This window comes from Triticum urartu, chromosome 6A (genome assembly GCF_056163025.1).
Source record: "Triticum urartu cultivar PI428250 chromosome 6A, HENAU_Tu73, whole genome shotgun sequence".
Classification (NCBI taxonomy): domain Eukaryota; kingdom Viridiplantae; phylum Streptophyta; class Magnoliopsida; order Poales; family Poaceae; genus Triticum; species Triticum urartu.
The window spans coordinates 109,009,294-109,081,382 of NC_141878.1; the positions used below are offsets into that span (position 1 = coordinate 109,009,294).

The following is a 72,089-nucleotide window of genomic DNA, read 5'->3' on the forward strand; positions in this document are numbered from 1 at the left end:
CTACCACAACAGGACCTGCCCAGGCGTGCTCTTGCTTCACCGGTCTTCCCTGTTGGCCCTCCCCTTGGCCCCATATTTGTCTTCGATTCGCCTCTGCTCGACGAAGGACGGCAGCAGCCTCGACCAAGGACTGTAGAGGTGGATCCATGTGCGTGCTTCCTCCACTAACCACCCCCTACTCTTGACCGCTCACCCTTCTCCTTGATTCATTTATTCGTTTATTTGCCAAGCTGATGGTCGAATCTCACCTAATCAGGCTTGTTGCGTGCTTGTGAACTGACAGGATCTACCAGCCCCGGTAAGGACGTATGAGGATGGTGGCGCCGTGATGTGGGACGAGGATCAAGGGCCGGACACCTACGAGGATGGATGGGATCGACTTGCTGTCGAGGAAAGACAAGATCAAATAGCAGTTATCTTTTCGGAGGGACGGATCGACCCCACTGTCAAGATATAGATGCGGGCATCTTCCGTGCGTGGTTTCGCGTATGCTTGAGCTGTAAGCTCTCTACTAGCTCTATAAAATTGCTGATTCATTTGGTGATTTATCTTTGTTACTGATCATCGTAGTGCTTATCTAATGATATTATGATAATGGAGCTTATTTCAGTTAGAAACGCTGTTAGCTCTGCCTCTCATGTAGTCTTTCTTGTACGCATGGATGGGGCTGAACATTCAAATTGTTTCATATAATCTTCCCTATGATGACTTCAGGCTGCATGGCTCCATTGTGTACTCTGTTTTGCAAAGATTCCATAGGCAGGTTTGGCTATGCAGGTTTCTCCTGTCCATATGTAGCTCGGGTCAATTTAGAGCATTGGTAGCCGTTACCGGAGCTACAAGAAACCACCATGTCTTCTATGTCATTCTGACAACTGGCCTGCTGCAACAACTCGCTGCTGGTCATGATTGATTCTTGTGTTAAAGGTGTGATCTTGATATGGCCACTTATCAATCTTGTGCTGGTTCATGGTGATGATTCCAATATGATATGTGATTTATTCGGTTTATGGCTAAGGAAGTGATGATTTTATTACCTCTTAGATGCACAACATTTCACACTTGACATCAGGATGAGGCATATGCCCAATCCACTTCTGTCCTGACCTGGAACTGTACCCACCAGCTATACATTGTGCAATATTAATCCTCATATTTCATGAGATTTTGTTCAAATTGCAATTTCGGGTCTGCTGGCTATACCATCAACTGGTGATTTATTTTTTAAGTATTCCATCTGTAATGAAATATAAGAGCGTTTAGATCACTACTTTAGTAATCTAAACGCCATCATTTTTCTTTATGGGGAGTACGTTCTTATTCCTTTTCAATTTTTTTCTCTTGATGCTCTAGGCTTTAGTTGAACTCTTAACATATGTTTTTCTATTTGATTCCGATCTCTCTACCATTACATGGGACATTGGGCATATATCACACATTGTTTTGGTAGCAGTTATAGTTGATTATTATCAATAGTCAGCTCTAAAACATCTGGAATGGCTCAAGCACTATTTAAAGTGTTGCTTATGAGTCCCCCCACGAAGATACCTATCAACAACTCTGCTCTGTACTGTTACTTCTGTAGCACTGAATGCCATGCTAAATCTTACTATTTTGCAGGATAATGTCCCTCGGTATATAAACCTGTTAGCTTTCCTTAATTGTTTAGAGAAAGATAATAGTGATTGCGTTGGCACTGCTCATGCCATCCTATCTTACATGATTTTGTTGGATGGTTCAGTTATTGTGATTTCTCAAGTTAGGCATGGTATGTTTCCTCAACATTTGGGTGTGTGTTTGTTTTTGGCTGTGCCTAAATATTGGTGTTTATATCGCAACGAAGTTGATGCATTACAAAATTTCGGATTTTCTCTAATTTAATGGCATTGTCTCCTCCTTGTAGAAGATGGTTCTAGGTGGGCTACTGAAACAATGGCAATATTCCAAGAAGGCTAAGAACAATTGGAGAGCACAAGGAACATATTCCTAATCAGCCAACAACCTTCTTTGATACATTATTTGTTCACCGGAAGTCCATGAAGAAGGATGGATATAGCAGATGCAGAGATCTACATGTTGTTTCCGGGCATATTGGAGATGTCACAATAAATGTTCAACCTTGTTATCTGCAGACAAATAAATGATTGTCTTGTTTGGTTTTGGATTATTAGAAGTTCCAGTCATGTCATGAATCATGAGTAAGTTTGTAAAATTCTTTCTTATGAGGCCTGGTAGATTGCCATTCAGTATGCTGCTGCCACTTAGTAATGTAACCTCATAAGAGGTGGAGAGTATTTATTCTTAGGATGAGAGCAATAATTATATTTTCCTTTAATGCTAAAACATTATCTTGGATTTTTGTACAAAATAATATGACTGATGTTACTCTTTGTTCTCTATTATAATATATAGACATGGGAGTTATCTTAGAAAACCCAATTACGATAATCGAATAAGGAGATTTGTAAACATGTTTTTTATATGAATTTCAAGGTCTTAACATGCATGAATGATCTTACCGGATGGTGCTGACTTATTTTTGTAAATTTGAACGTAATTCATCATACTACATCAGTAAGAAGCATATATGATTTCATTCCTACTGTTTGCTATTTGTGTACCACACAATTGCCGTGCTTCTGGTTGATGACGACTGTCAATTCAAAATTCTTCTTATACATCATGTAAGCCCATTTCATTGTGTGAGATTTATCTTCGTAATGAATTAGAATATTTTTCTTGCTATTTTTTTAAACAAATGAAGAAGGGAATATATTTAAAAAAATCTGGAGACAATATTATTGTACATATAACTTCAAAATATAGAGAAAGTGGCTTATTTAGTGTATATATTTGCATTAACTGAGACGTGTGTGCATGTGCAAGCTTACTAGTTTGGTCTAAAGGGACATATGACGGGCCAAGGCAAGATGGCTGAAAGTCGGCCGACTTTTTTTCTGGCCGAAAATCAAAATTTTATCGTGGCTCCGCGGATGGATTGACAACGTGCGCAGGCATAGTTATCAGTCATGTGGCAATGTCGGCATGGCCAATGCATAGGCCATGATCATGCCCTGCACGCGGTGTAGTATCGGATGTCAGGAAAATAGGTTCGGATGGGAAAACGGGGTCCTTTACAAGGTGCTTGAAGAAAAAAAGTGTGGTCCAATGTAAAAAGCTATGCAGAGTGGAGATGCATATGTACTAAAGTCTCTACTTTTTTTTCTTTGATATAAGGCCCACTAGTGGTAGCTTTGCATTAGAGCATCTCCAACATACGCGCAACGTGCGGCGCGCTAAAAAACAGTATACAACGCCAGGTGAGCCAGCTTTTGCACGCGACGGTGCGCTGGCTCCAGCGGCCGCCGCAAAATAAAACGAGCCCAAGCCGCTCCAGCAGACGCACTATATTTCTTTTTTTTACTACGATTCGATACACATTTGGCTCTGATAGTACAAATGATAGATAGTTCACACATAGGCTCCTCCTACAATACATAGATAGTAGTTCATAGCCTCCTCCTACGATAAATAGATAAAACGAAAAATTACTACTACTTGTCATCCTTCGACTCGGACTCTGCCTCGGTGATGTCCCCCTCCGACGTCTGAATGTAGGCGTCAAGGAACCGCTCGTCGTTGGAGTCCCAAGACGACGCATCTCCTAGCGCGATGTTGAATTTAGCGGCCGCCTTCCGCGTTCGCCTGTCCTTGCGATAGGCGGCTCGCTCCGTCCTCCTCTCCTCCCTCTTCGCCCTCCTTCCGGCGAAGAACTGTTGCTCGTTGATGACGTCTTGCAACCCATGTATATAAGGGGACGACCTAGCGTTGCTCCATGAACTGTTGCTCGTTGTTGAATTTAGCAAGAGCTCCTATTTTATGTGAGAGCCATGTCTTGCTTATTGCGGTACCGAGTACCATCTTGCCTGTAGCGATCGCTAGAATGGGCCGGCACAATAATGTTAAGTTAGTTTAGAGGGAAGGTTCTATATATACACAGCACCAACTGGTTTTGGGAACCTTTCACCTTACTTTGGAAAGGTTCCTATAGGATTTTACTTTTTTTCCTTTGGAATTTTTTTTACCACTCTAGATTTCCCTCATTTTCCTTATGCCACTCTTAGTTTTTCACAATGTATCACAATTTGCCATGTGCTGCAAAACTGTGAAAGTGCAAAAAGTTGAGTAGCAAAGCTGCAAAACCGAGGACAATATGGTCTTTTCCCTGTTGTGTTTGGTCAAAATGTACATTGACCTGATAGAATGACATTTGTGATATATTATTAAAAACTAAGAGTGACAACAGTGACATGTCAAATTTTAGAGTGGCATAAAGAAATGGACAAAAGCTAGGGTAGCAAAAAAAAATCCCTTTTCATGTGCATTCTTTATTGGTTTTATTGATTTCCTTTGGGGATTTTTAGGTTAATTTTCCTTTTAATTTTTATTTTAAAATGCATATCATTAAATACACATTAAGCATTTTTTGTATACATGGTGGACATTTTTCAGATCATGTTAACATTTATACGAATCTATGTTGAAACATTTGTCAAATGTACATTGAACATTTTTCTGTATATATGTTAAATATTTTTCTGATACAAAATGAACATTTTCCAGATACATGTTGAAAACTTGCCAAGTGCCTATTTTAGATTTTTATCCACTCTATTTTCCTCAATGGATACCTTCTCCCCCTTGGTTTTTATCCACTCCCTCTCAACTTTCACCTTCTCGAATTGTATCTCCATGAACCCAATATACCTTTCTTCCTTCTTTTTCCTCCTTCTTTTTCCTCCTTCATTTCATGGCCCTTGGCACTTAAAGCCTCTTTCTTGGAGATTATCTACATGAATGAGGCCAACAATGAGACCACCACCACAACATACTTTGCCCTATATGCTTCCACTTCCTCCCTCATTCTTGGAATATGTTCCACCGGTGCAATCCCATCTTCACTTGGCTCAGCACATCTTCATGCACTTACGCGGAATGGGGTCTTGAGTCAGCATCATTGGTCTTTATCTTCTTGCTTCCAACATTGGGGTACTTGAGTGCTCCAATGAGATCCATCCACGTCTTTGCCTTGTTCAACTTAATCTAACAATGAGTCATAATAAATGCCTTGCCCTCATTGTTCTTGTACAATGTCACCGCCAAGTTCAACTAGCAAGTGAAACTCATGTCAACATCTTGCTTGCTGATGTGCGCCTAGGTGTGTGGTTCGTTCGCGAGTCCTAGTGTCCATTTGCCGGTGTGGTTATCTACCAGAAGCCCCTACCCCTTCCCAAGATGTAAGGGGGAAAGGGAAAACTGGTAGGGTGTACAATAGGGTAGGTTTAGGGGTGTTTGGCTTTATTCGTTTTCGACAAGTATGAAGAAATAGGGGGGGCTTGGAAGATGCCCTCATAGCCGAGTCAGTATAAAGTACTAGAAACACAACATCAATTCATATTGATGGGAAAAATTGGGGCGGGTGGGGGGGGGGGGTAGTGAGGGCGAGTAGGGATGTTATGCCTCCTTTGGTTTGGAGGGATTTTGTAGGAATTACATAGGATATGATTTATATAGGAGAAATTCTTTTAGTGCCCTTTGATCAGTAAGAATAGAATCATATTCATATGGAGGATTCTTCCTATCCTTCACATTTCACAGGAAAATAAACATTAGCCTAGACTCAATGAAAAAAAAAATCCTATGATGTCAATCAAAGGACATCTCTTTTTCTATTCTTACTCATAAGATTTGAGATGCATGTCATCTTATTTTCTATGACTTTTCTATTCCTATGATTTTCCTACCATACTAACCAAAGGAGGCCTTAGGGGTCCTCTTTGGAATTAGCTTTTATCAGTTCTTCCTATTTCAAACATGTAGGGGGATGGTAAAGACCGTCCTTGAGATGTCAATCGCATTCGAGTATGACAAAGTACGGGAAAGAACGCATTATCAATTTATCAACCTTTTAAGATGGTTTGGTTGATACTAAAAAACAGCTCGGATTTATCACTTTGTACTGATAATAACTAAAAAAGCACTTCAAAACAACCAACTGACAGCTGGCTCGCGTCGGCCGCGTTCGCTATCGTCAGATTCGATTTTGATCGGATGACGCACAACGCACCCACACACGCATGGTAGACACAGGGACTTGCAACACGAACCACGTCGCGATGGCAACACGGCTAAGCTACAACCTGCAGCAGCAATCCGACTCACACACGACAGACACATGAACATGCAGTACGGCTCAAGTTGGCATGGCAACACGGTTCGCGTTAATAATCATGAGAAATTCCTGCCAAACCGCGTCTCACACAAGTGACAAGACGGGGCCGAAGGCTCCGTCGCCGTGCGCGCGCTCGCGCTCACGCGTGCCGCGGGCCACGGCGAGGCATGGGGGGCCGCAGGAGCCGGCGTCACGAGGATCCACCGGAGCGCGGCAGGAGGAGCTCCCTCCCTGCCACTGCCACTTTCACCAACCCGGCCAAAAGCACCCGACACCAATTCCGCTGCCTCCGAAAGACAGATGGAGGAGACCCACCGTATCACCGAACTCTGGCGCCTGAAAAGGCTGCAGCAATACTCCTGCACCTCTTTTGTCTTCGCCGGCGTTGCTCCCCAAACCTTTTCTCCGTGCAAGCAATCCTCTCTCTGTCCACCACAACAAACCCCTCCCGTAACAGTACCAGGGAATTTCACGCATATACTTGTAGTACCACTATATTGTTTGTAGCTACAGTTAATAAAAGGATGCCACCGTGATTGTGTTCTCCTGTCTGGAAAGTTTGCCGTCCTGCACCTTCACATCCTCTCTAAGTCGAGCCATGCAAAACACATCGCCGTGTGTATTTCGTTATGACATTGCTGCTTTTTCTGAATTAAGAGAAGCCCGGTAATTCGCTCATATGTGAGAATTACTTGCGGAATACCTGACGAACGGTAGTCAGATAACCTTGACTATATCACCCACAAAAACAAAACAAAAAAAATACCTCTGCACATGTGCCCGAAAAAGAAAAAGGCACAATAAAATGTTAATAATTGACCAAAAAGAAATGATTGTCTTTGAGATTAGCGGTACAGCATAAATTTTCCATTATACAACAACCATTGATCAATCTATCTCTTTCAAAAATGATTAAAAGTTGTGAACTGCTTGTTGGCTGCGAAACTCCCGTGACGAGATTGCGAGCATCAATGCCGCTGACCGTAACTACATTACTTGATGAATGAATTTTCATTTCCCGCAACAAAATAATTAAAAGACGCCGATTTACGCTCTGACTCAAACTTTTGTTGTTTTTGACTTCCAATGTATTCAATGTTGTTCTCATGTGTCGTTGCGATTGATCTGAGAGAAGTTTCCTCTCCTCTCCAATCCTTTAGAGAAGATTTTTCTAGTAGCACCACACCGCCACCCCTCCTCCGCCAGTAGTATGTTGTCACCCTTCCCCTCCTCTGTCGGCTCATCGGGTCTAGGGGTGGATGCCCTGGCCTATCGATGGAGCTCTAGTTTTTCCCGCTTTGTGGCTTTTAGTAGGGTTACGCGGTGGCGACGATGCTGATGTGGCGAACATTTTCTCCTACGGTCTCCCTATCTCAACGGTGTCCGCTTCAGCAACATCAATGGCTCATTGGTGTAGATTCTTTTCTATTCTCTACACGGAAAATTCAGACTACTTGGGCTTAATTCTCCTTTTTCATTCAACGGCACAAACCCAAAACCTTGCACAGCTCTGACAAGGCCTAGGTTAACCAAATTGAAGTTTGGCATATAAATTACATTAACACTGGGCCAATTGTTAGTGTTTTCAAATAAAATTGCTCTACTCACCAGTACAAAAATAAAAGGAGTGTCCATGTTTTAGGTTCCTTGAAATATTTGTACACGTCGATCTATTTTGAAGCCTTTGGATTAATATGTAGCTATGAATACCTCAATTTTAATTCCTACATAACCTATGGACAAAACTTGCACTGAATTTTCATGATTTGGAAAGTTTAAGTTTCGTCTAACCAAGGTGCAATTTTAAGTGTATTAGATTTACGAAAATTTCATGCAACTGGAAGTTAGCAAGAACCATTATCCTTTCTACTACTCCCTCTGTTCATTTTTGTAAGTCTTTTAAGACAGCTGAAATTGAACTGTTTTGCTTTGTCAAAAAAAATTGAACTATTTTAGGTGCTATTTTAAATGTCTAAAACGTGTTACAAAAGTGAACAGAGGGAAGGGAGTAGTAGACCTCATAATAGCAAAAGACAAATCCAGTCAGAAAATTTTTCTTACACATATAGGGATGTGCAATCACTCGGTATGTGGAAGTGTGACAGAAGGATGAATTTGATCACCCGGCGATATATAAGCAGCCACTCAAACCCGACAAAATTGGCCCTAATTTGTTTGCTTTTAATCGCTTTTAATTTACGCAGACAAACCAAAATTACTTCACCTGTTAATTCACCACGTCCGTGAAGTCTATGTCCTTGATGAACTGGTCCACCAGCTGCCGCTGCGCCGGCGGCAAGTTGGTCCGAAGATCGTCGAGCAGCGGGCCTGGGATCAGGCTGTACGGGAAATCGAGCGGCGGCAGCTCCGGGAAGTCGTCGAGGAGGTCAAAGTCCTTGGAGTACCATGTCTGCGCACTGCACTCGCCGCCCAGTTGCCCGTGCGTGCCTTGGAGCTCGGTCGCCGCGTCCACCCTAGCCGCCGCCGACTTCTTTGTCTTCTTCATCTTCACGCTCCCGGCCGCCGGCTTCTTCACCTTCTTCATCTTCACGCTCCCCGCCGCTTGGCCGGACGACTCGGAGACGCCGCCGCCTGCCTTGAAGTTGGTGACAGCCCTCGCGCCGTGCAGCTCGACGGCCGCGGCGTCGTACGCTCTGGCGGCGTCCTCGGCGGCGTCAAAGGTGCCGAGCCACCGCAAGGTCTTGGAGTGCCTGATCTGCGCCCCGTACCTGCCGCTTGCCATCTGCAGCACGCCGCGGAGATGCCTGACCGCCTTCTTCTTCATCATCATCTTCTTCCTCTTCACCGGTGAGGACGGCTCTGCCGTGGCGCCCTTGCCCTCGCACTCGCATGGGAGGTGCTGCGCCTGCGCGACGCCGTCATCATCAGCGGCAGTCACATGCGGTTGCTCGAAGTTGGTAACAGCCGCCGCGCCGAGCAGCTTGACGGCCGCGGCGTCGTACGCTCTGGCGGCCTCCTCGGCGGTGTCGAAGGTGCCGAGCCACACCTGAACCTTGTCCTTGGGGTCATTCATCAGCGCCCCGTACCTGCCGCTGGGTCTCCGGGACACGCCGCGGAAGAACTCGGTGCGGGCCTCCGGCCGAGCCGCCTTCCTCCTCCTACCCACAGCTTCCGCCGGCGCCGCGCGCAGAGCTGGATCTTGGGCTCCCACGGGCTCCTCGCGCTGCTGATCCCTCGCCACCATCGCCTGCGCGGCGGCCGCGGGAAGACCACTGTCCGCCGCCGCCACCATCATCACGCTCGCACTGGACCTGGCGGCGCTGCCACGAGGAGAGCTTCTCGCTCGCCGCCCACCGGCATCATGATCGTGCATAAGCTAGCCTTGCGGCGTGGAAGAGATCGTGCTGCGGTAACTGGCCGGTGTAGCTGTCAGGTTACTTTCCTTTTTCTGACTTGTGGTTCTGGAGCCATATGGGCGTCGTGCGCTTTTCTTTTCACCGTGAGGAGCTGCTCCCGTCCCACACTTCTCTTCTCTACATGCAAGTGTTCTCAAGCTTTATTACTTTCAAACCTATTTCAAATCAAAATTTCAAAAAAAGCTTTACTTTCAATCCGAGCTTTCAAATTGAAATTCATATTCACGGTTGTGTTCCTCATGCAGACCGATAAGATGACAATATATTAAAAAAAGAAAAAAAGTTCATTTTACTACCCTGAACAAAGTTGCTGGTTCACATTACCCCTTGATTTATTTTTTGGTTCCCTTACCCCCTAAACAATCCCATACCGGACACAAAAAAACCCTGGGTGGTTTTCCTAGACCGGATGCTGACATGGACACGGTCAAAGGTGGTATTTTGACCTATGGGTGGGTCCCACTATGGTAGGGGTGTCTTCAACCCCTCGCCAGGAGGACGCTGCGTTGTGGGCGTTCGTGCGTCGACGGCCACCTCATGCTTCACACTGTCCCACGCGTCCCGGGCCTTTCTTCGCGCCATAGAGACGTGCACAACCACCTCTACCTCTTCCCTCTTTCACAGCTTCCTCTGCCCTTCTCTAGCTCTCTCTCCCAAGTGTCTCCGAGAGAAACCATCGCCGCCGCCCTCTGTCCTCGTGTCCACCAGCTACCTCTTGCCACACCAACATGTCCAGGAGCTCCGCCTAGACGCCTTGAACATCTCCGTAGAAGAACTCAAGCTCGAACACACTGCATCACGCTAATCGCCATCTTCTTCCTCGTTGGCATCCGAAGATCGCCGTTGTCGATTCGGGCACTTCAGAGCCTCCCCGAGCCAGAAAAGATACCCTACGACTTCACTATGAGCTCCTACGCATTTACCTTCTTCCCCCTTCGTCGATTTGGTCCTCGAACTAAGGTAGCCGCCATGACCGAAGCCGCCGTCCGCCATTGCCGATGAGCTCGTCTCTGCCAAGCTCTCCCAGCCGCCATGTGTTGCCACCCCGCTACTAATCTTGCTCGTATGCATGCTCCATCACAGTTGCCCGCATACACCGAGCGCCGCCGCCGCCCAGCTCGCTTCCATCGCCAGCACCAGCCACCCCAGCACCCGCTGCTACAACCAGCCAACGCGCCTCGTCGCGTTGGTCACACAGAGCCCACGCGCGCATCCATCCTCCGCCGGAATTGGCCGGCCGGCGATGACCGATGTGCCCCGGTTAGCTACCGGCTAAACCTATCGTTAGCACTTAGTTAATCCACCCCTTGAGTCACTGCCAAGCAGGTCCCACTACCTAATTAATCACAGGGCTAATTTTTTGTTTGGATTAAGTTAATCATCATGGCCCCACCCACAGGTCAAAACCACCGTTGACCAGCGCCACGTCAGCTGCAAGTCAAGACATACCACCCAAGGGTTTTTTTTGTCCGGTATGGGATTGTTTAGGGGGGTAAGGGAACCGACAAATAGATCAGGGGGGTAATGTGAACCACCAACTTTGTTCAGGGTAGTAAAATGGACTTTTTTTCTTAAAAAAAAAGATGACGGTCTGTTACAAAAAAAGAATATGATGATCTATTACAAAAGCAGATGATGATGATCTATTACAAAAAGAAGAATATAATGGTCTATTATGGATTGTTTGGGATAGAAGCAAGTCCCTAATAACATTATTGCTTGCACATAATTAATATGAGAAATTGATTGCATTTTTACAAATTCTGGAGCATGGACTGGGTATTTTGGAAATGCAAGTATGAGTCATGAAAGAAATTTCATAGTACAAACCATACGTTATGAATTGTTTGGATTTGAAGCAATTTCTAATAGCATTGTTGTGTGCTCATTATAAAAAAAAGAGCAATTAAAATTTTGTGCACACATTTTGAGCGCTATTTCAAAAATGTAACTCCACGTCACGAGCTTGCTTCTCATGATTTTTTTTCTTTCAAACATGCAAGTACGTGGCATCCAACAAAGGCGTTTAGATAGTCATTTTATTGAAAGCATTAGTGTCATACTAAAACTACATGCAAAAGAGAACCTACTTCACAAGTTCATATAACCCGACAAGCGAAGTGATTTTACATTCTTGCGACTTAATAAGCCCCGTCCAAGCAGAAGACCTACGTGTCGTTTGAGTCACAAGGCAAAGTCACGCTGATGCGGGGAAGCCGATGATGGTGGAGTCGAGTGAGGGACCGCGCTAGAGTTAAAGAATATGGTTAACGGTGTCACCAGAGCCACCAATAGGATGGTATCTTCAATTCTTGGTGCTCGCTCGACACTGCTAACACGAGGGATTAGCTTGAATCAAAGATACCGCGGTGACCGTAATAGGACTATAGGAGGATGGAGAAGAACAAGGGTAACAAAAAAAATGTTGAACTTAAACCGAGTGGCCGATTTATTTTTATTGTAGTTATTGTAGTGCCCATATGTGAATCCAGACAAAAGATTAGCAGGACATATATATACTCCCTCCGTTTTTTTAGTCTGCATATAAGATTAGGTCAAAATCAAACTTTCTCAACTTTGACTAAGTTTATAGAAAAAATATATCAAGATTCAAAATATGAAATCAATATTGTTAGATACATCATGAAATTAGTTTTCATGCCATATAGCTTTAGTATTGTAGATGTTGATATTTTTTCCAACAAAGTTGGTCAAATTTTATAAAGTTTAACTTTGACCAAATCTTATATGCAGACTAAAAAGAAACGAAGGGAATATTTTTTTTATTGTGAAAGTTTCTATTGTTTGGGGCTTTGGCCTACTGAAATAATGAATTTACCGCGCAGAGTGTGTTAAAACTTTGTATCTTATACTTGCCGGAAAAAAAAGATATATGTACTATCTTGTACTCCCTCCGTTCCACAAAGTTAGTATAAAATTGGGTTATCCATTTTGGAACGGAGGGAGTAGCAGCCTACCAGAGGCCAAAGCTTCAAGCGCACCGGTGTTGCGCTAGACGCCCGCATGAACCACCGGTGCTTCGGGGGGCCGTGTGCGTGCACGGTCCAGGCACACGCACAGGCCGGCCCAAGGACAGCAGCAGGGAACGGCCGAGGAGCTTTGCCTGCCATTTTCGCCAACCCGGCCAAGCCCAGAGTACTGGGCGACACCCTCTGGACTCTGAAAAGGCTGCGGTACTCCGGCATCTGCATCTGTCTGGTTTTTCTCCTCCAAAAGATCATCTTTTGTCCGTGCAATGGATGAGCAGGAGTTCTGCAACTTTATTTCTTTATGTGTCTATTGCGAGGACGCCATAGCCATTGCCATAGTCAATTTGTGATTGCATATCATTATTGTGTTTGTGTCATCTACTCCCTCCGTTCCAAATTACTCGTCGTGGTTTTAGTTCAAATTGAAAATACATCAGTGAAGTTGTAAAATCTACATATAACAAGGAAATCCACATTTACAAGAGAATGTGTGTCGGATAAGAAAATTAAGGAATTTTGTTATCCATAGTGAGACACGAAAATCTCTCCTTTCTTTGAATATTTTTTTGGTTCACAAATTGCATGATATGGCACAATGTTGGGGTCTACATATTCCGAATACTTTTACATGAAGCTTTTCTGAAGAACCATTAGATATGTGAACATCATATTGTTTTATTATTTCCTTTGCATCTAGACTGAAATTGGGCTTACTCGGACTTAATTCTCATCTTTACTCATGGCTTAATTCTTATGTTTAGCTCTCCCGTACAAACCTAAAATCTTTTTTTTTCTGTGTGCAAATGACTTAGATCTATTATAAAGGTAAACCAGAAATGCAAAGCATCCCACGCATAATAACATTAAGTCGAGACCCTCTACATAAGTCATTATTTTCGAAGCGCAAACTTAGGCTTAATAATGTGCAAATTTAGGCGTCTCAGATTTACCAAAAAATCACAAGACAAAAATTAGCAAATTGTGAGAATAAGCGTCGTGATCAATCCTCCTTCCCTCGACCTGATAACAAACATAGCTTTGACTGGACCTAAACAACGTCGGTGAAGTCCATGTCCTTTTTTTTTGCGAGTGAAATTTGTATTACTCAACCACCAAGAAGATTACAATCAGCCGCTGCTAGTTCTACCGCAACAGAGGAACCAGATCCTAGCCAAGTCATTGTTCTTCCCTCTATGCGTGCAAAATTTGCCAAGCTATCACTAACCTTATTAACATGGCGGCTAACATGAGTAATACAACATTCACGAAGTGACATGAGATATCTAATCTCCTTAACTAAGGAAGTATAAATCGACCTATCTTGTTCTCGTCCTTTGATCATCTTGACTGCCACAAGTGAGTCCATCTCAATGATGATCGGAAGTTCGCTTCTCTGGATCGCTAGGGATAAGCCTTCCATGCACGCCTCTAGGACAATATGGCTAGTGAGGAGAGCTTGTTATAGTTGAAGATTATTCTTAACAGAGCCGCCTCTAGGACAATATCTTGATGCTTGTTTGACATGACATTAGATGAGCTTCAATGGGGGATACTGCAGCGAGGACAATAGGAAGAGGAAGAACAAGGGTAAACCATTGAATCCAGATCGCGGATGACAATAGGAGGAGGAAGAACAAGGGTAAACCAGAGAAAAGAGATTCTACCATGCATGGGATATCCCATGCATGGCCAAACCGTTCATCTTGTAGGAGATTGGTGCACTTATCCCATGTAATCATTCTTTTATCTATAGCCATCTGACAATTATTTGGAGCAAGGCTGCAGCAGAGTATTATGCTAGGTCGATGCACTATATTCCTACTAGTTCTCTCTCCGACACACTAGTATATGGATTTTATTTTCAGTCTGATAAACTTCGAACAAATATATTTTGAAATAAATATAGGATGAATAATCTGTATGAATGTGTGTCTTTCTTTCAATGGTATGTTCGAAACAAATTCAATATTTAATATTTTTTGCCAGTTTTGAATTTTGAGTTTTTGAAACACAGTGAAACATGTGCAAAAATAGATTATTACATGATGATGGTTTTCGCGTGGATATGTAACTACGTTTGTGTACTTGCACACATTAGTAAGTTTAATAACAACGAAAAATAACTTCTACAAATTGGCATAAAACAAGGCTAACAATCATTGGTTTTATTGTTTCATCAACTTTTAAAATTCATATTTTAAGAAAGATCTCGTCGCCAGGAACGGAAATATGTAAGACCATAAATAAACAAAATTATTTAAAAACTACGACGGTTTTAAATATGAGACTGAACTTAAAATGCATCAGTGGATTGAGGAGAGAGAGGGAGAATCTAGGGGGGTTGTAGGGGTAGGATGGAGTAGGTTTGACGCAGATGTAGCCTTGTATCGTATGGTCGACAAGGCTTCGTTGCTTGTGCGGTTTCCGACCTAGTTTTTTTTGTACCACGCACCGCTATGTTTTGTTTACGACCGGGAGCCGAATCAATTTTTTTCCAAATAAATTCAGGTGGAAAGTCTTTCTCCCCTGAAAAAACTAGGAGTACAAATTATCGGCCGGTGGCACATGCGAGCAACCGGGGGCAGGAGGAGCACCGGCCGGTGTTGCACGAGACGGGCAATTGCATGAGCCGCCGAGGCTTGGCACACGCCCACGCACGGGCACTGGCAGGCATGGGGACAGCAGGAGCTCCCTGTCCCTGACCCTGCCATTTTCACCAACCCAGCCAGCCAAAGCACCCGACACGTCTGGACCCTGCAAAGGCTGCAAGCACATCACTAGCAATGCTCCGGCATCTGCGGCCATTTTTTTGTTCTCCAAAGGATCGTCTTTCCTCGGTGCAAAACAAGATCTCTGTCATTTTTCTTCCATGCGTTATACCACCATTGCTTTGTATCTACTTCTTCCGTTTCAAATTATTCGTCGCAGAAATGGATGTATCTAGAATTAAAATATATCTAGATACATCCATACTTACGACAAGTAATTCGGAACGGAGGGAGCAGTTACTACGAGAATGGCATTTGCCATCGTCGATGTTGTGTAGTGTAATTCGACAAGCGTGTTTCCAAATCCAAATTAGAGAAACACACAAAAAAATCAATCTTTATAGTATGTAGGTAGGTAAAAGTCAGCCTTGCATTAATTTCGCTCACAAAAAAGAAAAAAATCCAGTCGGAAAATCTTTGGAACTCTTGCAATTATGGAAATCATATGCATGTGTGTGCTTGTATTGGATATCAATTTTGTAATCACACGCGTCTGTTGTATCTTGTGTAAATCCTACTACCTTCGTTCCTAAGTACTCCCTTCATTCCAAATTACTCGTCGTGGTTTGGAACGGAGGGAGTATAAGCCTTTTTTGTGTGTTCTAATACAGACTACATACGGAGTAAAATGAGTGAATCTACACTCATCTATACATAACCATATGTAGTCCGTATTGAAATTTAAAAAAAGCTTATACTTAAAAATGGAGGGAGTATCATATAAATTACTCCCTCCGTTCGGAATTACTTGTCACAAAAATGAATGTATCTCTAACTAAAATACATCTAGATACATCTATTTTTTGGATGAGTAATTTCGAACAAAGGGAGTAGTGAACATGAACCATGTCAATGTTTCAAACCTCGGCTTCAATTCCATAGAACGCTAGCAGATCAATGTCAATGTTGAAAGTTTTGCACGCCGTGCATGCAGGTGGACTCTTTCTCTCCCCTCTCTCCGAAAAACCGTAGAAAAGCCGGTGCGGAAGTGGAACAAAGAGACAAGCATCCTGGTGCGGTGCAGTGCTGCTGTACAAGAGATCGTATCATGCTGCAGCCTTTGCAGCAGATCGGCGATCTGCCTCGCAGCCCAGCTTTTTCAGGAGAGAAGTTTGGGCTTTTCACGCAAGAAAGGCTTTTGCTTGCCCTCTGCAATGCCTATCCATTATGTCGATACAAAGCTGCTCCTACGTTTTCTGTGGTTCGCCGCTTGATCCAAACAATTCAAATTTTCTTTGAGCTGCACCCATCACAATCTTCTCTCTACATAGTTCAATTTTCCCGTATTATTTCATCGTATTTTTTTCTCTAGATAGAAATAGGTAAAGGCCAGAAATTTTGTAACGGAAGCATCTCGGGTAAAAATGGCCTTACTTTTGAGAGAGAGGGAGTCAAAGAAAACCTGACGACGGGTGGCGGCAACAGTGCTACGTGACAAACAAGTTTGAGAACGCAGGCCTCGACGGCGTCGTCTCATCCACAGCCCGAACCCTCTCTCTCTCTCTCTCTCTCTCTCTCTCTCTCGTCCTCCTCTGCCTCCCCGAAAACCCCCGAGAACCTCACGCGCTCTCCCCGCGGCGCTGCGATGGCGGCGGAGCACGACGGAGCGGCCGGCGGCAGGAGGAAGAAGACGGTCCGGTCGGAGGTCCTCGGCGTGTACCGGCTGCAGCGCGGTAAGTACCGGGCGCGGATCTGGGACCCGTCGCGGCGCGCCATGAAGAACCTCGGCGCCTTCGCCACCGCCCAGGAGGCCGCCAGGGCCTACGACGCCGCCGCCGTCGGGCTGCACGGCGCGGCCACGGCGCTCACCTACTTCCGCCAGCACACGGCTGCCGACGGCGACGGCGACGCGCCGCTCCTGCACGTCGACGCGGACGCCAAGGCCGATGGCGGGGACGCGCCGGTCCTGCACGTCTCGTGCGTGGGCGCGGACGTCGGGGCTGTGGAGTCGCGCCCAGGCCGGGATGCGGCGGATAGCGCCGTGGAGAGGAAGGCGCCGCTCAGGCCGGTCGCCCGGACCGTGTTCCGCCGCGGGCGCCGGAGGCCGGGCGGCAAATGTGCGGCGAGGATCAGGTGCCGAAAGGGGGGAGCTCGGAGGTACCTCGGCGGCTTCAGCACCGCCGAGGAGGCCGCCAGAGCCTACGCCGCGTCGGCGGTGAAGCTGCGCGGCGCGATCGGCCTGAAGAAGGCGCGCGCGGCTGGGGAGGTCGGCTTCAAAGGTCAGGCCGGAAGGAAGACGCAGGCAGCGGCGGCGGCTAAGTCGAAGTCGAGGTCGAGCTCTCTGCCGGCGTTCCGCGGCGTGCGCCAGACAGGGGGCGGCAAGAAGTACTCTGCGCGCATCTGGGACCCGGCGCGGCGAGCGAAGCTGTTTCTCGGCGCCTTCGACACGGCCGAGGAGGCCGCCGGAGCGTACGACGCGGAGGCCGTCAGGATGCGCGGCGCCAAGGCCAAAACCAACCTGAAGCAGCAGCCCACGGCGAGGAAGAAGGCGGCGGCGGCAAGGACGGGCGCCGGGACCAAGTTCCGCGGCGTGCACCGGAAGCCCAGCGGCAAGTACGCGGCGCAGATCAGACACGCCGGGGAGAGTTCTCGGTGGCTCGGCCTCGAGGACGCCGCCAGAGCGTACGATGCCGCGGCCGTCAAGCTGAATGGCGTGAGGGCCATAACCAACTTCAAGCAACCACCCATGGCCGCCGCCGTTGACGACGGCGGGGAGTCGCCCATGGACCACAACGACGTCCCGGAGCTGCGTGGCGTGACGGCCAAAACCAACCTCAACCAGCCACCCATGGTCGCCGGCTCTGCTGATGGCGGCGAGGAGTCGCGCATGGACCTCGCCGACAACGACTTCCCCGAGCAGCCGGCGCTCGACCTCTTCTCGGGCACCATCACCGCAGACGCGCAGCTCGAGGATGTGTTCGCCGACTTGCCGCCGTTGGATTTGCAGCAGGTGGACGAGCTCCTCATGGACATGGACTTCGCCAATATGATGGCTTGACTTGCGTGTGTTCGTCCGGCGTAAAACAAAACGGAGATGAAATGCGGCAAATTTTGTCAGGGGCTTTGAATTGCACAGTTGATTTGTCAGGGGCTTTGAATTGCACAGTTGATCAAATTCTCCTTTTGTTTGAATATGAGGAAACATGAGTACTTCATTTAGCTATGATGTTGGTTCTAGGTGATGTTATCTCTTACCCATGAATCCATGATGAGGAGCCGAACATTCAAAACTTGGATTCTGTGTTAATGCAACCAATTGGATCTCCACTTGGTAATTGGATCTTACAGATTGTGTTGTCAATTAGTTTGGTTTTACAAGGCTTTGAACTGATGACTTGAGCAGGCAAGAAAAGATGAGATGTGTGAAAAAATGGTGATTTGTGCGAAAAAAATCGGTGATATGCGTGGAAAAATTAGTGAGATGTGTAACCGACACCTCAGCCCCATAGGATAGCATCATGACTAAATTACATGTCGCATAAATACACCTAATTTAGTCAGAAGTGTGTCGAATGAAGAGCCGAGGATATGAAATGTTTGTGAAAAATTCGGTCCCACTCAAAACATCGGGATTTCTTATCTATTTGAAAATTCAGCCGTTTAAGTTCCCATAGAAAAAAATACATATTTGCATGAATTTGTTGTTTGTTCATATTTCATAAGCGTTTACACGTGGTATTTTGTTATATTTATTACCCATGTGAAAAATATGTTTTCCCTATAATGCAATGAAGAACGCACAAGGGCTTTTTACTAACAAAACAAATAATGTCATTTAACCTTTCATATTCGTAGATTAAAATTGCCCGGGACAATCAAGCAACTGGCTTGACATGATGATGATGGTTCAAAATGGAAGATGTTCAAAGAAACCCAACATAATAATTGCACGGTAAAGCCAAGTTTGTGGTCATGTCTGGTTTATGTCTCAAGTTGCCCTATTAAACTTTTGGCTAGTCAAAGTTTTGTTTGAGTTTTTTGTGCCCATAAGTTGGCCAACATTGTCTTCAAAATAAACTAGAGTTGGTAGTAGACCACTAGCTTGCCAAAAGCTGATAACAATCCAAACAAAAAATAAATTGTCAGACATTGTCATCCAATTGCTAACTATAGTTTGGCCACAATCCAAACACCCCCCTACAATGAAAAGGAAATGAAAAAACCTAATGTTTCTTTAAGGTAAGAGGCATGTGGGAAAAGTTTCCATAATGCACTATCATCCATTGACCAACCTTTTCCAAACTTACTTAAAATTGTTGTGCTAAATGTCGATAGTCAGAAAAGACTAGTTTGATTGTCAGTATTTTTAGATTACGAAAGTCGTGTACAAAAATTGCCTAAAAGTGTATTTTTCACATTATGCACTAGTTTTGCGTTGTCATTGAAAATAGTGTTCGACCTCATGTTGTGAGGATTATGTCAATGGCCCATTGATGTAAACCACACTTGTCACCTGAGCAAATCATAGAAACAACACATAATGCACACACGTAGACCATAATAGACTGAAGATCTCTAAAAGAAGATTGCAAGATATTGTGAAAGTGGAACCCTCCTCTTTTCTGCTTGATTCAAATTGTCGATATCAACTCTATGATGTTTTAATGAGTGCTAGAAATTTCCACTAACACAATACACTTGGTATGGTCACTTGACAAGTCGAGAGAAGTTATAGTATACCAAACCTTCTCTACATTGCTACGAAAATATAGTAATATTGTTGACAATTTATGGAAGAAAATGATGACCCAAAAGTATAGGGGATCTATCGTAGTCTTTTCGATAAGTAAGAGTGTCGAACCCAACGACGAGCAGAAGGAAATGATAAGCGGTTTTCAGCAAGGTATTCTCTGCAAGTACTGAAATAAGTGGTAACAGATAGTTTTGTGATAATATAAGGTTGTAACGAGCAACAAATAATAAAAGTAAATAAAGTGCAGCAAGGTGGCCCAATCCTTTTGTAGCAAAGGACAAGCCGGAACAAACTTTTATAATAGAAAAAGCGCTCCCGAGGACACATGGGAATAAGCTAGTTTTCATCACGTTCATATGATTCGCGTTCGATACTTTGATAATTTGATATGTGGGTGGACCAGTGCTTGGGTGCTGTTCTTACTTGAACAAGCATCCCACTTATGATTAACCTCTATTGCAAGCATCTACAACTACAACAAAAGTATTAACGTAAACCTAACCATAGCATGAAACATATGGATCCAAATCAGCCCCTTACGAAGCAACGCATAAACTAGGGTTTAAGCTTCTATCACTCTAGCAACCCATCATCTACTTATTACTTCCCAATGCCTTCCTCTAGGCCCAAATAATGGTGAAGTGTTATGTAGTCGACGTTCACATAACACCACTAGACCACTAGACAACATACATCTTATCAAAATATCAAACGAATACCAAATTCACATGACTACTCATAGCAAGACTTCTCCCTTGCCCTCAGGAACGAATGTAATTACTCACAAAGCATATTCATGTTCATAATCAGAGGGGTAAAATATGCATATAGGATCTGAACATATGATCTTCCACCAATTAAACCAACTAGCATCAACTACAAGGAGTAATCAACACTATTAACAACCTACTAGCACCAATCCCGGACTTTGAGACAAGAATTGGATACAAGAGATGAACTAGGGTTTGGAGATGAGATGGTGCTGGTGAAGATGTTGATGGAGATTGCCCTCTCCCGGTGGGAGGAGCGTTGGTGATGACTATGGTGATGATTTCCCCTTCCGGAAGGGAAGTTTCCCCGGCAGAACAGCTCTGCCGGAGCTCTAGATTGGATCCGCCAAGATTCCGCCTCGTGGCGGCGGAGTCTCGTCCCGAAAAGTTCCTCCTTATTTTTTTCTCATCAAAAGACCTCATATAGGAGAAGATGGGCATCGGAGAGCCACCAGGGGGCCCACGAGGTAGGGGGGCGCACCCTAGGGGGGGGCGCCCCCACCCTCGTGAGAAGTGTGTGGCCCCCCTGGCCTTCATCTTTGGCGTGGATTTTTTTATTTCTTTTAAGACGTTCCGTGGAGTTTTAGGACTTTTGGAGTTACGCAGAATAGGTCTCTAATATTTGCTCCTTTTCCAGACCAGAATTCCAGCTGCCGGCATTCTCCATCCTTTTGTAAACCTTGTAAAATAAGAGAGAATAGCCATAAGTATTGTGACATAAAGTGAAATAACAGTCCATAATGCGATAAAAATCGATATAAAAGCACGATGCAGAATGGACGTATCAACTCCCCCAAGCTTAGACCTCGCTTTTCCTCAAGCGAAAAGCCGATAACAATAAATATGTCCTCATGTTTAGGGGTAGAGGCGACGATAAAAATAAAATACGGACATGAAGGCATCATGATTATTCTCATAACAGCAACATATATAGATTTTTTCATATGATTACTTATGTTCAAGTGATGATCTATTCACAATGCAAAAGTATAAATCATAAACCTTATTGGGCTCCGACAAACTATAATCTCAGTCATTGAAGCAATTGCAATTTATCATAACATTGGAAAGAGTCTATGTCAGAGCTAAAAAGCAAGTCCACATACTCAACTATTATTTAGTCCTCCATAATTGCTAACACTCACGCGATACTTGTGGTTACGGAGTTTTAGTCGGACACAGAGAAAGATAGGGGCTTATAGTTTTGCCCCACAACCTTTTACCTCAAGGGTAATGTCAACAATAATGGTTCATGCTCCCCTACATCCAATTAGATATATATATATATATATATCATGTTCTTTCCAACATGCCGAGCTTGCCAAAGGATAAAATAAAAAAAGAAAAGGTGAAGATCACCATGACTCTTGCATAAGGTAGAAGATAATAATAAAGGATAGGCCCTTCGCAGAGGGAAGCATAGGTTGCCATGCGCTTTTATGGTTGGATATATAAAATCTCAATGCGAAAGAACGTCACTTTATATTGCCCCTTGTGATATGAACCTTTATTATGCAGTCCGTCGCTTTTATTACTTCCACATCACAAGATCGTATAAAGCTTATTTCTCCCACACCAATCAATCATACATATTTAGAGCAATTTTTATTGCTTTGCACCGATGACTGCTTACTTGAAGGATCTTACTCAATCCATAGGTAGATATGGTGGACTCTCATGGCAAAACTGGTTTAAGGATATTTGGAAGCACAAGTAGTATTTCTACTTGGTGCTGAGAATTTGGCTATCATGAGGGGGAAAGGCAAGCTCAACAAGTTAGAGGATCCATGACAACATACTTTATCTCAGATATAAGAAATACATAACTCATTACGTTGTCTTCCTTGTCCAACATCAACTCTTTAGCATGTCATATTTTAATGAGTACTCCCAATCATAAAAGATGTCAATGATAATATATCTATATGTGAAAACCTCTCTTTCCTTATTACTTCCTATTAATTGCAAGAATGACCAAAGCTATGTCTGCCAACTCCCAGCAACTTTTAATCATCATACTCTTTCTATGTGAAGTCATTACTCTCAATAAGATCAATATGAACTTTTTGTTTCTTTTTATTCTTTTTTCTCTTTTCTTTTATTCACCCAAGATCATGGCAAAATAATCAAGCCCTTGACTCAACACTAATGTTTATTATATATAGCTCATGGACTCGATTACATAGAGAGATCATAAAGCAAAACTCAAAACTAGATCATGCCATAAACTTTATTCTACTAGATCAAGATACTACTAATAGGATTGAACTAAGAAAAATGGTAAAGATAGGAGTTGTGATTGTGATACGATACCGGGGCACCTCCCCCAAGCTTGGCAGTTGCCAAAGGGGAGTGCCCATACCCATGTGATTATATCTCCTTTGTCGGTGAAGAAGGTGGTGGTGATGTTGGCTTAGTCTTCTCCCTTAATTTGCGCTTGAGGACGGCATTTTGATCCCTCAGATCATCAATTTCCCACTCCAGGTTTAATATCTTTTTGTATAGGTCCTGCTTATTTTCCTACAAGAGACGAAAAGGGATAAACTCGAACTTGGGTTTCTTTACCCTATCAGGGAGACTTGACTTTTTGAACTCCACGCGCATATCCCCAGGTTGAGGTAATGGTGCTTCATCTTCATCTGAGCTCGTCTCCTCCTTCCCCTTGGGTTCATATTCCTCTTCTTCCTCTGTGGTCCATCCATTATGTTCCACATCTCCATAGACCTTTGGATTTGCTAAGTAATCATCAACATAGCTTTCTCCTTCCGAATCCTGGGAAGACATGTTGATTTAATCTGCAACAGGACAGCTGAAACAAAGACAGGAGATTTTTGCGTGATACGGGAGTCAAAAACTTCGGGAGAATATATAATGAATTTTTACCGACCAAAATACGTAATGTGCAAGAAAACAGAGTCCGGAAAGCACTCGAGATGCTCACGAGGTAGGGGGGCGCGCCCAGGGGGGTAGGGTGCGCCCACCACCCTCGTGGGGCCCTCGTGTCCTTCCCGGACTGCTACTTATTTTTCTATATTTCTAAATATTCTAAAACGGAGAAATATTGCCTTAAAAGTTGTTTTGGAGTCGGTTTACTTACCGTACCACATACCTATTCCTTTTCGGAATATGAAACGTTCCGGAAGTGTCCCTTATGTATTCCTCTGGGGGTTACGGTTTCAATAATATTGGTTTCAACATTTATGGGATTACCTGAGATATAATGTTTGATTCTTTGACCGTTTACCACCTTCGGATTTGTGCCCTCGAAGTTGTTGATTTTTATGGCACTGGAACGATAGACCTCTTCGATAACATAGGGGCCTTCCCATTTAGAAAGAAGTTTTCCTGCAAAAAAATCTTAAACGAGAGTTGTATAGCAATACATAATCACCTACATTAAACTCACGCTTTTGTATCCTTTTTTCATGCCATCTTTTAACTTTTTCTTTAAACAACTTGGCATTTTCATAAGCTTGGGTTCTCCATTCATCAAGTGAGCTAATATCGAATAACCTCTTTTCACCGGCAAGTTTAAAATCATAGTTAAGCTCTTTAATAGCCCAATATGCCTTATGTTCTAGTTCGAGAGGTAGGTGACATGCTTTTCCATAGACCATTTTATACGGAGACATACCCATAGGATTTTTGTATGCAGTTCTATAAGCCCATAACGCATCATCAAGTTTCTTAAACCAATTCTTTCTAGACCTATTAACAGTCTTTTGCAAAATTAATTTGAGCTCTCTATTGCTCAACTCTACTTGACCACTAGACTGAGGGTGATAAGGAGATGCAATTCTATGATTAACATCATATTTAGCAAGCATTTTACGGAAAGCACCATGAATAAAGTGTGAACCACCATCAGTCATTAAATATCTAGGGACTCCAAACCTCGGAAAAATAACTTCTTTAAGCATTTTAATAGAAGTGTTATGATCAGCACTACTAGTTGGAATAGCTTCTACCCACTTAGTAACGTAATCAACAGCAACTAAAATATGTGTGTATCCATTAGAGGCAGGAAAAGGTCCCATATAATCAAAGCCCCAAACATCAAATGGTTCAATTACAAGAGAATAATTCATAGGCATTTCTTGACATCTACTAATATTACCAATTCTTTGACATTCATCACAAGACAAGACAAACTTACGGGCGTCCTTGAAGAGAGTAGGCCAATAAAAACCAGATTGCAATACCTTATGTGTAGTTCTATCTCCAGCGTGGTGTCCTCCATAAGGCTCGGAATGACACTTGCGTAGGATCTGTTCTTGTTCATGCTCAGGTACACAACGTCTAATAACACCATCTACCCCTTCTTTATAAAGATGTGGGTCATCCCAAAAGTAATGTCTTAAATCATAGAAAAACTTTTTCTTTTGTTCGTATGTGAAGCTAGGTGGTATAAACTTAGCAACAATATAATTAGCATAATCATCATACCATGGAGTACTACGAGAAGTACTTATAACATTTAATTGTTCATCAGGAAAGCTATCATTAATAGGTAGTGGGTCATCAAGAATATTTTCTAACCTAGACAGGTTGTCTGCAACGGGGTTCTCAGCTCCCTTTCTATCAACAATATGCAAATCAAATTCTTGTAGCAAGAGAACCCATCTAATAAGTCTAGGTTTAGCATCTTTCTTTTCCATAAGATATTTAATAGCAGCATGATCAGTTTGAATAGTTACTTTAGAATCAACAATATAAGATCTGAACTTATCACAAGCAAATACAACTGCTAAGAGTTCTTTTTCAGTAGTAGCATAATTTCTTTGAGCATTGTCTAGAGTCTTACTAGCATAATGAATAACATTTAATTTCTTATCAACTCTTTGCCCTAAAACAGCACCTACAGCATAATCACTAGCATCACACATAATTTCAAAGGGTAGGTTCCAATCAGGTGGCTGAACAATAGGTGCGGAGACTAATGATTTCTTAAGTATTTCAAATGCTTCTACACAATCATCATCAAAAACAAATGGTATATCTTTTTGCAATAAATTAGTCAGAGGCCGAGAAATTTTTGAGAAGTCCTTAATGAACCTCCTATCCAGCGTGACCAAGGAAACTTCTTATACCTTTGATGTCCTTGGGACATGGCATCTTTTCAATAGCATCAACCTTGGCTTTATCAACTTCAATACCTCTTTTAGAAACTTTGTGCCCCAAGACAATACCTTCATTAACCATAAAGTGGCACTTTTCCCAATTCAAGACAAGATTAGTTTCTTCACATCTCTGCAAAACTCGATCAAGATTGCTCAAGCAATCATCAAAAGAGGAACCATAGACGGAAAAGTCGTCCATGAAAACCTCACAAATCTTTTGACAAAAGTCAGAGAATATAGCCATCATGCATCTTTGAAAGGTAGCAGGTGCATTACATAAACCAAAAGGCATACGTCTATAAGCAAAAGTACCAAAAGGGCATGTAAATGTAGTCTTTGATTGATCTCTAGCCGACACAGATATTTGAGAGAAACCATAATAACCATCTAGAAAGCAATAGTGTGTATGTTTGCATAATCTTTCTAGCATTTGATCAATAAAAGGTAAGGGGTAATGATCTTTCTTAGTAGCTTTATTTAATTTGCGGAAATCAATTACCATCCTATAACCTGTGATAATTCTTTGTGGAATCAATTCATCTTTATCATTAGGAACAACAGTAATACCTCCCTTCTTAGGGACACAATGGACAGGACTTACCCACTCACTATCAGACACGGGATAGATTATACCTACCTCCAGAAGCTTTAGTATTTCTTTTCTTACCACTACTTTCATTTTAGGATTCAGACGTCGTTGAGGATCACAAACTGGTTTGGCATCTGCTTCCAAATTTATTTTATGTTGACCTAGAGTGGGACTAATGCCCTTAAGATCATCAAGAGTATATCCAATAGCAGCACGGTGCTTCTTCAGAGTTTTCAATAATCTTTCTTCTTCATGCTCTGAAAGGTTAGCACTAATAATAACAGGATATATCTTCTTTTCATCAAGCTAAGCATATTTAAGATTATCAGGCAAAGGTTTAAGCTCAAACACGGGATCACCCTTGGGTGGAGGAGGATCCCCTAAAATTTCAACAGGCAAGTTGTGATGCAGAATAGGTTCCTGTTTAAAGAATACTTCATCTATTTCCCTTCTTTCATTCATGAACATATCATTTTCATGGTCTAGCAAATAATGTTCTAAAGGATCACTAGGAGGTACGACAATAGAAGCAAGACCAATAATTTCATCCTTACTAGGTAATTCTTCCTCACGATGTTGTTTACTAAATTTAGAGAAATTAAACTCATAACCATATCATCCAAACCAACAGTAACAATATTCTTAGTGCAGTCTATGGTAGCATTGACCGTATTTAAGAAAGGTCTACCAAATATAATTGGACAAAAGCTATCTTGCGGAGAAGTAAGAACAAGAAAATCAGCAGGATATTTAGTTTTCCCACACAAGACTTCAACATCTCTAACAATTCCAATTGGTGCAATAGTATCTCTATTAGCAAGTTTAATAGTAACATCAATATCTTCTAACTCAACAGGTGCAATTTCATTCTTAATTTCTTTGTATATGTCATGAGGTATAACACTAGCACTAGCACCCATATCACATAAGCCATGATAACAATGATCTCATATTTTAACAGAAATAACAGGCACGCCTACCACAGGTCTATGTTTATCCTTATCACAAGGTTTAGCAATTCTAGCAGTTTCACCTTCGAACTGAATAACATGCCCATCAATATTATCAGACAAGAGATCTTTAACAATAGCAAGATTAGGTTCTACTTTAACTTGCTCAGGAGGTGTATAAGTTCTAATATTACTTTTACGAACAACATTTGAAGCTTTAGCATGATCCTTTATTCTAACAGGGAAAGGTGGTTTCTCAATGTAAGAAGTAGGAACAATAGGATCATTATAAGTGACAGTCTTTTCTTCAACTTTAATAGGTGCAGCTACTTTTACTTCTATGGGAGGATGATATTTAAACCACTTCTCCTTAGGGAGATCAACATAAGCAGCAAAAGATTCACAGAAAGAAGCTACTATCTCAGAGTCAAGTCCATATTTAGTGGTAAACTTACGGAAAATATTGGTATCCATAAAAGATTTGACACAATCAAACTTAGGTGTCATACCTGACTCCTTACCTTCGTCGAGGTCCCAATCTTCAGAGTTGCGTTCAATTCTATCCAATAAATTCCATCTGAATTCAATAGTCTTCATCATAAAAGAGCCAGCACAAGAAGTATCGAGCATGGTGCGATTGTTTTCAGAAAACCGGGCATAAAAACTTTGCATAATTATTTCTCTTGAGAGCTCATGATTGGGGCATGAATATAACATTGATTTAAGCCTCCCCCAAGCTTGAGCGATGCTTTCTCCTTCGCGAGGCCAGAAATTATATATATAATTGCGATCACGATGAACAAGATGCACAGGGTAATACTTTTGATGAAATTCCAACTTCAATCTTTTATAGTCCCATGATCACATATCATCACATAGCCTATACCATATCAATGCGTCTCCCTTCAAAGATAAAGGGAAGACCTTCTTCTTAGCAACATCATCGGGTATACCTGCAAGCTTAAATAAACCACAAATTTCATCCACATATATTAAGTGCTCATCAGGATGCTTTGTTCCATCTCCTGTAAAAGGGTTAGCTAGCAGTTTTTCCATCATACCCGAAGGAAATTCAAAAGGAGTTTCATTTTCAATAGGTTCAGTAGGTTGAGGAGCAACTGTTTGCTCTACTGGACGGGGTGAAGATACCCCGAACAAGCCCCTCGGAGAATTACTTTCCATAGTAACAAGTGACAGTAAATTTCAGCACACTATATAAATTTTTCCTTACCAAATTCCACCTACCAAAGGCGCTACACTCCCCGGCAACGGCGCCAGAAAAGAGTCTTGATGACCCACAAGTATAGGGGATCTATCGTAGTCCTTTCGATAAGTAAGACTGTCGAACCTAACGAGGAGCAGAAGGAAATGATAAGCGGTTTTCAGCAAGGTATTCTCTGCAAGTACTGAAATAAGTGGTAACAGATAGTTTTGTGATAATATAGGTTGTAACGAGCAACAAGTAACAAAAGTAAATAAAGTGCAGCAAGGTGGCCCAATCCTTTTGTAGCAAAGGACAAGCCGGAACAAACTCTTATAATAGGAAAAGCGCTCCCGAGGACACATGGGGATATCGTCAAGCTAGTTTTCATCACGTTCATATGATTCACGTTCGATACTTTGATAATTTGATATGTGGGTGGACCAGTGCTTGGGTGCTGTTCTTACTTGAACAAGCATCCCACTTATGATTAACCTCTATTGCAAGCGTTTGCAACTACAACAAAAGTATTAAGGTAAACCTAACCATAGCATGAAACATATGGATCCAAATCAGCCCCTTACGAAGCACCGCATAAACTAGGGTTTAAGCTTCTGTCACTCTAGCAACCCATCATCTACTTATTACTTCCCAATGCCTTCCTCTAGGCCCAAATAATGGTGAAGTGTTATGTAGTCGACGTTCACATAACACCACTAGAGGCTAGACAACATACATCTTATCAAAATATCAAACGAATACCAAATTCACATGACTACTCATAGCAAGACTTCTCCCTTGTCCTCAGGAACGAATGTAATTACTCACAAAGCATATTCATGTTCATAATCAGAGGGGTAATAATATGCATATAGGATCTGAACAAATGATCTTCCACCAATTAAACCAACTAGCATCAACTACAAGGAGTAATCAACACTACTAGCAACCTACTAGCACCAATCCCGGACTTTGAGACAAGAATTGGATACAAGAGATGAACTAGGGTTTGGAGATGAGATGGTGCTGGTGAAGATGTTGATGGAGATTGCCCTCTCCCGATGAGAGGAGCGTTGGTGATGACGATGGTGATGATTTCCCCTTCCAGGAGGGAAGTTTCCCCGGCAGAACAGCTCTGCCGGAGCTCTAGATTGGATCCGCCAAGGTTCCGCCTTGTGGCGGCGGAGTCTCGTCCTGAAAAGTTCCTCCTTATTTTTTTCTCATCGAAAGACCTCATATAGGAGAAGATGGGCATCGGAGAGCCACCAGGGGGCCCACGAGGTAGGGGCGCGCCCTAGGGGGGGTGCCGCCCACCCTCGTGAGAAGCGTGTGGGCCCCTTGGCCTTCATCTTTGGCGTGGATTTTTTATTTCTTTTAAGACGTTCCGTGGAGTTTCAGGACTTTTGGAGTTACGCAGAATAGGTCTCTAATATTTGCTCCTTTTCCAGACCAGAATTCCAGCTGCCGGCATTCTCCCTCCTTATGTAAACCTTGTAAAATAAGAGAGAATAGCCATAAGTATTGTGACATAAAGTGAAATAACAGTCCATAATGCGATAAATATCGATATAAAAGCATGATGCAGAATGGACGTATCAGAAAACCTTAAAAAATAAATGCAAATGTAACAATACATGTCTATCGTATCATCAAGTTTACATCAAATTCAGTTTACACATTGAATATTATATTAAAAACACAAAAACAACTTGCGAGTAGTAGCTCTGAAAAACAAAAAAAATGTTGAAGAGGTTGCAACCATAGAAAATGCTTTCCTTGTTTAGATAAAAGAAATTGTTTGAGTTATTTTGATGACATGTTAGATAATTTCACAACTAGACAATTGTATGTGCTTTGTAATGGGGGTGTAAATATTCTAGTGGGTTAGCCCTCAAGTGTGTGTCCATCATTTATACGTTAGCTTAGTGTGTTAATATTTTAATGAGTTTATGTATGCAATTGCCATGATTACATGGAATTTCATTATTAATGTGGCTAATGTGATTGTACCAAATATTTGGTAATTACTTATTGGATCATCAAAGGAAAAAAGATTTAATTTTGTTGGTCAATAACAGGTGGGACAATTGAGGCGGTTTTTAGGAAAAGTAGTGTAAACAAACACAGATGAGAGGGAAAAAAATTGGGAGAAGGAAGGGAAAAAACATACATAGAAGTTGGACGAAGGAAAGAGTGAAATGGAAACTTTGCATTCTTAAAAGTAGTATGTCAAGAAGTATCTAAAAGCTAAGCATTGTTTTAACAATAGCGCTTATTACCACAAAACTTCCGGTGTACATCCTGGAATGTAGGAAGGCAGAGAAACATGGTGTGGTCCCTCCCATTCACAAAAACTAAAGTTCTTGGACATATGTCTAGTGAAGTGAGCAGAAGTTCGTCTATGTTGAGAAATAAATTGCTTCTTTGAGACAAGAGCTTGAAACATTGCAACAAAACAACAAGCGGGATCATCTCTTGTTCGGCAAAAGATGAAAAAAACTTGATGAGTTGTTATATAGGGAGAAGATGATGCGACTTCAGAGGGGTCGGCTTACTTGGTTGAAAGAAGGTGATCTCAACACAATATTCTCACAAGAGGGTGATGTGGCGATCCATGAAAAATCACATTTGCCACATCCAACAGTCTGATGGATTTTTGTGTGATACTCGAACCGAGATTGAACGCATGGCTGTATTATACCAAGAAGTGTATACAAAGGACACAACCTTCTCTGTTGAAGCAGTGTTGGCACTGCATTAAAATTTCTGAGGATATGAACATGAAAATTAGTGCCACTTTATCGGATGAGGAGATTTCTGATGCACTATTCCAAATAGGCCCGCAGAATGTCCTGGCCCAAACGACTTCCCCTCTTGGTTCTACCAAAGGAATTTGGTGTGTCTCATACATGAAATTATTTCCGCAGTCCATTTATTCTTTTGTCGGGACACGTGCCTCATGGCATGAATGACATGACAATTGCGTTGATTTCGAAAACACCTCACCCGATGACCATAAAGGATTTCTGGCCTATCTCCTTATGCAATGTGGTATTTTATCAAAGTGTATGGTTAACTGCCATCATCCTCTCCTCATGGACTTGACCTCGGAGAATCATAGCGCATTTATCCTTGGATGTATTATCTCCTATTATTTCTTTAGACTATATTCATCATATCCAGTCTAGAGGAAGTGGGGAGATTTATTCCATGCTTATAAAGTAGATTTGTCGAAGGCTTACAACCGAGCTGACTGGGATTTTCTGCAACATGCATTGGACAAATGCGGGTTTTCTTCTCAGTGGATTGCTAGAGTTATGTGTGCGCTCTTCTAAGTACTCGTCAAAATTCAATAGGAAGCTGCTTGATCAATTTACCCCCTACTCGCGGACTGCGCCAAGGTGTCCTATTATATCCTCTTTTATTGATCTTTGTTGCTGACGTGCTAGCTGCCTTATTGCATAATTCTACACAAGTTATTAGATTGGGGTCAATAAAAATATGTCAGAGTGTTAACTATGTCACACTTATTATTTGCGAATGGTTCCCTATTATTCTTTGTGTTGCACCTGACAAACGATAATTTTTAAGAATGTTTTAAACACTTATGCTTTTGCCACAGGACAACTTATTAACCCATCAAAGTGCTCCATGACATGCTCACAACTACCCTTCTATAGTCTGAAAGAGGTGAAAATGTTTTGGGTGTTACCCATGATGTGTTTGAGCAAAAGTATCTTTGCCTCTCTTTCGCCAAAGGTAAAACACACAAAGGTATATTTCAAACTTAGCAAGAAAGACTCAATAAAAGGCTCGTTAGATTGGAGTGAGTAATATATATCTTTAGCAAGTAAATAGATCCTTATTAAGTCGGTGGCTTAGGCCATGCCCACTTATGTCATGAGTGTTTCCAAATTACCCATGTGTTTTGTGACGACCTAACCAAGATGATGAGGCAATATTGGTGGTGAGTGACGAATGAGAAGAGGAAAATGGCATCGGCCGCCTAGGATATATAATGAATTTTCCCAAGTCTAAGGAGAAATTGGTTTTAGAGATACGCGTGCATTTAATCAAGCTTTGCCGACCAAGCAAGCATGGAGGTTAGTGGGATCACCAAAGTCTTCGTGTGCCAGGATGCTTCGAGCTAAATTACTTCACTGGAATTTTACTTGACATGTATTTTCGAGTAATTCCTTGGCCATTTGGAGAAGTATTGCTTATGGCATGGAGCTAGTTAAAAAGGGATGCTATGAAGAGTTGGAAATGGCAATAAGATCCGAACGTTGCACGATCCATGGATTCCTCGCGGTTTACCCTTTCACCTAACAACTCCTAAATGTCAGTGCCAATTGAACAAAGTATCGAATTTTTTAGAACGGAATGGTGCTTAGAAAGTGCATGTACTTCAACAATATTTAAAACTATTGACATGGAGGCTATCTTGAAAATTGGTACATTGCCACTGCAACAGGAGGACCTTTATCTTGTGGCCCATGGAGTAATCGGTATCTTTTTGGGTGAAAATTGCATATCACTTAGCAATGGGTGTCCTTGAGGAGGTTCACTCCCTTGTGGTGATCGCCCCATGTGAAATTTGATCTGGAATGACCAATTTTCCATTCAAATTATTGCTCCATCTATTCCGGTTTAGAGGGCTCAAATCTGAAATATCATCAATCAAGGTAGATTATGAGTGGATGGAACGAGTTTTGTGGATACAAAATTGCCCAATGAAATATTCCGTACTTATTCAACTCCCGAAACAATAAGTGTGGCACCTGATGAAGCTATGTACCTAGGGTAGGGTCATAGGCCTGACCTAAACGCCCTCCCCAAGGACGTCACCCTAAAGCCGGAAGCATTCGAAGGGTACCATCATCCACTCGACTGGAGAAATTCCACTCGGAAGAATCAACGTCACTCGACCGTCACAGAAATCACTCGACAAATAGAAGATCTAAAGTCACTCTACATAGCAACGGTCCGGCGTTTACTCCTAGACTTAATTATCATTTATAGCACTTTAATACAGATGTTACCTGTAACGCTCCTTCTTTATGCACATTGAACCCCTTGTAACGTGGGCTGGCTGGGGTCCTGGCGCACTCTATATAAGCCACCCCCTCATCTGGGACAAGGGTTCGCATCTTTTGTAAACTCACACACACATACAATCCAGTCGACCGCCTCAGGGCACCGAGACGTAGGGCTGTTACTTCCTCCGAGAAGGGCCTGAACTCGTAAACTCGTGTGTACAACTACTCCATAGCTAGGATCTTGCCTCCTCATACCTTCCCCTCATTCTACTGTCAGTCTTAGATCCACGACAGTTGGCGCCCACTGTGGGGAAGGTGTCTTAGCAGTTTGTTGGAGAAGTTGCGATTCTTCTGATTCCCGTCATCATGGTTTCCGGTGGAGGATTGGCTGAAGGCCGCGAGATCCGTCTCGGCGCGCTCGTCTTCATCGCCGACGACTCCGCTTGGCTCCACGAGGCTCCACTCGACGTCGAGGCGCTCCCCGTCCGCGGGGCGACGCACTTCCGCGCATGCGTCCGCATCGTCCTTCTTCGACAGCCACCGACTCAGTATCAGTCGGCTCCTACGACATCCTCGCTTCCCGTTGTTGCGGCGTCAGTGATCCGGTCGGTCGCGGCTTCAGTGGTGGGTGAGGCATGCAGTGGCCCGCCAATCGGCCACCCCACAAATCGCGATGATCGAGCCCGATGAAACTCTCTACGGTTGTTCGATCTGTCGACTGGCTCCATCGAAACTGCATCTGAGTGTGACAGCAGCGACCCCGTGGCGGAAGTCTTGATGGTCAATGGACCACGCAGTCCTCCTGGCGTCCCCCGTGAAGACGGTGGCGATGGCGTCGGCGACCCATCACATGTCCACGAGGAGTACCGCCCCGAACCCCTCTCTTCGCAGCGGAGGGATGATCTTCGCCCCCGTAATATGGATGCACTTCACACTCCTATCGTTGGAGAAACCCCCGAGGCCCAGGCCTTGGAGGAGGCGCGCCTGGCCAACTTGGCTGAGCGCACTCGATTGGAGAACCTCCAGCATGCACTCGACGAGCGTGCTCGGCAGCGGATTCATGAGTCCAGTCGACGACAACTTTTTCCTCCTCCGACTCAGGTATACCGAACTCCAATCCAGAATCTCACAGCTGCAGCTTGAATAGTAGAGTCAATTCAACCTTCCCAGTCAGAAGCTGGCCGAGGTTTGATGCAGATCCGGGCTTTACTCCGGGCAGCAGGAGAGCAGAATACAGCAGTATCTCAGTCGCGGAATAGGATTCATAGCAGATCTGTGGAGGCAGATACTGTCCAATCTGCTCACAGCCCAAGATCACCTCCACGGCATGAAGGACGTGGGCACCGGCAATATCAGTACAGGAACCGTGAGCAGTATGATCATCGACTCGACCACGATGACCGTCATCGAGTGCCCATGCCTCCTCTGAGGAGTGGGTCATACGTGCCTCGGCGGCAAGATGACAGGCGCCCCCACAATGGCGAACGAAGAATTCCGGTCGACCCCAGAGAGCCGGGCTTTGATGCCAGATCTATCATCGTTCAAGGTCTGGTTGATAGGAACAGGGCTCACAGAGAAGGCCACGATAGAGATTATCCGACTGGAAGCAGGGTGCACGTTTCAGGACCCGAGTGTTTCAGCAGAGCCATCAGAGCAGCAGCGATTCCTCCCAACTTCAGGTTGATGACCGGAGTTAGCAAGTTCACCGGCGAGTCCAAGCCAGACACTTGGCTTGAGGACTACCAAGTGGCCGTGCAGATTGGTGGCAGCAATGATGATGTGGCCATGAAGCACCTTCCCTTGATGTTGGAGGGCTCAGCGAGCGTGGTTGAATCAGTTGGCTCCTGGCAGAATATATAGTTGGGAGGAACTTGCTTGAGTGTTTGTTAGAACCTTTGAAGGTACTTGCAAAAGGCCAGCAAGGTTGATAGAATTACAGTCCTATGTTCAGAAGCCGAATGAAACCTTGAGAGATTATATCCAGAGATGGATCACTCTGCACCACACAGTGGAGAATATATCGGATCACCAAGCAGTTTGTGCCTTCAAAGAAGGAGTTAAGTACAGAGAGTTGAACCTGAAGTTCGGTCGGACAGGAGATATGTCCCTGAGTCGAATGATGGAAATTACCACCAAGTATGCCAATGGTGAAGAGGAAGACCGACTCCGGAGTGGCAAGCACAAAACAGCCGCCCAAGAAACCGGAGGAGGGAATTCCAGTCGGAAACAGAAGCTAAAGGCCGAACCAGCTGCTCCTGGTGAAGCTTTAGTTGTTGCCCAAGGAAAGTTCAAAGGAAATCCCAAAGGGCCCTGGACTCCCAAAAAAGTTAAGGATCAAGATGGGAATGATGTGTTGGATTTACCGTGCCATATTCATACTAAAAAAGATGAAGAGGGGAATTTCATTTACCCTAAACACACCACTCGACAGTGCCGTTTCTTGACCCAGCAGTTCCGAGAGAAACAACCCAAGGAGAAGGAAAAGGAGTCGGACAGAGGTGGGGATAGAGAAGAAGATGATGATGGTTTTCCCAATGTCAATTCTACGCTGATGATTTTTGCTGATGTTGAAAGCAAAAGTCGATTGAAAGTTATTAACAGAGAAGTTAACATGGTTGCTCCAGCAACACCCAGTTATCTGAAGTGGTCCCAGACTGCCATCACATTTGACCAGTCGGACCATCCAGCGCATATAGCCACCCCTGGGAGGCAAGCACTGGTGGTCGACCCAGTAGTTGAAGGCACTCGGCTGACTAAAGTCCTGATGGATAGTGGCAGTGGCCTGAATATCCTTTATGCTGAAACTTTGAAGGGAATGGGCATTCCGATGTCCAAGGTTAGTGAAAGCAACATGAGTTTCCATGGCATTATACCTGGCAAGAAGGCTCAGTCACTCGGCCAGATCACCCTTGATGTGGTTTTTGGTGATTCCAAGAATTACCGCAAGGAAAATTTGACATTTGAGGTAGTGGTTTCAAGAGTGCTTACCATGCTATTCTGGGCAGGCCCGCTTATGCACATTTTATGGCTCGACCATGTTACGTATATCTCAAATTGAAGATGCCCGGTCCAAGAGGAGTAATCACTGGCACTGGCAATCGGTAGAAGGCAGAAGAGTGCTTCCAAAAGGGCTCAAAAATTGTCGATGCACGAATGACAGTAGTAGAACTGCAAGATTATCGGAAAAATGCCGATCCGAGTGATTTGCTGTGAGACAAGAAGCCTGCCACAGATTTTGCATTCCAGTCGTCCGGTGAAACGAAGTCGATTCATATTCACCCGACCGATCCCAATGCTGCTCCGACCCATATCTCAACAACACTCGATAGCAAATAGGAAGAAGCGCTCATCCAGTTCCTCCATGAGAGCTAGGACATCTTTGCATGGAAACCTTCTGACATGTCGGGTGTACCCAGGGGACTAGCTGAGCATCGTTTGCGAGTCGACCCAAAAGTAAAACTAGTCAAGGAACATCTCCGACAGTCCGCCGCCCAGAAGAGAAAAGCAATTGGCGAGGAAGTAGCTCGGCTCCTGGCAGCTGAGTTTATCTGAGAGATTTACCAATCCGAGTGGCTCGCCAATGTTGTCATGGTCCCCAAGAAGGATGATTCACTTCGCATGTGCATTGACTTCAAGCATATCAATCGGGCCTGCCCGAAAGATCATTTTCCTCTCCCCCGCATCGACCAAATTGTCGACTCGACTGCGGGGTGTGAGCGTTTGTCCTTTTTGGACGCCTATTCCGAGTATCATTAGATCCGACTGTATGGACCCGATGAGATAAAAATGACACATTCGGCCTGAAGAACGCCGGGGCCACATTCATGCGTATGATCCAGAAGTGTTTACTCACTCAGATCAGTCGGAATGTGGAAGCATACATGGACGACATCGTGGTCAAGTCACGTAAGGATTCCGACCGCCTTGCTGACCTTGCTGAAACCTTTGCCAACCTCAGAAGGTATGATATCAAGCTTAATCCATCGAAATGCACATTCGGAGTTCCTGGTGGAAGATTACTCGGGTTCCTCATTTCCGAACGAGGGATCGACGCTAACCCAGAGAAAGTTGGTGCTATACTTCGGATGAAACGCCCTGTGCATGTGCACGATGTCTAGAAGCTTACTGGTTACTTGGCTGCCTTGAGTCGATTCATTTCTCGCCTCGGTGAAGAGGCATTGCCTCTTTACCGACTGATGAACAAGTCTGATAAGTTCGAGTGGACCCCCAAAGCCCGATGCAGCGTTTGCAGAGCTCAAAGCCCTGCTTTCCACCCAGCCGGTGCTTGCTGCACCAATCAGCAAAGAGCCTTTACTGCTTTATATTGCAGCCATTGGACAAGTTGTCAGTACAATACTCACGGTCAAGCGGGATGAAGAAGGAAAAACCTATAAAGTTCAGCGCCCAGTATATTATGTTTCTGAAGTTCTGACTCCATCGAAGCAAAGATATCCACATTATCAGAAGCTTGTTTATGGGATTTACATGACCAAGAAGGTTGCACACTATTTCTATGATCATTCCATTACAGTCGTCAGCGACGCTCCATTATCAGAGATTCTGAACAACAGAGATGCAACTTGTCAAGTGGCAAAGTGGGCGATTGAACTCCTTCCCCTGGACATCAAATTTGAGGCAAAGAAAGATATCAAGTCCCAAGCAATAGCTAATTTCCTCGCCGAGTGGATCGAACAGCAACTTCCGGCCCAAATTCACTCGGAGCATTGGACCATGTTCTTCGATGGGTCCAAGATGCTGAATGCTTCCGATGCTGGGGTGGTGTTGGTATCCCCCCGTGGTGACAAACTCAGCTATGTTCTCCAGATTCACTTTGACTCCTCCAACAATGAAGCTGAATATGAGGCACTTCTGTACGGGTTGCGTATGGCCATTTCACTCAGCGTCCGTTGCCTCATGGTCTATGGCGACTCGGATTTAGTGGTCAATCAGGTGATGAAGGAGTGGGACGTCAGAAGCCCAGCTATGACTGGTTATTGCAATGCAGTGAGAAAGTTAGAAAAGAGGTTTGAGGGGTTAGAGCTCCATCACATCCCTCAACTGAAAAATCAAGCTGCCGATGATTTGGCAAAGATAGGCTCCAAGAGGGAAGCCATTCCCAGCAATGTGTTCCTGGAGCATATTCATACACCTTCAGTTCAAGAAGATCCCTTCACTGAAGAGCCCCCGCAGCCGAAGAGTGTCACCGATCCGACTGAAATCGAGGTTCCAGCCGTGGTCGATTTGATTATGGAGGTTTTGGTCATCACCCCCGATTGGACAGTACCATATATCGCGTACATTCTTAGAAAGGAACTCCCAGAGGATGAAGAAGAGGCTCGACAGGTCGTCTGTCGATCTAAAGCCTTTACTGTGATAAGAGGACAGTTGTTTAGAGAAAGTGTGACTGGAGTTTGCCAGAAATGCACAACACCTGAAGAAGGTCGAGTGATCCTCAATGACATCCACTTGGGAACCTGTGTTCACCATGCGTCCTCTCGGACCATTGTGGCCAAAGCATACCGAGCGGGATTTTACTAGCCACGAGCAAATGAGATGGCAAAAGAAATAGTCGACAAATGTGAAGGTTGCCAGTTTTACTACAACATGTCTCACAAGCCTGCGTCGGCTCTGAAGACCATTCCACTTGTCTGACCTTTTGTTGTTTGGGGATTGGATATGGTTGGACCTCTGAGGACTGGTAGGAGTGGATTCACTCATGTGATTGTAGCAGTCGACAAGTTCACCAAGTGGATTGAAGCCAAGCCTATCAAGAACCTTGAAGCCAGTACCGCTGTCAGCTTCATCAGAGAGTTAACATTCAGGTATGGTGTTCCACACAGCATCATCACTGACAACGGGTCAAACTTCGATTCTGATGAGTTCAGAACTTTCTGTGCTTCACAAGGTACTCGAGTCGACTATGCCTCAGTCGCCCACCCCCAGTCGAATGGGCAAGCTAAAAGAGCAAATGGATTGATTCTCAAAGGACTAAAACCCCAACTGATGCGTGACCTCAAACACGCAGCAGGAGCCTGGGTCGATGAACTTCCATCAGTATTGTGGGGATTGAGGACAACTCCCAATCGGTCGACTGGCAAAACCCCTTTTTTCTTGGTTTATGGAGCCGAAGCTGTACTTCCGAGTGACTTGCTCCACAATGCGCCTCGAGTCGAGCTTTTCTCAGAAGAAGAAGCGGAACAGGCACGGCAAGATACAGTTGATCTCCTGGAAGAAGAAAGAGAGATGGCCTTGATTCGATCAACCATCTATTAGCAAGACCTGCGCCGATTCCATGCCAGAAACGTGAGGGGTCGAGCATTTCAAGAGGGAGACTTGGTTCTCCGAGTGGATCAACAAAAACCACACAAGCTTGCTCCTGCTTGGGAAGGCCCCTTCGTTGTCACCAGAGTGCTCCACAATGAAGCATACCACCTCTACGACGTCGAGCACAAGAAAGACGAGCCGCATGCTTGGAATGCGGAGCTGCTCCGCCCCTTTTATACTTAAGCACTCAGTCTATTGGGATGTAATAAGAAGCACCTTTGTAGTTTGTTTATCAATGACAAGAGTTTTTATAGTCTTCTAAAAATGATTGTCGATTGCTTACATTTGTTTCTGAAATCCCCCAGTGGATGGCTTAGCTGCAAATCCGTTTCGCCTAAGTTTAAAAAACCCTACCAAGTGGTGAGAAAGCCTCTCACTCGGTGGCTTAGCTGCGAATCCGTTTCCCCTAAGTTGAAAAAAATCCTATCGAGTGACGAGCAAGCCTCTCACTCGGGGGCTTAGCTGCAGTCCAGTACTCGCCTAAGTTGAAAAAATCCTACCGAGTGATTGATAACCCACAAGTATAGGGGATCGCAACAGTTCTCGAGGGTAAAGCATTCAACCCAAATTTATTGATTCGACACAAGGGGAGCCAAAGAATACTCTCAAGTATTAGCAGCTCAGTTGTCAATTCAACCACACCTGGAAACTTAATATCTGCAGTAAAGTGTTTAGTAGCAAAGTAATATGATAGTAGTGGTAACGGTAGCAAAAGGTAACAGTAGTAAAAGTGATGTTTTTGGTATTTTGTAGTGATGATAACAATAGCAACGGGAAAGTAAATAAGCGAAGAACAATATGTGGAAAGCTCGTAGGCAATGGATCGGTGATAGAGAATTATGCCGGATGCGGTTCATCATGTAACAGTCATAACCTAGGGTGACACAGAACTAGCTCCAGTTCATCAATGTAATGTAGGCATGTAGTCCGAACATAGTCATACGTGCTTATGGAAAAGAACTTGCATGACATCTTTTGTCCTACCCTCCCGTGGCAGCGAGGTCCTTATGGAAACTAAGGGATATTAAGGCCTCCTTTTAATAGAGTACCAGAACAAAGCATTAACACATAGTGAATACATGAACTCCTCAAACTATGGTCATCACCGGTAAGTATCCCGATTATTGTCACTTCGGGGTTAACGGATCATAACACATAGTAGGTGACTATAGACTTGCAAGATAGGATCAAGAACACTCATATATTGATGAAAACATAATAGGTTCAGATCTGAAATCATGGCACTCGGGCCCTAGTGACAAGCATTAAGCATAGCAAAGTCATAGCAACATCAATCTCAGAACATAGTGGATACTAGTGCTACGTCTTGAGCTTGCGTTGGTTTTCCTCGAAGTGGAAGGGATGATGCAGCAGAGTAGCGTAAGTATTTCCCTCAGTTTTTGAGAACCAAGGTATCAATCCAGTAGGAGCCCACGCTCAAGTCCCTCGTACCTGCACAAAGCGATAGCTACTCGCAACCAACGCGATTAGGGGTTGTCAATCCCTTCACGGTTACTTACGAGAGTGAGATCTGATAGATATAGTATTTTTGGTATTTTTGGTATAAAGATGCAAAGTAAAAAGTAAAGGCAAAGTAAAAAAGCAAAGCAAGATTAAAGTGATGGAGATTGATATGATGAGAATAGACCCGGGGGCCATAGGTTTCACTAGTGGCTTCTCTCAAGAGCATAAGTATTCTACGGTGGGTGAACAAATTACTGTTGAGCAATTGACAGAACTGAGCATAGTTATGAGAATATCTAGGCATGATCATGTATATAGGCATCACGTCCGTGACAAGTAGATCGAAATGATTCTGCATCTACTACTATTACTCCACTCATCGACCGCTATCTAGCATGCATCTAGAGTATTAAGTTAAAAACAGAGTAACGCCTTAAGCAAGATGACATGTAGAGAGATAAATTCATGCAATATGAAATAAACCCCATCTTGTTATCCTCGATGGCAACGATACAATACGTGCCTTGCTGCCCCTTCTGTCACTGGGTAAGGACACCGCAAGATCGAACCCAAAGCTAAGCACTTCTCCCATGGCAAGAACTACCAATCTAGTTGGCTAAACCAAACGGATAATTAGAAGAGACTTGCAAAGATAACCAATCATACATAAAAGAATTCAGAGAAGATTCAAATATTATTCATAGATAGACTTGATCATAAACCCACAATTCATCGGTCTCAACAAACACACCGCAAAAAGAAGATTACATCGAATAGATCTCCACAAGAGAGGGGGAGAACTTTGTATTGAGATTCAAAGAGAGAGAAGAAGCCATCTAGCTACTAACTATGGACCCGAAGGTCTGAGGTAAACTACTCACACTTCATCGGAGGGGCTAGGATGATGTAGAAGCCCTCCATGATGACGGCCCTCTTCCGGCGGAGCTCTGGAACAGGCCCCAAGATGGGATCTCGTGGATACAGAAAGTTGCGGCAGTGGAATTAGGTTTTTGGCTCCTATTCTGATCGTTTGGGGGTACGTGTGTATATATAGGAGGAAGAAGTACGTCGAAGGAGCAACGAGGGGCCCACGAGGCAGGGGGCGCGCCCTAGGGGGGGCGCCCCCCACCCTTGTGAACGTCTCTTTTGTTCCTTGGAGCAGGGTCCAAGTCTCCTGGATCACGTTCGGTGAGAAAATCACGTTCCCGAAGATTTTATTCCATTTGGACTCCGTTTGATATTCCGTTTCTTCGAAACACTGCAATAGGCAAAAAACAGCAATTCTGGGCTGGGCCTCCGGTTAATAGGTTAGTCCCAAAAATAATATAAAAGTGGAAAATAAAGCCCAATATAGTCCAAAACAGTAGATAATATAGCATGGAGCAATCAAAAATTATAGATACATTGGAGACGTATCAGGCATCCCCAAGCTTAATTCCTGCTCGTCCTCGAGTAGGTAAATGATAAAAAGAGAATTTTTGATGCGGGGTGCTACTTGGCATAATTTCAATGCAAATCTTCTTAATGGTGGTATGAATATTCAGATTAGAAAGATTCAAGACAAAAGTTTATATTGACATAAAAATAATAATACTTCAAGCATACTAATAAAGCAATTATGTCTTCTCAAAATAACAAGGCCAAAGAAAGTTATCCCTACAAAATCATATAGTCTGGCTATGCTCCATCTTCACCACACAAAGTATTTAAATCATGCACAACCCCGATGACAAGCCAAGCAATTGTTTCATACTCTAACTTTTTCAAAACTTTTTCAATCTTCACGCAATACATGAGCGTGAGCCATGGATATAGCACTATAGGTGGAATAGAATGGTGGTTGTGGAGAAGACAAAAAGGAGAAGATGGTCTCACATCAACTAGGCATATCAACGGGCTATGGAGATGCCCATCAATAGATATCAATGTGAGTGAGTAGGAATTGCCATGCAACGGATGCACTAGAGCTATAAGTATATGAAAGCTCAAAAAGAAACTAAGTGGGTGTGCATCCAACTTGCTTGCTTACGAAGACCTAGGGAAATTTTTGAGGAAGCCCATCATTGGAATATACAAGCCACGTTCTATAATGTAAAATTCCCACTAGTATATGAAAGTGATAACATGAAAGACTCTCTACTATGAAGATCATGGTGCTACTTTGAAGCACAAGTGTGGTAAAAGGATAGTAACATGGGAGCGCCTACTCGGCGCCGCCAAAGGCAGCTGGCACCTGCGGCAGCTCCTGGCGGGCCGGCCCACGAACACGCATGGAGAAAAAATTGTATTATTGTGCGAAAAAATCTAAAAAGCACTCTGTGAATCAAACACACAACCTCACAGTCATATTCAAGTTCAGCCAACCGGTACACCAAGTGGTTGCTACTATTTCACTGCAGCGCGACTTTATTTAAGAACCAGTGTGGCGGTGCTACTTATCTTCCTTAGATTTTTTAATTATTTGAAAACATTGATGAAAAACATGAATGTATGGGAAAAATGATTTTTTTGTAAAGTTGACGAACATGCATAAAAAAGTTGGCCAATGTAAAAAAGGTTCATGTACCCAAATAAGTTCATGCAAATGGAAAACAAAAGTGCACAAACTTTTAAAAAGAGTTCACAACAATGAAAACGACCATGAGTTTGATAAAAGACTTCACGGATTTGAAAAAAGTTCACGAATTTGAAAAACAGTTCACTAAATTTGGAAAAGTTCGTCGAATTTAAAAAAAGTTCATCAACTTTTCAAAAAAGTTCATCAAATTTTCAAAAAAGTTCATCGGATTTGATAAATAGTTCATGCAATTTGAAAATTCTTCATCCAATTTGAGAAAAAGTCCATCGAATCTGAAAAAAATTCACTTCATTTTGAAAAGGTTCATCGGATTTGAAAAAGAGTTCATTGAATTGGAAAATTCTTCATCACATTTGAAAAAAAAGTTCATTAGATTTGAGAAAAGTTCATTGAATTTCAAAATAGTTCTTCAAATTTGAAAAAAATCATCAAATTAAAAAAAGTTCATCGAGAATGAAAAAAAGTTCATCAGAATGAAAAAAACTTCACCAGAATGAAAAAAGTTCATTGAATTGAAAAAAAGGTTCATCGAATTTAAAAGAAAACCATTATTTGTTAAAATAGTTCACTAAAAATAGGAAAAAGTTCATTAATTTTGAAAACAAAAGTTCATCAAATTTGGAAAGAAAAACACCATCATTTTGAAAATAGTTCACGCATTTAAGAAAAGAAAAAAAACGAAAAAAAATCAATGAGGGAATAAACCAGGAAGAAGAAGAAAGAAAAAACAGAAAACGAAAATGGAAATGGAAAAAAGGAAAAAGGAATGAAGCAAAATGAAAAAAGAAAAAAAGGAATGAAAGTAATAAAGAGTTGAATTGTACCATGACCCGCTTCTTGTCTTGGTGGTTGTTCGAACGATGCTACGCAAGTGAGGTCGCAGGTTCGATTCTCAGTTAGCGCGCCTACTTTTTGCATACAAAAAAGCAGAGTGATGGGCCGGCCCAGTGAGCGGCGCTGCAGGCGCCCATTTGTAAATTTGCCTATAACGGGCGCCTGCAGCGCTAAATAGGAAACGCCTAGTAACATTGTCCCTTCTCTATTTTTCTCTCATTTTTTTATTTGGACCTTTTCTTTTTTTATGGCCTCCCGCTTTTTTATTTGGGCTTCTTTGGCCTCTTTTTTTTCGTCCAGAGTCTCATCCCGACTTATGAGGGAATCATAGTCTCCATCATTCTGTCCTCACTAGGACAATGCTCTAATAATGATGATCATCACACTTTTATTTTTCTTATAACTCAACAATTACAACTCGATACTTAGAACAAAATATGACTCTATGTGAATGCATCCAGTGGTGTACCAAGATATGCAATATGACAATGATGAATGTGTCATGAACGGAACGGTGGAAAGTTGCATGGCAATATATCTCGGAATGGCTATGGAAATGCCATAATAGGTAGGTATGGTGGCTGTTTTGAGGAAGGTATATGGTAGATGTATGATACCGGCGAAAGCTGCGCGGTATTAAAGAGGCTAGCAAAGGTGGAAGGGTGAGAGTGCGTATAATCCATGGACTCAACATTAGTCATAAAGAACTCATATACTTATTGCAAAAATCTAGAAGTTATCAAAGCAAAGTATTACGCGCATGCTCCTAGGGGGATAGATTGGTATGAAAAGACCATCGCTCGTCCCCGACCGCCACTCATAAGGAAGACAATCAATAAATAAATCATGCTCCGACTTCATCACATAACGGTTCACCATACGTGCATGCTACGGGAATCACAAACTTTAACACAAGTATTCTTTAAATTCACAACTACTCAACTAGCATGACTTTAATATTATCACCTCCATATCTCAAAACAATTATCATGCTTCAATCTTTTCTTAGTACTCAACACACTCAAAAGAAAGTTTCACAAATCTTGAATACCAAGCATATTATTATTAAGCAAATTACCATGCTATTAAGAGACTCTCAAAATAATTTAAGTGAAGCATGAGAGATCAATAGTTTCTTTAAAACGAATCCACCATCGTGCTCTAAAAGATCTAAGTGAAGTACATAGAGCAAAATTATAACGCTCGAAAGATATAAGTGAAGCACATAGAGCAAAATTATCTAGCTTAAAAGATATAAGTGAAGCACATAGAGCAAAACTACTTAGCTCAAAAGATATAAGTGAAGCACATAGAGTATTCTATCAAATTTTAATTCATGTATGGCTCTCTCAAAAAGGTGTGTACAGCAAGGATGACTGTGGCATACTCAGACACAAAGACACATAATACAAGACGCTCCAAGCAAAACACATATCATGTTGGTGAATAAAAATATAGCTCCAAGTAAATTACCGATGGAAGTGGACGAAAGAGGGGATGCCTTCCGGGGCATCCCCAAGCTTTGACTTATTGGTGTCCTTGGATTATCTTGGGGGTGCCATGTGCATCCCCAAGCTTAGGCTCTTGCCACTCCTTGTTCCATGATCCATCAAAAGAATTCACCCAAAACTTGAAAACTTCACAACACAAAACTCAAAATAGAAAACTCGTGAGCTCCGTTAGCGAAAGAAAACAAAAGACCACTTCAAGGTACTGTAATGAACTCATTATTTATTTATATTGGTGTTAAACCTACTATATTCCAACTTCTCTATGGATTATAAACTATTTTACTAGCCATAGATTCATCAAAATAAGCAAACAACACACGAAAAACAGAATCTGTCAAAAACAGAACAGTCTGTAATAATCTGTAGCTAGCGCAAGATATGGAACCCCAAAAATTCTAAAATAAATTGCTTGACGTGGGGAATTTATCTATTAATCATCTGCAAAAATAATTAACTAAATATCACTCTTCAAATAAAAATGACAGCAGTTCTCGTGAGCGCTAAAGTTTCTGTTTTTTACAGCAAGTTCAACAAGACTTTCCCCTAGTCTTCCCAAAGGTTCTACTTGGCACAAACACTAATTAAACACAAAAAACACAACCAAACAGAGGCTAAATAATTTATTTATTACTAAACAGGAGAAAAAGGCAAGGAATAAAAATAAAATTGGGTTGCCTCCCAACAAGCGCTATCGTTTAACGCCCCTAGCTAGGCATAAAAGCGAGGATAGATCTAGGTATTGCCATCTTTGGTAGGCAATCCATAAGTGGCTCTCATGATAGTTTTGAAGGAAATATGCCCTAGAGGCAATAATAAAGTTATTATTTATTTCCTTATATCATGATAAATGTTTATTATTCATGCTAGAATTGTATTAACCGGAAACATAATACATGTGTGAATACATAGACAAACAGAGTGTCACTAATATGCCTCTACTTGACTAGCTCGTTAATCGAAGATGGTTATGTTTCCTAACCATGAACAAAAGAGTTGTTATTTGATTAACGGGATCACATCATTAGAAGAATGATGTGATTGACATGACCCATTCCATTAGCTTAGCACCCGATCGTTTAGTATGTTGCTATTGCTTTCTTCATGACTTATACATGTTCCTATGACTATGAGATTATGCAACTCCCGTTTGCCGGAGAAACACTTTGTGTGCTACCAAACATCACAACGTAAATGGGTGATTATAAAGGAGCTCTACAGGTGTCTCCAAAGGTACATGTTGGGTTGGCGTATTTCGAGATTAGGATTTGTCACTCCGATTGTCGGAGAGGTATCTCTGGGCCCTCTCGGTAATGCACATCACATAAGCCTTGCAAGCATTGCAACTAATGAGTTAGTTGCGAGATGATGTATTACGGAACGAGTAAAGAGACTTGCCGGTAACGAGATTGAACTAGGTATTGAGATACCGACGATCGAATCTCGGGCAAGTAACATATAGATGACAAAGGGAACAACGTATGTTGTTATGCGGTCTGACCGATAAAGATCTTCGTAGAATATGTGGGAGCCAATATGAGCATCCAGGTTCCGCTATTGGTTATTGACCGGAGACGTGTCTCGGTCATGTCTACATTGTTCTCGAACCCGTAGGGTCCGCACACTTAAGGTTTCGATGACAGTTATATTATGAGTTTATGAGTTTTGATGTACCGAAGGAGTTCGGAGTCCTGGATGAGATTGGGGACATGACAAGGAGTCTCGAAATGGTCGGGACGTAAAGATCGATATATTGGACGACTATATTTGGACATCGGAAAGGTTCCGAGTGATTCGGGTATTTTCGGAGGTACCGGGGAGTTTAACGGAATACGAGGAAGAAGCAATGGGCCTTAATGGGCCTTAGTGGGAAGGACCAGGAGGTGGCGCGCGCCCCTCCCAAGCCCAGTCCGAATTGGAAAAGGGGTTTGGGGCGCGGCCCCTCTCTCCCTTCCTTCCCCTCTTCCCCCCTTTCCCCCCTTCTCCTAGTTGGACTAGGAAAGGAGGAAACCTACTCCAACTAGGAGTAGGAATCCTACTCCCTGGCGCGCCTCTCCTAGGGCCGGCCTCCTTCCCCTTGCTCCTTTATATACGGGGGCAGGGGGCACCTCTAAACACACAAGTTGATCCACGTGATCGTATTCTTAGCCGTGTGCGGTGCCCCCTTCCACCATAATCCTCGATAATATTGTAGCGGTGCTTAGGCGAAGCCCTGCGACGGTAGTACATCAAGATCGTCACCACGCCATCGTGCTGACGGAACTCTTCCCCGACACTTTGCTGGATCGGAGTCCGGGGATCGTCATCGAGCTGAACGTGTGCTAAAACTCGGAGGTGCCGTAGTTTCAGTGCTTGATCGGTCGGGCCGTGAAGATGTACGACTACATCAACCGCGTTGTGCTAACGCTTCCGCTGTCAGTCTACAAGGGTACGTAGATCACACTCTCCCCTCTCGTTGCTATGCATCACCATGATCTTGCGTGTGCGTAGGAATTTTTTTGAAATTACTACGTTACCCAACAGGGGCATCCGAGCCTAGGTTTTATGTGTTGATGTTATATGCACGAGTAGAACACAAGTGAGTTGTGGGCGATATAAGTCATACTGCTTACCAGCATGTCATACTTTGGTTCGGTGGTATTGTTGGACGAAGCGGCCCGGACCGACATTACGCGTACGCTTACGCGAGACCGGTTCTCCCGACGTGCTTTGCACAAAGGTGGCTAGCGGGTGACAGTTTCTCCAACTTTAGTTGAACCGAGTGTGGCTACGCCCGGTCCTTGCGAAGGTTAAAACAGCACCAACTTGACAAACTATCATTGTGGTTTTGATGCGTAGGTAAGATTGGTTCTTGCTTAAGCCCGTAGCAGCCACGTAAAACTTGCAACAACAAAGTAGAGGACGTCTAACTTGTTTTTGCAGGGCATGTTGTGATGTGATATGGTCAAGACATGATGCTAAAATTTTATTGTATGAGATGATCATGTTTTGTAACGAAGTTATCGTCAACTGGCAGGAGCCATATGGTTGTCGCTTTATTGTATGCAATGCATTTGCGCTGTAATGCTTTACTTTATCACTAAGCAGTAGCGATAGTTGTGGAAGCATAAGATTGGCGAGACGACAACGATGCTATGATGATGATCAAGGTGTCGCGCCGGTGACGATGGTGATCGCGACGGTGCTTCGAAGATGGAGATCACAAGCACAAGAAGATGATGGCCATATCATATCACTTATATTGATTGCATGTGATGTTTATCTTTTATGCATCTTATCTTGCTTTGATTGGCGGTAGCATTTTAAGATGATCTCTCACTAATAATCAAGAAGTGTTCTCCCTGAGTATGCACCATTGCGAAAGTTCTTCGTGCTGAGACACCACGTGATGATCGGGTGTGATAGGCTCTACGTTCAAATACAACGGGTGCAAAACAGTTGCACACGCAAAATACTCAGGTTATACTTGACGAGCCAAGCATATACAGATATGGCCTCGGAACACGGAGACCAAAAGGTCGAGCGTGAATCATATAGTAGATATGATCAACATAGCGATGTTCACCATTGAAACTACTCCATCTCACGTGATGATCGGACATGGTTTAGTTGATTTGGATCACGTGATCACTTAGAAGATTAGAGGGATGTCTTTCTAAGTGGGAGTTCTTAAGTAATATGATTAATTGAACTTTAATTTATCATGAACTTAGTCCTGGTAGTATTAGCATATCTATGTTGTAGATCAATAGCTCACGTTGTTGCTTTCATATGTTTATTTTGATATGTTCCTAGAGAAAATTGTGTTGAAAAATGTTAGTAGCAAAGATGCGGATTGGATCTGTGATCTGAGGTTTATCCTCATTGCTGCACAGAAGAATTATGTCCTTGATGCACCGCTAGGTGACAGACCTATTGCAGGAGCAGATGCATACGTTATGAACGTTTGGCTAGCTCGATATGATGACTACTTGATAGTTTAGTGCACCATGCTTAACGCTTAGAATCGGGACTTCAAAGATGTTTTGAATGTCATGGACCATATGAGATGTTCCAGGAGTTGAAGTTAATATTTCAAGAAAATACCCGAGTTGAGAGATATGAAGTCTCCAACAAGTTCTATAGCTAAAAGATGGAGGAGAATCGCTCAACTAGTGAGCATGTGCTCAGATTGTCTGGGTACTACAATCGCTTGAATCAAGTGGGAGTTAATCTTCCAGATAAGATAGTGATTGACAGAATTCTCTAGTCACCATCACCAAGTTAGTAAAACTTCGTGATGAACTATAATATGCAAGGGATAACAGAAACGATTCCCAAGCTTTTCGTGATGCTGAAATTGACGAAGGTAGAAATCAAGAAAAACATCAAGTGTTGATGGTTGATAAAACCACTAGTTTCAAGAAAAGGGCAAAGGGAAGAAGGGGAACTTCAAGAAGAACGGCAAGCAAGTTGCTGCTCAAGTGAAGAAGCCCAAGTCTGGTCCTAAGCCTGAGACTAAGTGCTTCTACTGCAGAGGGACTGGTCACTGGAAGCAGAACTGCCCCAAGTATTTGGCGGATAAGAAGGACGGCAAAATGAACAAAGGTATATTTGATATACAGATTACTGATGTGTACTTTACTAGTGTTCGTAGCAACCCCTCGGTATTTGATACTGGTTCAGTTGCTAAGAGTAGTAACTCGAAACGGGAGTTGCGGAATGAACAGAGACTAGTTAAGGGTGAAGTGACGATGTGTGTTGGAAGTGGTTCCAAGATTGATATGATCATCATCGCACACTCCCTATACTTTCGGGATTAGTGTTGAACCTAAATAAGTGTTATTTGGTGTTTGCGTTGAGCATGAATATGATTTGATCATGTTTATTGCAATACGGTTATTCATTTAAGTAAGAGAATAAATTGTTGTTCTGTTTACATGAATAAAACCTTCTATGGTCACACACCGAATGAAAATGGTTCATTGGATCTCGATCGTAGTGACACACATATTCATAATATTGAAACCAAAAGATGCAAAGTTAATAATGATAGTGTAACTTATTTGTGGCACTGCCGTTTAGGTCATATTGGTGTAAAGCGCATGAAGAAACTCCATGCTGATGGGATTTTGGAATCACTTGATTATGAATCACTTGATGCTTGCGAACCATGCCTCATGGGAAGGATGACTAAGACTCCGTTCTCCGGACCAATGGAGCGAGCAACTGAGTTATTGGAAATAATACATACTGATGTATGCGATCCAATGAGTGTTAAGGCTCGCGGCGGGTATCATTATTTTCCGACCTTCACAGATGATTTGAGCAGATATGGGTATATCTACTTGATGAAACATAAGTCTGAAACATTTGAAAAGTTCAAAGAATTTCAGAGTGAAGTGGAAAATCATCGTGACAAGACAATAAAGTTTCTACGATCTAATCGCAGAGACGAATATTTGAGTTACGAGTTTGGTCTTCAATTAAAACAATGTGGAATAGTTTCACAAACTCATGCCACCTGGAACACCACAGCATAATGGTGTGTCCGAACGTCATAACCATACTTTATTGGATATAGTGCAATCTATGATGTTTCTTACCGATTTACCACTATCGTTTTGGGGTTATGCATTAGAGACAGCTGCATTCACGTTAAATAGGGCACCATCTAAATCCGTTGAGACGACACTATATGAACAGTGGTTTAACAAGAAACCAAAGTTGTCGTTTCTTAAAATTTGGGGTTGTGATGCTTATGTGAAAAAGTTTCATCCTGATAAGCTCAAACCCAAATCGGAGAAATGTGTCTTCATAGGATACCCAAAGGAGATAGTTGGGTACACCTTCTATCACAGATCCGAAGGCAAGTTATTCGTTGCTTAGAATGGATCCTTTCTAGAGAAGGAGTTTCTCTCGAAAGAAGTGAGTGGGAGGAAAGTAGAACTTGATGAGGTAACTGTACCTGCTCCCTTATTGGAAAGTAGTTCATCACAGAAAATGGTTTCTGTGACACCTACACCAATTAGTGAGGAAGTTAATGATGATGATCATGAAACTTTAGATCAAGTTATTACTGAACCTTGTAGATCAACCAGAGTAAGATCCGCACCAGAGTGGTACGGTAATCCTGTTCTGGAAATCATGCTACTAGATCATGATGAACCTACTAACTATGAAGAAGCGATGGTGAGCCCAGATTCCGCAAAATGGCTTGAAGCCATGAAATCTGAGATGGGATCCATGTATGAAAACAAAGTATGGACTTTGGTTGACTTGCCCGTTGATCGGCAAGCAATTGAAAATAAATGGATCTTCAAGAGGAAGACGGACGCTGATAGTAGTGTTACTATCTACAAAGCTAGAATTGTCGCAAAAGGTTTTTCGACAAAGTTCAAGGTGTTGACTACGATAAGAGTTTCTCAATCGTATCTATGCTTAAGTCTGTTCGAATCATGTTAGCAATTGCCGCATTTTATGAAATCTGGCAAATGGATAAACAAAGCTGCATTCCTTAATGGATTTCTTAAAGAAGAGTTGTATATGATGCAACCAGAAGGTTTTGTCAATCCTAAAAGTGTTAACAAAGTATGCAAGCTCCAGCGATCCATCTATGGACTGGTGCAAGCATCTCAGAGTTGGAATATACGCTTTCATAAGTTGATCAAAACATATAGTTTTATACAGACTTAGGGTGAAGCCTGTATTTACAAGAAAGTGAGTGGGAGCAATACAACATTTCTGATAAGTATATGTGAATGACATATTGTTGATCGGAAATAATGTAGAATTATTCTGCAAAGCATAAAGGAGTGTTTGAAAGGAGTTTTTTTTCAAAGAAAGACCTCGGTGAAGCTACTTACATATTGAGCATCAAGATCTATAGAGATAGATCAAAACGCTTGATAAGTTTTTTCAACGAGTACATACCTTGACAAAATTTTGAAGTAGTTCAAAATGGAACAGTCAAAGAAAGAATTCTTGCCTGTGTTACAAGGTGTGAAATTGAGTAAGACTCAAAGCCCGACCACGGCAAAAAATAGAAAGAGAATGAAAGTCATTCCCTATGCCTTGGCCATAGGTTCTATAAAGTATGCCATGCCGTGTACCAGACCTATTGTATACCCTACACTAATTTTGGCAAGGGAGTACAATAGTGATCTAGGAGTAGATCACTGGACAGCGGTCAAAATTATCCTTAGTGGAATAAGGATATGTTTCTCGATTATGGAGGTGACAAAAGGTTCGTCGTAAAAAGTTACGTCGATGCAAGGTTTGACATAGATCTGGATGACTCTAAGTATCGATCTAGATACATATTGAAAGTGGGAGCAATTAGCTAGAGTAGCTCCGTGCAGAGCATTGTAGACATAGAATTCGCAAAATACTTACGGATCTGTATGTGACAGACCCGTTGACTAAAATTATCTCACAAGCAAAACATGATCACACCTTAGTACTCTGTGGGTGTTAATCACATAAACGATGTGAACTAGATTACTGACTCTAGTAAACCCTTTGGGTATAGGTCACATGACGATGTGAACTATGGGTGTTAATCACATGGTGATGTGAACTATTAGTGTTGAATCACATGGCGATGTGAACTAGATTATTGACTCTAGTGCAAGTGGGAGACTGAAGGAAATATGCCCTAGAGGCAATAATAAAGTTATTATTTATTTCCTTATATCATGATAAATGTTTATTATTCATGCTAGAATTGTATTAACCGGAAACATAATACATGTGTGAATACATAGACAAACAGAGTGTCACTAGTATGCCTCTACTTGACTAGCTCGTTAATCGAAGATGGTTATGTTTCCTAACCATGAACAAAAGAGTTGTTATTTGATTAACGGGATCACATCATTAGAAGAATGATGTGATTGACATGACCCATTCCATTAACTTAGCACCCGATCGTTTAGTATGTTGCTATTGCTTTCTTCATGACTTATACATGTTCCTATGACTATGAGATTATGCAACTCCCGTTTGCCGGAGGAACACTTTGTGTGCTACCAAACATCACAACATAACTGGGTGATTATAAAGGAGCTCTACAGGTGTCTCCAAAGGTACATGTTGGGTTGGCGTATTTCGAGATTAGGATTTGTCACTCCGATTGTCGGAGAGGTATCTCTGGGCCCTCTCGGTAATGCACATCACATAAGCATTGCAAGCATTGCAACTAATGAGTTAGTTGCGAGATGATGTATTACGGAACGAGTAAAGAGACTTGCCGGTAACGAGATTGAACTAGGTATTGAGATACCGACGATCGAATCTCGGGCAAGTAACATATAGATGACAAAGGGAACAACGTATGTTGTTATGCGGTCTGACCGATAAAGATCTTCGTAGAATATGTGGGAGCCAATATGAGCATCCAGGTTCCGCTATTGGTTATTGACCGGAGACGTGTCTCGGTCATGTCTACATTGTTCTCGAACCCGTAGGGTCCGCCCACTTAAGGTTTCGATGACAGTTATATTACGAGTTTATGAGTTTTGATGTACCGAAGGAGTTTGGAGTCCCGGATGAGATCGGGGACATGACGAGGAGTCTCGAAATGGTCGAGACGTAAAGATCGATATATTGGACGACTATATTTGGACATCGAAAAGGTTCCAAGTGATTCGGGTATTTTCGGAGGTACCGGGGAGTTACGGGAATACGAGGAAGAAGCAATGGGCCTTAATGGGCCTTAGTGGGAAGAACCAGGAGGTGGCGCGCGCCCCTCCCAAGCCCAGTCCGAATTGGACAAGGGGTTTGGGGCGCGGCCCCTCTCTCCCTTCCTTCCCCTCTTCCCCCCTTTCCCCCCTTCTCCTAGTTGGACTAGGAAAGGAGGAAACCTACTCCAACTAGGAGTAGGAATCCTACTCCCTGGCGCGCCCCTCCTAGGGCCGGCCTCCTTCCCCTTGCTCCTTTATATACGGGGGCAGGGGGGCACCTCTAAACACACAAGTTGATCCACGTGATCGTATTCTTAGCCGTGTGCGGTGCCCCCATCCACCATAATCCTCGATAATATTGTAGCGGTGCTTAGGCAAAGCCCTGCGACGGTAGTACATCAAGATCGTCACCACGCCGTCGTGCTGACGGAACTCTTCCCCGACACTTTGCTGGATCGGAGTTCGGGGATCTTCATCGAGCTGAACGTGTGCTAAAACTCGGAGGTGCCGTAATTTTGGTGCTTGATCGGTCAGGCCGTGAAGACGTACGACTACATCAACCGCGTTGTGCTAACGCTTCCACTGTCGGTCTAGAAGGGTACGTAGATCACACTCTCCCCTCTCGTTGCTATGCATCACCATGATCTTGCGTGTGCGTAGGAATTTTTTTGAAATTACTACGTTACCCAACAAGTTTCATATGATAATTTTATTTTATTTCTTGGAAAGTGTTCCATGCCCTTTTTTAATGGAAATTGAAATCTAATATTCCCTTCCTTCATATCAATAATCGCACCAACCGTTCTAAGGAAAGGTCTACCAAGAATAATAGGGCAAGAATGATTGCAATCTATATCAAGAACAATGAAATCTACGGGCACATAATTCCTATTTGCTACAATAAGAACATCATTAATCCTTCCCATAGATTTCTTAATAGTGGAATCCGCAAGATGCAAGTTTAGAGAGTAATCATCAAAATTATGGAAATCTAGTAAATCACACAAAGTCTTGGGAATAGTAGAGACATTAGCACCCAAATCAAACAAAGCATAAAACTCATGATCTTTAATTTCAATTTTAATAGTTGGTTCCCACTCATCATAGAGTTTTCTAGGGATAGAAACTTTCAACTCAAGTTTTTCTTTATAAGATTGCATCAAGGCATCAACAATATGTTCAGTGAAGGCTTTATTTTGACTATAAGCATGTGGAGAATTTAGCACGGATTGCAACAAGGAAATACAATCAATTAAAGAGCAACTTTCATAATTAAATTCCTTGAAATCCAATATAGTGGGTTTAGCAACATCTAGATTTTTATTTCTTTCAATCCCACTTTCGTCAATCTCATCATTAAGATCTAAATACTCCGAATTTTTAGAACGCCTTCTAGGTAAAGGAAGATCATATTCAGTTTCATCAAGATTAATATTGCAAAATAAAGATTTAATAGGAGACACATCAATAACTTTTAGATCTTCATCTTTATTTTCATAGGTGTTGGAAGAACACGCTTTAATAAAGGCATCTTTGGAAGCACGCATCCTAGCGGTTCTTTCCTTGCACTCATCAATGGAAATTCTCATGGCTTTGAGAGACTCATTGATATCATGCTTAGGAGGAATATATCTAAGCTTTAAAGAATCAACCTCAAGAGAAATTCTATCAAAGTTTCTAGCCAAATCATCAACTTTAAGCAATTTCTCCTCAAGCAAAGCATTAAAATTCTTTTGTGAATTCATAAACTCTTTAACACTATTCTCAAATTCAGAGGGCATCTTATTATAATTTCCATAAGAGTTGTTGTAGGAATTACCATAATTATTAGAAGGATTACTAGGATATGGCCTAGGATTAAAATTCCCTCTATAAGCGTTGTTACCAAAATTATTCCTACCAACAAAATTCACATCCATATATTCATTGTTATTCTCAATTAAAGTAGACAAAGGCATATCATTAGGATCAGAAGAAACACTCTTAGTTGCAAATAATTTCATAAGTTCATCCATCTTTCCACTCAACACATTAATTTCTTCTATCGCATGCACTTTTTTATTAGAAGATCTTTCGGTATGCCATTGAGAATAATTAACCATAATATTATCTAGGAGTTTAGTAGCATCTCCTAAAGTGATTTCCATAAAAGTGCCTCCCGCGGCCGAATCTAAAAGATTTCTATAAGAAAAATTCAATCCAGCATAAAAAATTTGTATGATCATCCACAAATTCAAACCATGAGTAGGGAAATTACGTATCATTAATTTCATTCTCTCCCAAGATTGTGCAACATATTCATGATCAAGTTGTTTAAAGTTCATAATATCGTTTCTAAGAGAGATGATCTTAGCGGGAGGAAAATAATTAGAGATAAAAGCATCTTTTCACTTGTTCCATGAATCAATACTATTCTTAGGCAAAGACGAAAACCAAGCTTTAGCACGATCTCTAAGCAAAAAAGAAAATAGCTTCAATTTAACAACATCATTATTGACATCTTTTTTCTTTTGCATATCACATAAATCAACGAAGCTATTCAGATGAGTAGCGGCATCTTTACTAGGAAGTCTGGCAAATTGATCTTTCATAACAAGATTCAACAAAGCAGTATTAATTTCACAAGATTCAGCATCGGTAAGAGGAGCAATCGGAGTGCTAAGGAAATCATTATTGTTGGTATTGGTGAAGTCACACAATTTAGTAGTATCTTGAGCCATCGCGAGAAGCAAGCAATCTAACACACGAGCAAACAAAAGCAAACGGGCAAAAAGAGGCAAATAGAGAGGGAGTGTCGGCGTTCTGGGAACGGGGGTCCCAGACTTGCCTGCCTGCGGCCTGCGGCGTGGCTCAGGTGGGGGCCTAGTGCGGCCCATCTTCATCAGCCCAAGCTCAAGGCCCTCGCGAGGGGCCAGGCCTCGCGGGGCGGACGACAGGAAGCTTCCTCAAGAGCGGCCTCATCAGGCAGGCTCGCGAGGAGGCGGAGAGATCAATGCAAGGGTGCCTCGCGAGGATCCCATGACGCAAGCCATGACGATCAAGGCCAGGCGGGCGCCAGGCGGGCGCCGGCCTGCGCAGGGTCCTTGTTTCCCCTTTGGTGCAAAGGGGGCAAGCACAGGCCAAGGTATCAGGAAAAGGTTACCATTCTGGTGCAACGAGACCAAGACCAACCGGACGGCCGGATGGAGGTCACGGTGGAGCCCAAGACGGCGTCATCACCAGTGCTTTTGGCAGCCGAAGACCACCTTTGGTCAGGATAATTTGTACTAGATGTTCCCCTTCAAAATGGCCAATTGTTGGCGCCCTTCCCACTAAATTATTCGGGGAGAGGCCCAGGGCCTCTATAAATAGAGCTAACCTCCACAAAGGGAGAGAAGAGGGGGAGAAACCCAGTAGAGACTAAGTAGAACACACCGCACCAGCTCAAGAACACCCCTCGCGAGGCTGTTCTTCCCTTGTACTGTCCATCATCAGCCCCAGAGGCAATCCACCACACCACACACTGGAGTAGGGTATTACACCACAATGGTGGCCCGAACCAGTATAAACCTCGTGTCTCTTGTGTTGTTCATCATTTTCATCTTAGTTCGCACGAGAGGATCGGACGTAGATCAGTAGGGGAGAGATCTCCGCGCGCACCCCAGTGTTCGAACCTCAAGGGTCTGCCGGAACCCGAAATCCGACATTTGGCACGCCAGGTAGGGGTGCGCCAGAGTTCCCTCCCGACGGCCCACTCTCCACCAACACCGCGTTCCGTCCTCATGGCGGACAACGCGCCGCCCGCTCCGGTAGCAGACGCCGGCGCTGGGGCCAGGGGGCTCCAGGCCTTGGCCCCCGCCTTGCGACAGGTGAAGTGGCCGCGCAAGTTCAAGCCCGAGATGCCGCCGCGCTACGGCGGCGCGATGGACCCGCTGGTTTTCCTGCTGGCGTATGAGGACGCCGTCCCCAGGGCCGGGGGCGACGACCGGGTGATGGCCAACTGGTTGCCCATGGCCCTCACCGGTGTCCCGCGCATGTGGCTCCTCCACCTACAGATAGCTTCTGTGACCTCTTGGGAGGAGCTACGCGACCTCTTCCTCGCCCGTTTTGCCGCGCCAGCGCCGCCCGTCGTCGCGGCTCTCCTGGGTGGTTCCCAAGCACCACCCTCGAGCCACCACGTCAAGCCATTCACCCGTCAGATCAACGTTGCATCCAAGCGCCAAGAGGCCCCTTGGGGCTAGGCGGCGCCTGAGGCCGATCTGACTTTCGACGCGGATGATCACCCCTTCAACCCCTCCGGTTCGGGCGCACTCCCGATGCTGTGCACCCCCACCATCTGCCAAAGTGGCCGTCACCAGGACCCTCATCAACGGTGGTGCCGGCCTCAACGTGCTCTCGGTGGAGGCCTTCAGCCTCCTTCACGTGCCACCGGAGCGGCTCCAGCCCAGCAGGCCCTTCTCACGCGTCGGAGTCGGTTCCACCGCCTCCTTGGGGCAGATCCGCCTCCCAGTGACCTTCGGCACCTACAACAACTTCTGCACAGAGCTGATCGACTTCGACATCGCCCCCATCGGCCTCCCCTACAACGCCATCCCCGGCTACCCGGCCTTGGCCCGGTTCATGGCGGCAACTCACCCGGCGTAGAACCTCATGAAGATGCCCGGGAGCAGCGGCGTCCTCACCGTGCCAGGAGACGCGAGGGATGCGCTGCAGGTGCTCCAACTCGCCTTCAAGGCGGTCGCGGTGGCACAGCCCACCAGCACCGACGCCCTTGAGCCCAAGGGGGCTGCGCTGGCTAAAAAGAAGCATCTGTTCACCTAGGACAAGGCGGAAACCAAGCAAGTACCGGTCGACGAGGATGGGTCCACCGGCGCCACCTTCACCATAGGGGCCAACCTCGAGCCCGAACAGGAGAAGGCCCTGATCAGATTCCTGCGCGTGAACAAGAAGGTGTTCGCGTGGGAACCTGATCAGTTAGCAGGAGTCCCGAGAGGTATGATCAAGCATCACCTCAACGTGTGCCCCAACGTATGCCCCGTGAAGCAGAAGGCAAGGAGGCAGTCTATTGAGAAACAGGCTTTCATCGTTCAAGAGACCCGGAAACTGGAAGCGGCAGGGGTTATCCGCGAGGTCCGCTACCCCGATTGGCTGGCTAATCCTGTTGTCGTGCCAAAGAAGGGGGGAAGGAGCGCATGTGTGTCGACTTCACCAACCTCAACAAAGCCTGCCCGCAGGACCCATTTCTGCTCCCCCGCGTTGACCAGATAGTCGACTCCACCATAGAGTGTGACCTATTGTGCTTCCTGGATGCCTTCTCGGGCTATCACCAGATCAAGATGGCGGTGGAAGACGTGGAGAAGACTGCTTTCCTAACCCCGTGTGGGGTGTACTGCTATATGTGCATGCCATTTGGGTTGTGCAACGTAGGTGCAACCTTTCAGCGGCTGATGCACATCGCTTTAGGCCGGCAGCTCGGGAGGAATGCTGAGGCTTACGTCAACGACATCGTGGTGAAGTCTCGGGAGGCAAAAACCCTGATACATGACCTGGAGGAAACCTTCGCGAGCGTCAACGAAGTGGATCTACGGCTCAACCCGGAGAAATGCGTGTTTGGAGTCCCCTCGGGAAAGCTCCTGGGCTTCCTAGTATCCCACAGAGGCATAGAGGCCAACCCGGAGAAGGTCAAGGCGGTCGAGGACATGAGCCTGCCAAAGACCCCCAGGGAGATGCAGAAGCTCACCGGATGTGTAACCGCACTAGGGCGCTTCATATCCAAGCTAGGGGAGCGAGCACTGCCCTTCTTCAAGCTTATGAAGAAGAAAGGCCCCTCCGAATGGACTAAAGAGGCCGACAAGGCGTTCCAAGAACTCAAGAGGTACCTTACCAGCCCACCGGTGATGGTAGCCCCTCGCCCTCAGGAGCCCCTGATGCTCTACCTTGCGGCCACACCCTACTACGCTAGCGCAGCTCTAATGGCGGTCAGGGAGGAGCGCCAGTCCAAGGCCGCATCGAATGACCAGGCTGAAGCAGAGCGAGGTCAGGAGGGCCTCGCAAGGACCGCGACCACAGCCAGAGAGGGGCAGCCGTAGCAGGAGGGCGCACCCGGGGTAGGGGAGGCCCCTTCAAATGATCAAGAGCTGGGGGCTCCGTTGCCTCAGGAGACGCCTCGACCCCTGGAGGACGCAAGCTGCGTCAGCACCCTCAACCTCGTCGAGCACCCCGTGTATTTCGTCAGCATAGTGCTATGGGACGCGAGGGCGCGGTACCCCATGCCTCAAAAGCTCCTTCTCACGCTATTGGTGGCCTCACGCAAGCTGTGGCACTACTTCCAAGGCCACCCCATCAAGGTCGTCTCAGCATACCCCTTGGAGAGGGTACTCAGTGTTGGGGAACGTTGCAGAAAACAAAAAATTTCCTACGGTTTCACCAAGATCCATCTATGAGTTCATCTAGCAACGAGTGATCGGATTGCATCTACATACCTTTCTAGATCACGCGCGGAAGCGTTCAAAGAACGGGGATGAGGAAGTCGTACTCGACGTGATCCAAATCACCGGAGATCCTAGCACCGAACGGACGGCACCTCCGCGTTCAACACACGTATGGTCAGCGTGACGTCTCCTCCTTCTTGATCCAGCAAGGGGGAAGGAGAGGTTGATGAAGATCCAGCAGCACGACGGCGTGGTGGTGGATGCAGCAGTCACCGCAGCAGGGCTTCGCCGTTCTCTACGGAGGAGGAGGAGGTCTTGGAGGGGAGAGGGAGGCGCCAGGGGCATGGGTGCGGCTGCCCTCCCTCCTCCCCTCTATATATAGGGTCCCCAAGGGGGGGGCGCCAGCCCTGGAGATCCAATCTCCCAAGGGGGCACCGGCCAAGGGGGGTGGAGTGCCCCCCAAGGCAAGTGGGGCGCCCCCCACCCTAGGGTTCCCAACCCTAGGCGCAGGGGAAGGCCCAAGGGGGGCGCACCAGCCCACTAGGGGCTGGTTCCCCTCCCACTTCAGCCCATGGGGCCCTCCGGGATAGGTGGCCCCACCCGGTGGACCCCCGGGACCCTTCTGGTGGTCCCGGTACAATACCGTGACCCCGAAACTTGTCCCGATGGCCGAAATAGCACTTCCTATATATAATTCTTTACCTCCGGACCATTCCAGAACTCCTCGTGACGTCCGGGATCTCATCCAGGACTCCGAACAACTTTCGGGTTACTGCATATACATATCTCTACAACCCTAGCGTCATCGAACCTTAAGTGTGTAGACCCTACGGGTTCGGGAGACATGTAGACATAACCAAGATGGCTCTCCGGTCAATAACCAACAGCTGGATCTGGATACCCATGTTGGCTCCCACATGCTCCTCGATGATCTCATCGGATGAACCATGATGTCGAGGATTCACGCAACCCCGTATACAATTCCCTTTGTCAATCGGTACGTTACTTGCCCGAGATTCGATCGTCGGTATCCCAATACCTTGTTCAATCTCGTTACCGGCAAGTCACTTTACTCGTACCGTAATGCATGATCCCCTGACCAGACACTTGGTCACTTTGAGCTCATTATGATGATGCATTACCGAGTGGGCCCAGAGATACCTCTTCGTCATACGGAGTGACAAATCCCAGTCTTGATCCGTGTCAACCCAACAGACACTTTCGGAGATACCCGTAGTATACCTTTATATTCACCCAGTTACGTTGTGACGTTTGGTACACCCAAAGCACTCCTACGGTATCCGGGAGTTACACGATCTCATGGTCTAAGGAAAAGATACTTGACATTGGAAAAACTCTAGCAAACGAACTATACGATCTTGTGCTATGTTTAGGATTGGGTCTTGTCCATCACATCATTCTCCTAATGATGTGATCCCGTTATCAATGACATCCCCATGTCTATAGCCAGGAAACCATGACTATCTGTTGATCAACGAGCTAGTCAACTAGAGGCTCACTAGGGACACATTGTGGTCTATGTATTGACACATGTATTACGATTTCCGGATAATACAATTATAGCATGAATAATAGACAATTATCATGAATAAGGAAATATAATAATCATTTTTATTATTGCCTCTAGGGCATATTTCCAACAGTCTCCCACTTGCACTAGAGTCAATCATCTAGTTACATTGTGATGAATCGAACACCCATGGAATTCTGGTGTTGATCATGTTTTGCTCTAGGGAGAGGTTTAGTCAACGGATCTGCTACATTCAGGTCCGTATGTACTTTACAAATCTCTATGTCTCCATTTTGAACACTTTCACGAATGGAGTTGAAGCGACGCTTGATATGCCTGGTCTTCTTGTGAAACCTGGGCTCCTTGGCAAGGGCAATAGCTCCAGTGTTGTCACAGAAGAGAGTCATCGGGCCCGACGCATTGGGTATGACTCCTAGGTCGGTAATGAACTCCTTCACCCAGACTGCTTCGTGTGCTGCCTCCGAGGCTGCCATGTACTCCGCTTCACATGTAGATCCCGCCACAATGCTTTGCTTGCAACTGCACCAGCTTACTGCCCCACCATTCAAAATATACACGTATCCGGTTTGTGACTTAGAGTCATCCAGATCTGTGTCGAAGCTAGCGTCGACGTAACCCTTTACGACGAGCTCTTCGTCACCTCCATAAACGAGAAACATGTCCTTAGTCCTTTTCAGGTACTTCAGGATATTCTTGACCGTTGTCCAGTGTTCCTTGCCGGGATTACTTTGGTATCTTCCTACCAAACTTACGGCAAGGTTTACATCAGGTCTGGTACACAGCATGGCATACATAATAGAACCTATGGCTGAGGCATAGGGGATGACACTCATCTCTTCTATACAGTTCTTCCTTAAGATAACCGTTAAGGAATGCCGTTTTGACATCCATTTTCCATATCTCATAATCATAGTATGCGGCAATTGCTAACATGATTCGGACGGACTCCAGCTTTGCTACGGGAGAGAATGTCTCATCGTAGCCAACCCCTTGAACTTGTCGATAACCCTTAGCGACAAGCCTAGCTTTATAGATGGTCACATTACCATCCGCGTCTGTCTTCTTCTTAAAGATCCATTTATTTTCTATGGCTCGCCGATCATCGGACAAGTTAGTCAAAGTCCATACTTCGTTTTCATACATGGATCCTATCTCGGATTTCATGGCTTCCAGCCATTTGTCGGAATCCGGGCCCGCCATCGCTTCTTCATAGTTCGAAGGTTCACCGTTGTCTAACAACATGATTTCCAAGACAGGGTTGCCGTACCACTCTGGTGCGGAACGTGTCCTTGTGGACCTTCGAAGTTCAGTAGGAGCTTGATCAGAAGTATCTTGATCATCATCATTAACTTCCTCTCTAATTGGTGCAGGCACCACAGGAACATTTTCCTGAGTTGCGCCACTTTCCGGTTCAACAGGTAATACTTCATCAAGTTCTACTTTCCTCCCACTTACTTCTTTTGAGAGAAACTCCTTCTCTAGAAAGGATCCATTCTTGGCAACAAAGATCTTGCCTTTGGATCTGAGGTCGAAGGTATACCCAATAGTTTCTTTAGGGTATCCTATGAAGACGCATTTTTCCGACTTGGGTTCGAGCTTTTCATGTTGAAGTTTCTTGACATAAGCATCGCATCCCCAAACTTTTAGAAACGATAGCTTAGGTTTCTTCCCAAACCATAATTCATACGGTGTCATCTCAACGGATTTCGACGGAGCCCTATTTAAAGTGAATGCGGCAGTCTCTAAAGCATAGCCCCAAAATGATAGCGGTAAATCGGTAAGAGACATCATAGATCACACCATATCTAATAGAGTGCGATTAAGACGTTCGGACACACCATTACGCTGAGGTGTTCCAGGCGGCGTGAGTTGTGAAACTATTCCACATTTTCTTAAGTGTGTGCCAAATTCGTGACTCAAGTATTCTCCTCCACGATCTGATCGCAGGAACTTGATTTTCCTGTCACGTTGATTCTCAACCTCACTCTGAAATTCCTTTAACCTTTCAAAGGTTTCAGACTTGTGTTTCATTAAGTAGACATACCCATATCTACTCAAGTCATTAGTGAGGGTGAGAACATAACGATAGCCACCGTGAGCCTCAACACTCATTGGACCGCACACATCAGTATGTATGATTTCCAATAAGTTGGTTGCTCGCTCCATTGTTCCTGAGAATGGAGTCTTGGTCATTTTACCCATGAGGCATGGTTCGCACGTGTCAAATGATTCGTAATCAAGAGACTCTAAAAGTCCATCTGCATGGAGCTTCTTCATGCGTTTGACACCTATGTGACCAAGGCGGCAATGCCACAAGTATGTGAGACTATCGTTATCAACCTTACATCTTTTGGTATTCACACTATGAATATATGTAGCATTACGCTCGAGATTCATTAAGAATAAACCATTCACCATCGGAGCATGACCATAAAACATATCTCTCATATAAATAGAACAACCATTATTCTCGGATTTAAATGAGTAGCCATCTCGTATTAAACGAGATCCTGATACAATGTTCATGCTCAAACTTGGCACTAAATAACAATTATTGAGGTTCAAAACTAATCCCGTAGGTAAATGTAGAGGTAGCGTGCCGACGGCGATCACATCGACCTTGGAACCATTCCCGACGCGCATCGTCACCTCGTCCTTCGCCAGTCTCCGTTTATTCCGCAGCTCCTGTTTTGAGTTACAAATGTGAGCAACTGCATCGGTATCAAATACCCAGGAGCTACTACGAGTACTGGTAAGGTACACATCAATTACATGTATATCACATATACCTTTCGTTTTGCCGGCCTTCTTGTCCGCTAAGTATTTGGGGCAGTTCCGCTTCCAGTGACCACTTCCCTTGCAATAAAAACACTCAGTCTCGGGCTTGGGTCCATTCTTTGGCTTCTTCCCGGAAGCTTGCTTACCGGGCGCGGCAACTCCCTTGCCGTCCTTCTTGAAGTTCTTCTTACCCTTGCCTTTCTTGAACTTAGTGGTTTTATTCACCATCAACACTTGATGTTCCTTTTTGACTTCTACCTCTGCTGATTTCAGCATTGCAAATACTTCAGGAATGGTCTTTTCCATCCCCTGCATATTGAAGTTCATCACAAAGCTCTTGTAGCTCGGTGGAAGCGACTGAAGGATTCTGTCAATGACCGCGTCATCCGGGAGATTAACTCCCAGCTGAGTTAAGCGGTTATGTAATCCAGACATAGTGAGTATGTGCTCACCGACAGAACTATTTTCCTCCATCTTACAGATGAAGAACTTGTCGGAGACTTCATATCTCTCGACCCGGGCATGAGCTTGGAAAACCATTTTCAGCTCTTTGAACATCTCATATGCTCCGTGTCGCTCAAAACGCTTTTGGAGCCCCGGTTCTAAGCTGTAAAGCATGCCGCACTGAACGAGGGAGTAATCATCAGCACGTGGCGGCCAAGCGTTCATAACGTCTTCGTTCTGTGGGACGGGTGCGTCACCTAGCGGTGCTTGTAGGACATAATCTTTCTTGGCAGCTATGAGGATGATCCTCAGGTTCCGGACCCAGTCCGTATAGTTGCTGCCATCGTCTTTCAGCTTGGTTTTCTCTAGGAACGCGTTGAAGTTGAGGACAACATTGGCCAATTGATCTACAAGACATATTGTAAAGATTTTAGACTAAGCTCATGATAATTAAGTTCATCTAATCAAATTATATAATGAACTCCCACTTAGATAGACATCCCTCCAGTCATCTAAGTATAACATGATCCGAGTTAACTAGGCCGTGTCCCATCATCACGTGAGATGGACTAGTCAACATCGGTGAACATCTTCATGTTGATCGCATCTTCTATACGACTCATGCTCGACCTTTCGGTCTTCTGTGTTCCGAGGCCATGTCTGTACATGCTAGGCTCGTCAAGTCAACCTAAGTGTTTGCATGTGTAAATCTGTCTTACACCTGTTGTATGTGAACGTTGGAATCTATCACACTCGATCATCACGTGGTGCTTCGAAACAACGAACTGTCGCAACGGTGCACAGTTAGGGGGGAACACTTTCTTGAAATTATTATGAGGGATCATCTTATTTACTACCGTCGTTCTAAGTAAACAAGATGCAAAAACATGATAAACATCACATGCAATCAATTAATAATAGTGACATGATATGGCCAATATCACATAGCTCCTTTGATCTCCATCTTGGGGCTCCATGATCATCTTGTCACCGGCATGACACCATGATCTCCATCATCATGATCTCCATCATCGTGTCTCCATGAAGTTGCTCGCCAACTATTACTTCTACTACTATGGCTAACACGTTTAGCAATAAAGTAAAGTAATTTACATGGCGTTTCTCAATGACACGCAGGTCATACAAAAAATAAAGACAACTCCTATGGCTCCTGCCGGTTGTCATACTCATCGACATGCAAGTCGTGATTCCTATTACAAGAACATGATCTCATACATCACATATACATCATTCATCATTCATCACAACTTTGGCCATATCACATCACAAAGCACTTGCTGCAAAAACAAGTTAGACGTCCTCTAATTGTTGTTGCAAGTTTTACGTGGCTGCAATAGGGTTCTAGCAAGAACGTTTTCTTACCTACGTAAAAGCCACAACGTGATTTGTCAACTTCTATTTACCCTTCATAAGGACCCTTTTCATCGAATCCGCTCCAACTAAAGTGGGAGAGACAGACACCCGCTAGCCACCTTATGCAACTAGTGCATGTCAGTCGGTGGAACCAGTCTCATGTAAGCGTACGTGTAAGGTCGGTCCGGGCCGCTTCATCCCACAATACCGCTGAAGCAAAATAAGACTAGTAGCGGCAAGAAAGTTGACAACATCTACGCCCACAACAAATTGTGTTCTACTCGTGCAAAGAGAACTATGCATAGACCTAGCTCATGATGCCACTGTTGGGGAACGTTGCAGAAAACAAAAAATTTCCTACGGTTTCACCAAGATCCATCTATGAGTTCATCTAGCAACGAGTGATCGGATTGCATCTACATACCTTTCTAGATCACGCGCGGAAGCGTTCAAAGAACGGGGATGAGGAAGTCGTACTCGACGTGATCCAAATCACCGGAGATCCTAGCGCCGAACGGGCGGCACCACCGCGTTCAACACACGTACGGTCAGCGTGACGTCTCCTCCTTCTTGATCCAGCAAGGGGGAAGGAGAGGTTGATGAAGATCCAGCAGCACGACGGCGTGGTGGTGGATGCAGCAGTCACTGCAGCAGGGCTTCGCCGTTCTCTACGGAGGAGGAGGAGGAGGTCTTGGAGGGGAGAGGGAGGCGCCAGGGGCATGGGTGCGGCTGCCCTCCCTCCTCTGTTGGGGAATGTAGCAGAAATTCAAAATTTTCCTACGTGTCACCAAGATCTATCTATGGAGAAACCAGCAACGAGGGGAAGGAGAGTGCATCTACATACCCTTGTAGATCGCTAAGCGGAAGCATTCAAGAGAACCGGGTTGAAGGAGTCGTACTTGTCGTGATCCAAATCACCGGAGATCCTAGTGCCGAACGGACGGCACCTCCGCGTTCAACACACGTACAGCCCGGTGACGTCTCCCATGCCTTGATCCAGCAAGGAGAGAGGGAGAGGTTGAGTAAGACTCCATCCAGCAGCAGCAGAATGGCGTGGTGGTGGTGGAGGAGCGTGGTACTCCAGCAGGGCTTCGCCAAGCATCGCAAGAGACGAGGAGGGAGAGGGGTAGGGCTGCGCCAAGAAGGAGAGGAACTCGTGTGTGTTTGGCAGCCCAAACCTCAAGTATATATAGGGGAAGGGGAGGGGCTGCGCCCCCACCTAGGGTTACCTCCCTAGGGGTGGCGGCAGCCCCCAGATCCCATCTGGGTGGCGGCCACAAGGGGGAGAGGGGGAGGCGCACCTGGGGTGGGCCTTAGGGCCCATCTGCCCTAGGGTTTGCCCCCCTTCCCTCTTGGAGGCGCCTTGGGCCCTTGTGGGGGGGGGCGCACCAGCCCACCTGGGGCTGGTCCCCTCCCACACTTGGCCCATGCAGCCCTCCGGGGCTTGTTGCCCCACTTGGTGGACCCCTGGGACCCTCTCGGTGGTCCCGGTACGTTACCGATAAACCTCGAAACTTTTCCGGTGACCAAAACAGGACTTCCCATATATAAATCTTTACCTCCGGACCATTCCGGAACTCCTCGTGACGTCCGGGATCTCATCCGGGACTCCGAACAACATTCGGTAACCACATACAAACTTCCTTTATAACCCTAGTGTCATCGAACCTTAAGTGTGTAGACCCTATGGGTTCGGGAACCATGCAGACATGACCGAGACATTCTCCGGTCAATAACCAACAGCGGGATCTGGATACCCATGTTGGCTCCCACATTTTCCATGATGATCTCATCGGATGAACCACGATGTCGAGGATTCGATCAATCCCGTATACAATTCCCTTTGTCTAGCGGTATTGTACTTGCCCGAGATTCGATCGTCGGTATCCCGATACCTTGTTCAATCTCGTTACCGGCAAGTCTCTTTACTCGTTCCGTAACACATCATCCCGTGATCAACTCCTTGATCACATTGTGCACATTATGATGATGTCCTACCGAGTGGGCCCAGAGATACCTCTCCGTCACACGGAGTGACAAATCCCAGTCTCGATTCGTGCCAACCCAACAGACACTTTCGGAGATACCCGTAGTGCACCTTTATAGCCACCCAGTTACGTTGTGACGTTTGGCACACCCAAAGTATTCCTACGGTATCCGGGAGTTGCACAATCTCATGGTCTAAGGAAATGATACTTGACATTTAGAAAAGATTTAGCATACGAACTACACGATCTTTGTGCTAGGCTTAGGATTGGGTCTTGTCCATCACATCATTCTCCCAATGATGTGATCCCGTTATCAACGACATCCAATGTCCATGGTCAGGAAACCGTAACCATCTATTGATCAACGAGCTAGTCAACTAGAGGCTTACTAGGGACATGGTGTTGTCTATGTATCCACACATGTATCTGAGTTTCCTATCAATACAATTCTAGCATGGATAATAAACGATTATCATGAACAAGGAAATATAATAATAACCAATTTATTATTGCCTCTAGGGCATATTTCCAACAGTCTCCCACTTGCACTAGAGTCAATAATCCAGTTGACATCGATATGTGATTAACACTCAAGGTCACATCCCCATGTGACTAACACCCAAAGAGTTCTGGGTTTGATCATGTTATGCTTGTGAGAGAGGTTTCAGTCAACGGGTCTGCAACATTCAGATCCGTATGTACTTCGCAAATTTCTATGTCATCTTGTAGATGCAACTACTATGCTACATTTGGAGCCATTTCAAATAACTGTTCTACTTGGAGCTATTCCATTATACGTATCCGGTATCTCTACTCAGAGCTATCCGGATAGGTGTTAAGCTTGCATCGACGTAACTCTTTACGTCGAACTCTTTATCACCTCCATAACCGAGAAACATATCCTTATTCCTCTAAGGATAATTTAGACCGCTATCTGGTGATCTACTCCTAGATTACCTTTGTACCCTCTTGCCAGATATGTGGCAAGGCACACATCAGGTGCGGTACTCAGCATGGCATACCGTATAGAGCCTATGACAGAAGCATAGGGGACGACCTTCGTCCTTCCTCTTTCTTCTGCCGCGGTCGAGCTTTAAGTCTTAACTTCATACCTTACAACTTAGGCAAGAACTCCTTATTTAACTGATCCATCTTGAACACCTTCAAGATCATGTCAAGGTATGTGCTCATTTGAAAGTACCACTAAGCATTTTGATCTATCCATATAGATCTTGATGCTCAATGTTCAAGTAGCTTAATCCAGGCTTTCCATTGAAAACCACTTTCCAAATAACCCTATATGCTTTCCAGAAATTCTACGTCATTTCTGATCAACAATATGTCCATCAGAAATTCTATAGTGGTCCCACTCACTTCTTTGGAAATACAAGTTTCTCATAAACTTTTTATACACCCAAAATCTTTGATCATCTCATCAAAGCATACATTCCACCTCCGAGATGCTTACTCCAGTCCTTAGAAGGATTGCTGGAGCTTTGCATACTTATTAGCATCTTTCAGGATTGACAAAACCTTCCGGTTGTATCACATACAACCTTTCCTCAAGAAAATCATCGAGGAAACAATGTTTTGACATCCTATCTGCAAGATTTCATAAATAATGCAGTAATCGCTAATATAATTTCAATAGACTCTTAGCATCGCTACGAGTGAGAAAGTCTCATCGTAGTCAACTCCTTGAACTTGTCGGAAAACATCTTAACGACAAGTCGAGCTTTCTTAATGGTGATACTTACCATCATTGTCCGTCTTCCTTTTAAAATCCATATGTACCTAACAGCCTTACGACCATCAAGTAGTTCTTCCAAAGTCTACACTTTGTTTTCATATATGGATCCTCTCTCGGATTATATGGCCTCGAGCCATTTTGGAATCTAGGCCCACCATCGCTTCTCTATAGCTCGTAGTTTCATTGTTGTCTAGCAACATGACTTCCAAGACAGGATTACGTACCACTCTGAAGTAGTACGCATCCTTGTCATCCCACGAGGTTTGGTAGTGACTTGATCTGAAGTTTCATGATCACTATCATAAGCTTCCACTTCAATTGGTGTAGGTGCCACAGGAACAACTCCCTGTGCCCTGCCACACACTAGTTGAAGAGACGGTTCAATAACCTCATCAAGTCTCCACCATCCTCCCACTCAATTCTTTCGAGAGAAACTTTTCCTCGAGAAAGGACCCGATTCTAGAAACAATCCCTTATTGCTTTCGGATCTGAGACAGGAGGTATACCCAACTGTTTTGGGTGTCCTATGAAGATGCATTTATCCGCTTTGGGTTCAAGCTTATCAGCCTGAAACTTTTTCACATAAGTGTCGCAGCCCCAAACTTTTAAGAAATGACAGCTTAGGTTTCTCTAAACCATAGTTCATACGGTGTCATCTCATCGGAATTACGTGGTGCCCTATTTAAAGTGAAT

The 72,089-nt window shown here is 44.1% G+C and overlaps 1 protein-coding gene across 1 annotated transcript; it reads left to right on the forward strand.

Annotated features, from left to right (window-relative positions):
- The first annotated feature begins 16,888 nt into the window (after positions 1-16,888).
- On the forward strand, positions 16,889-18,666 carry LOC147964321 (uncharacterized). The gene has a single exon (XM_087526854.1). It carries the CDS (start codon positions 16,953-16,955, stop codon positions 18,363-18,365), a length of 1,413 nt encoding a protein of 470 aa, XP_087382980.1. The 5' UTR covers positions 16,889-16,952; the 3' UTR covers positions 18,366-18,666.
- Positions 18,667-72,089: the final 53,423 nt, after the last annotated feature.

Excerpts from the sequence above, each read along its gene's own strand:
- LOC147964321 (XM_087526854.1), top strand. The coding sequence starts at position 16,953 with ATGGCGGCGGAGCACGACGGAGCGGCCGGCGGCAGGAGGAAGAAGACG.